The 71,548-nt window shown below is 41.0% G+C and overlaps 5 protein-coding genes across 7 annotated transcripts in view; 2 read left to right on the top strand and 3 right to left on the bottom strand.

Annotated features, from left to right (window-relative positions):
- Positions 1-3,878: 3,878 nt before the first annotated feature.
- Positions 3,879-10,652, bottom strand: LOC123975957 (G2/M phase-specific E3 ubiquitin-protein ligase-like). Of its 3 annotated transcripts, none has more exons than XM_046057718.1 (7): positions 10,374-10,652; positions 9,671-9,806; positions 7,199-7,601; positions 6,749-7,065; positions 6,080-6,261; positions 5,800-5,972; positions 3,879-4,248 (listed from the first exon to the last, which is right to left on the bottom strand). In XM_046057718.1, the coding sequence occupies exons 3-7, from the start codon at positions 7,501-7,503 to the stop codon at positions 4,029-4,031; spliced, it is 1,197 nt and encodes a 398-aa protein (XP_045913674.1). In that variant the 5' UTR covers positions 7,504-7,601; positions 9,671-9,806; positions 10,374-10,652; the 3' UTR covers positions 3,879-4,028. The 3 variants fall into 3 exon arrangements, with proteins under 3 accessions (XP_045913674.1, XP_045913675.1, XP_045913676.1); XM_046057720.1 differs by lacking the exon at positions 3,879-4,248 and adding an exon at positions 5,216-5,440; XM_046057719.1 differs by lacking the exon at positions 9,671-9,806.
- A 10,975-nt stretch (positions 10,653-21,627) lies between these two features.
- cdca7b (cell division cycle associated 7b) lies at positions 21,628-31,266 on the top strand. Its single transcript, XM_046059799.1, has 11 exons — positions 21,628-21,769; positions 21,876-21,940; positions 24,015-24,155; positions 24,258-24,358; positions 24,945-25,212; positions 25,307-25,369; positions 27,062-27,244; positions 27,573-27,722; positions 27,814-27,963; positions 30,081-30,217; positions 30,797-31,266. The coding sequence occupies exons 2-11, from the start codon at positions 21,923-21,925 to the stop codon at positions 30,816-30,818; spliced, it is 1,233 nt and encodes a 410-aa protein (XP_045915755.1). The 5' UTR covers positions 21,628-21,769; positions 21,876-21,922; the 3' UTR covers positions 30,819-31,266.
- Positions 31,267-32,752: 1,486 nt separating this feature from the next.
- sp4 (sp4 transcription factor) lies at positions 32,753-40,777 on the bottom strand. The gene is made up of 7 exons (XM_046059377.1): positions 40,057-40,777; positions 39,679-39,749; positions 38,445-38,795; positions 37,130-38,336; positions 36,592-36,790; positions 35,572-35,771; positions 32,753-35,124 (listed from the first exon to the last, which is right to left on the bottom strand). The coding sequence occupies exons 1-7, from the start codon at positions 40,061-40,063 to the stop codon at positions 34,853-34,855; spliced, it is 2,307 nt and encodes a 768-aa protein (XP_045915333.1). The 5' UTR covers positions 40,064-40,777; the 3' UTR covers positions 32,753-34,852.
- A 20,600-nt stretch (positions 40,778-61,377) lies between these two features.
- sp8a (sp8 transcription factor a) lies at positions 61,378-63,534 on the top strand. The gene is made up of 2 exons (XM_046059038.1): positions 61,378-61,429; positions 62,133-63,534. The coding sequence occupies exons 1-2, from the start codon at positions 61,409-61,411 to the stop codon at positions 63,351-63,353; spliced, it is 1,242 nt and encodes a 413-aa protein (XP_045914994.1). The 5' UTR covers positions 61,378-61,408; the 3' UTR covers positions 63,354-63,534.
- A 1,119-nt stretch (positions 63,535-64,653) lies between these two features.
- The window catches only part of itgb8 (integrin, beta 8), a 20,622-nt gene continuing 13,727 nt past the window's right edge, over positions 64,654-71,548 (bottom strand). The window contains exons 14-16 of the mRNA XM_046058117.1: positions 69,213-69,329; positions 67,625-67,788; positions 64,654-66,416 (exon numbers count right to left, since the gene is read on the bottom strand). Coding sequence (XP_045914073.1) covers positions 66,288-66,416; positions 67,625-67,788; positions 69,213-69,329 — 410 coding nt within the window. The 3' untranslated portion in view covers positions 64,654-66,287. The remainder of the gene's footprint in view (positions 66,417-67,624; positions 67,789-69,212; positions 69,330-71,548) is intronic.

The following is a 71,548-nucleotide window of genomic DNA, read 5'->3' on the forward strand; positions in this document are numbered from 1 at the left end:
CTATTTATCTTTACTGTATCCAACAGTTTGAAAAGCTAGTCAAAGTGGTGAAGTCAGCATTGCCACTGGATTACAACATCCTAAAAAATGTTGACTTCATTATTGATGTGATGGTGCCAGAGGTATGTTCAAATTTCTGTTGAGTAAAGAAGACATTTTTATGCCCTCCATTGATTTCTCGCTTCTACTGTAGGCTACTAGGATTTAGAATACGTAGCTCACTTAAACACTTATACATCTGTTAATTGAAATAAACAAATTAATCTGTTAATTTAAATATAATACAGCTGTTACTGTGTCCTTTGTCTTGTAACTGATGTATTTTTTTTGTACATAGTTGTCAACATGTATTTTCTTTTACTTAGGTCACAATTGACATCCTGGTGAGGTTGGAGGGCTTTCCAAGGGTCCAGGCAGAAAGGATCCTTGGAAGCATTATTGATGAGCTTCCCACAGATGTAACCCTGTAAAGCCTGAGCCATCAAATAACTACCTACAGTGTTGTACCTTCTGAGAAATTAAAAAAATTGAAATAGCACTTTAAATATATGAGTTTTGTTTAGTCATATTTGATGCATTCTGAATTGACTGCAATGTTTTTCCCACAGCATGTTAAAACATCCTCCTGTTAATGGAGAAGATGGCAATGATTAGGAAGTGAACCTTGGCAACATCCAACTAGTCAATCATCTTGATACAACAGGAAAATATATATTATAAGGCTAAAAATAATATAGGCTAAAAATATCAAATTTTGTACTAAATATATCTAATTATGTCAATCTTAAACCTTTAATTACTTATAAATCAAAAGTGTATGTTGCCTTTATTGAATGCATAATGAATGAAATGCAATATATACATAAATACCTATATAATTGTTGTATCTAATTTAAATCACATTTTCAGGATTTTACTATAAAATAGGTTTTGAAATAGGAAGACCAGTTGTCTGTGGTCCATCTATCCTTAGCGCCCCTAGTGGTAGCAACCACTGGTCTCTGTGGTAGCGACCAGTCTCTTTAACGCCCCTGGTGGTAGCGACCACTGGTCTGTGTTGCAGCGACCACTATCTTTAACGCCCCTTGTGGTAGCGACCATATTAAGAGAAATTAAATTATGACATAAAACCACTGAGACAAACTATATGCCTCACCATCCTATAGATTACTTCTTCATGTTAATAATGAAATGAACTGTTATACAATATCCTACAAGAAAACTGATGGATAACAGCCTGGACATCAAATAAAAATGGGAATTAGAGATGAATTAAATTTTTTCAGATAAAAAGTGGGAACTACCATGCAAAAATAGCCCCACTTGCGGGGTATCTGAATGAAATGTTTAGATGAGAATTTTCAGAACCCCTTTTCACTAATCAAAATCTGTTAACATAATGATTCAGCGATGCAAGGGGTACTGCCTGGTTGGATCACACACATATTTCTCTCCTGGCTGAGGTCAAAGCTCCCACAGTCTCACAATGGAATCTTAATAATTTGCACTTTACAACAGATTAAAATGCAATTTACAATATATAGCCTATTAAAAATTTTATTTTGTTGTGATGGATTGTATTACTCTTTCTATTGTTTGTAGTACCTTTCTAATAATGACCTCTGTATTGTAATGACCTACGGTGGACTACAGATAAGCTTTCAGAATCAGATTTATTTGCCAGGTATGTGTACACATACGAGGAATTTGACTTTGGATTGTACATTGCTCATGATGTGTTTACTCATACAATAATGCAATAACACAATAATAAAATCAGACCCAGGCTACCCAGTATAGAGAACACAAATACACACTATAAACAGAAACAAAAACAATTAGACATATTGACAAATAATGCAGTGAGCAGAGTGCAAAGGATGCAGGAGTAAATTTATTATCATTAATTATTATTACACACACTCCTACATGCATACACATATACACTACACAGTGCGATGGAGCGTAGTGCAAAGGATGCCGCAATAAGTAAGTAGTTTGTGTAAGCGCAAAGCTTTGTGGCTAAATCTGACATATTGGCACTACAATCATAATTAATATGCTGTTTCCCTTTTAAATAAATAACATTTATGTCCAGGGACTGCCCGGTAGGACATTTATGCCTGTATCGATGAATAACTACTTGTAGGCCTACTTGTTGGTAACAAACTGCAATATACAGTGCAACAATAAGAGTAGCCATAATCGATAATATAGTATATTTAACAAAATATGATCTAGAAATATTTTTCTCTGTAGATACATCCACACTGTAAACAGTGCAACAATAAATAACTCGATAATTTAGGTTATTTAATAGTCAAAGGTTTATGGTGTCTGACATGTAGGCTTTCATCTAACAGTGCCAACACAGCCAGGAGTCCACAACAAACCATCCACGGACGACAACCTGTCCCGAGCACTACTCAGCGCCCACTGTGGTAGCGACCAGTGGTTGGTGGAGATTGGTACGGTGTGGCAGCGACCAGTATCTTTAGCGCCCCTAGTGGTAGCGACCAGTGGTCTGTGTGGCAGCGACCAGACCACAGAATTGGCTGCAACCCCTGCTGGATGAGACTTTGATGTCGGTCGTTGGGCAAATTTTAGTCAATACACCTAATGCCGGAGAAACGTATGTCCGCGGAAGTCTTCGCTCCAGAGGAATATGGGTTCAGCGTTGGAGGGTCCGCCAAGTCTTGCAGGAAATGGACCCAATCGGGCGATGCTTTCGTCGTAGAATCTACCACGCTGGGGGACCTAATGAGTTGAGGTAAGTTACCATATTTTGATAAACAGAAAATCATGTTGCCTAGTGTGTGATTATTTAGTCTTCAATAAAGTGATTGTAATCTTAATTTGGTATTATATACAATAGGCTAAGGGACTGTAGACAAAAAATCCCATTCCCGTGTCAAAGTGAATTCCCAAGTGACGTCACGCTTACATCATAGCTTACCTTTCTTTTGACAGGCATATCGACGGAAACCATAAACTTGTCAGCTGGAGAATGGTGTTCCATGGCTGTGTCGACGGATACAGTCGCACGATTGTATACCTTGAATGCCTCAACAACAACAGGGCTTCCAGTGTACTACAACTATTCCAGGAAGGAGTTCTAAACTTTGGATTACCTTCACGAGTTAGATGTGATCATGGAATGGAAAACACTGAGGTAGCTCGATACATGCTCAGGCAAAGAGGACTAAACAGGCAGAGTATAATAACAGGTCGCAGTGTTCACAATCAAAGTATTGAAAGACTTTGGGCTGAGCTTAATCGTGTTGTTTCATTCCATTACTCTGACCTGTTTACCTTTATGCAGAATGAATGTATACTTGATTCACTGTCTGAGCTACACATTTTTAGTTTGCACTATATTTACTTGCCTCGGATCCAACGAGCTGCCAGGGAGTTTAGAGACCGAAGGAATAACCATGCACTATCTACCGAGAGACACATGACACCTTTACAGTTGTGGTATAGAGGTGTGATTACCCATGTTGGACAGAACAAGACAGCTGTGAACAGTATTTTTGATGGTAATGAACCTTCAGTCACTGATCACAGTGGACCCTTGCCTGAGCTTCAACTTAATAACAATATTGAGATTCCTGAGAACCGCTGACACCACTATATTAGTTACTAGCAGTGCACAGGCATAAAAATAGCACTGAAGAATGGTAATAATCCTAATGTATCGACAGTAGTAGCCTACAACTGAATTTATGGCTTTTATGGCTCACTTTACCTGACTGCATCACAAATAATAATATTTGATATGTAACATATCAAGTAACAATGAACATTTCCTTGACCCTCTGTACTAACAAAAAACAAATATAAACCATATATATCTGAGAGATTCAAGTTAAGGTCTGTGAAATTCAAGTTGTTATGTCAATATTCTAAATAAAGTTGCTGTAAGGTCTGTGAAACAAAACAAACATTTGCAGGTAACAGATGTCAGAATTGTGAGTACTAGGCTACCTGAACTGATGGTTTTCACCAAGAACTGTCAATAAGGATGTTTACTCCATTCCAAAAGCTTGAGTGTTTCGGATTGCAAAGTCCATGTTACTTTTGAAATCCTCATAGGATCGATGAAGAGGTATAAGACAGTTTACACATGTGTTTGCTATCGGGTATCTCCCTCTCTGGAATTCCACTGAGGGTTTAGGAGAAAACCCGATGGGTGGCATCACGTTGCATCCTGTTGCAAATGACAGGTTATCTCCCAGCTTTGCCGGTCTGATGGATAACAAATGAAAAATACAAGGACAAGATTAATGGCGGAAGCTACAATCAATGGCTACGAATAAAACTCAATGTAAATGTTTACTTTTAAGATTTCCCATTCTTAATACAGTGACCATTTAACATAGATGTGACGCAATGTTATGCAATGTCAATTAAAACAAATTGCCTACATGCATAATAAACTTGTGTTTACATGTTCAAAGGAATCTATTGCGTCAACTTCAGTGAACTAAGCAATTATTTAAAAAATGAGAAAATTCCTTTTTAGATAGGTGCACTTAACAGTTGAGTGATAAAAGAATTGAACAGGTTTCCCAAGGATAGTCCACTTTTTTGACTGCAGCCAGATGCATTTTTGTTTTTACAAAAACATTGCTTAATGTCACAGTATGGTATGATAGTAATCTGAGGAAATCTTTTTTGCTGCCAGTGTAATAGGGTCTGGGTTAATATGTTTTACAACCCTCAATTCTGACAGGCTGATAGGCATTAATTAAAACTATACATAGTTACAGTCAAGTTTAAAACACTATTCTATATCCATACACTGGCTGCAAAGTGATGTCAGGTGGCCAAGACTGAACGACCATCGTTGGTGTCTTCACCTGAGGCCAATAGGTTACGTTTGTTGAGTTTCCTGGGAAGTGATGAAAGGACAGCATTGTAAGTGGGGGATAAGTGGTGGCGTAGACCCCCTCCCCGGTTCAATGACGGCTTCTCGACCCTGGTGTAGATGGCTTCCTTGACACCTCTTTCAAACCATCCATCTTCTCTGTCTAAAATGTGCACCTGGTGGTCCTCAAACCAGTCTTGGCACCGGTAGTCCTAACGACTGTAACGACTGTCGTTACAGCTTCCAGGAACACTAACGAACCGGCAGTATCGATGACCCTGGCCAACGACCCCACTGAGGTTAAATAGCTGAATTTCCCTGCCAGTCAGTCAGAACTGAAGAAGTCCTTTGGATGAGGGACGAAACGTCTTCCAGTATCTTCAACCAAGTCCAGTTGCCCTTGGCTTTAACCTTTGTTGGATAACTATGACCTGGATGACTGAGAATCTTCATAGACAATCCCTCCAGTAGGCAACCACCCTGTTCTCGTCTGCCCTGTTGTTGCTGCCCATCTCTGACTATCTTATGTCAAACAGGTCATCCTTAAGTTCAGCAGTCAGGGTCCCAGGGCTGTAGCACAGGATAGGACGAAAGGTTTCAGGTTGCTGTCTTATTTTCTGGAGCACTCCAAGTGTTCTCAATCCATCACTTAACATACACACACACAATGTATATATGCACACAAGAGAGCATACACATGCTTCTGTCATATCAGGCTAAGGGTGACATCAATAATGAGCAGAGTTATATCGAGGTATCGAGGTCAGGAACAAATAAAGCACAATATCCAATGAACGTACAGTATGTGCATTAAGATTAGTACTGTTAATGGTAGTGTTTAACATTCTGTTCTGTTCATACTGTATTCACACTGTGTGTAAACCACAGCACAGGAAAGGTTAACAGATTTGCATTGTGACAAAATATACCTTTCCAAGGGACCACGGACACGCGGAACCACCTGAAACATCAGAACATCTTCCAACAGTTTGTCCTTGTCAACCAGGCTTGTAAGATGTCTCAAGCAGCCAGCAGTGGCCAGGTAGTCAGTAAGCGGTTCTGTCAGCTGTCGCAACTCCTCCAGTGTTTTGGCTTCAGAAACCTCAAAGAGCGAGAACGAGAGAGATGTTCCAATATAAAGATAACATGCCTTTAGCAAACTAGGCACAACGCACAGTAATAATAAAACAAAATGAAATCTCTACACACATCTTTCAGTTTTCTATGGAGTTCCAGGTCTGCGATGTCCTCTAGCACAGGCCTGCATGCATCAGGTTCCTCTGCTATGCAGGCAAACAGTGTTCCCGAGAAGAAACATGGTGGGGGGCCACCATGCACCAGGCTGACAGCAATTGCTCTGCCGGGAATGAAATACCTGTCCTCTCGCACAGCTGAAAAAGTTAATACACAAGATAAAAACTAGTGATGGCACATGGTTAAATATCTGGGAAGGCACAGCATTTTTCATTTTAAGAACGCACAGCTGGCAGCATAGCAATAGTCCTAACGCATTGATCAGAAATGCAGCCCTGAATTAACAGTAGTAACATTCAACTGAACTGATGGCTTTCATTCTTTGATTTTATATTACAATGAAAAAAACGTCCTTGACCTAATTTTATTTAACCTCAAAGAGTCAATATGATATATGGTGTGTAATACTCAAGGGCTTATAAAAAGGAAATACGAATATGCTACATTATATTGGCATCCGTGAATTACTTTGATTAAGATGGGACGTGATGCCATCTTACCTGAAAAACTACAACCCAGAAAAAAATAGCCAAAACTCTAAACTACGAGTGGCCCCTGCCCTGCTGTCTCAAACAAATAAATACACCCTTAATACATCTATTATAAAAATGCAGGTATACATACCAGAGGAACTGAGAGCCAAGTTGAGGTGTCCATCTGGTCCTTCAAACATTTCTGACTTTACCAGTGCTTCCATCAGCAGGCGCAGAAACTCTCTGCGAGGGCCTCCGAGGTCCACAGCTTCTTCCGTGGTTCCCCTGTCATCGGAAAACTTTACGGACATCTTCTTAGTTGGGTCATAGGAGAGCCGTCTGAACCCCCTTATTGCTCCATCGAGGACTGCAGAACGATTGATGTTGAACTGGCACACTTGCAGGTTATCAATTTTGTCACTGAGTTCACTCAGAATTTGAGTAATGGGGATGTGTTCTTTTGGCCGCCTAAAAATAAGAATGACAGCTCAGTAAATTAACTATGATAGGTCATTAACTGTAAGAAAGAGTGTTTCTGTCTGTTCATTTAATTTAAATTAAGTGAAATGTTTATTATATAAACATATGCACAAAAACGTACGTCTTATCCTCAACACTGGCAATGATAGCACTGTACAGGTCATCATCATCATCTACATCTGATGTCTCATTTATGAGGTTGATGTATGTTCCATAATCATTTTGCCATTGAATTGGGTTCTGTTCACTCATAGAGGGCTGTGATGAAGAAGCCTGGTCTTCCTGTTGGTTGCTGCATGAAGCCTGGGCAGTTGCAGTGACTGGTACATTGATTTGGGGTCTGGGGTCTTGAAAACGATTAAAGGTCTGGTCACTTGTGAGGTGGGTTGTGATGGTAAAGTTTGGACTTCTTGATGGGTGCTGCATGAAGCCTGGGCAATTGCAGTGCCTGGGACATCCATGTCCCCCTCTTCCACCCAGTCATCTTCCTCTGTGCTTGAATCAGAGCCTTCTCTCATTGCAGGCTAGAGGAAAAAGAATGTTAGCTTAACTTGTAATCAATGGTCATCATGATAACCTGATAACCTTAACCTCAGAAGCTTTTGCTGTGTGATTTTATGTGATCAAGTAAGGTGCCAGAAAAACATTACTGGAAGGAAACACCAGACTAGTGTCGCACCATATACAGATACTAGAAAGGTATCACAATATCCTGCCGCAAAAAAAATTATACAACACTGGATTTTTTGGTACCAATACTTTAAAATGACAGTGTTTTATTGCTGCTCCGCCTCCCTGCAGGCACTTGGTGGCAATGGTAATGAAGTTAAAACTCAGGATTATTAGCCTGCTCGCTACAGTAGTGCACTAAAGTACACTGAACACAATGAAAAATTAGATTTAAAAAGGACAATTAATGAGAACAGGCTCTCTTGAAAGTTGTTTACAATCTACATAAATCAGTTAAATTGTTGTAATTAATAAAATAAAACAGAATTTTAAATTCTATGTTCTTTAATTTCTTATTGCATTACTTTTCTTGATGTTTGAGATTTTTGCCGTGGTATTGTTTTAGTATCGGTATCAAGATATGTAGGCAAGTATCGTATTAAAGTCATAATTTTGGTAAAGTGACAACACTACACCAGACAACTATTTTACAAAGCGAGCTCAACTAAGGGTACATCCACACTACTACATTTCTGTTTTAAAACAGATACCTTTTGCTACGTTTGCAACTCCCAACCAGACTAAAAGGGTGAATCAGAACACCTCAAACGTAAAGGTTTGAAAACGCTGCTGACCGTGTTTTTGTTTGAAACTTCATGGTAGGGTTTTAGTGTGAACAGACTAAGTGTGTAGTGTGGACTTATAAAACGATGACGCTCACTGATTAGGTCTCATCATTCATGCAAAGCAAAAACTCATTTACTGACAGAGTTTTTGTTTTGGTATTTCTATTAAAATATTTTGTTCTACTTTACTGTACTGTAAATATATAAAACACTTGTGCTGTGCATGTCGCCATATTTGCTTTGTGACGACTCCCAGTCTGTATTCTGCCGCCAGTCGCTTTGTACTCCTGTGTTACTTTCATAAACAGGTCCACCTCGTTGTCGGTCCAAAGAAATCTCTGGTGTGGTTCTTCGTCTGCATTAGTACTTGCTTCTTTCGCCAAATCATCTGCAACTACGGAGTAGACAATCTGCTTCCAGTTACACCAGCATGCATGTGCATGCCCAGTGTATGTGATTGGTACTAGATATGTGTTTTCAGTCGTTTTAATAGAGAAAGAGATCAATTCTGAAACACAGTTAAAATGCTAGTGGACAGAGATTGTTTTTGATTTTAAACTTTGCATTTTAACAAAAACATAGAAGTGTGGATATAGCCTAAGCCAGTTTTGCTGGCATGAACTGACATAGGTTAATAGTGTTAGGCTAGCAGGCATCCACACTACAAACGGCGTTTCAGAGATGATCTCCTATATTAAACAGAAGTGAAAACACCCATTTAGTGGCCATTCATGTACACTGGGCATTACTACACCACAGTCCACAGAATAAAGTACTACTACAGATGAAGAACCACACCAGAGATGTTTTTGCATGGATTTTAAATCGAAACTACAAAGTTGCATTTTGGCAGTGGAAAACAGAATGGGAGTCGTCGCATAGCAAATACAGCAACATGCAAAGTACAAGTGTATAAGTTTTTTTTACCCAGTACAAAATATTTTAATAAATGTGTGTTTTTGCTTCCATGACTGATAAGACCCAATCAGGAAGCCAAATGTGACTATCTGGGTCCTCCGTTAAGGAGGCAGCATTTTTAAACTTCTCTGTTTTAGGCGATTGGATTCGCCGTTTTAGTCTGGATGGCAGTTGCAAACCTAGCAGAAGATCTGCATTTTAAAAAGAAAACCTAGTAGTGTGTATAAAGCTTTAGTTGCCATAGCAATACAACCAAATGAAAAGAGAGCCAAGAGGGTGAGACTTGAAATCCAGGTTTAAGATTAACGGTTATCTGACTACCATCTAATGGTAATCCCGCTTTGTGAGACTTCAGCTCTCATATGTCCTCTGCTGCTTACCCCAAGAGATACTGATGGCCTCATATACAGCGGAGCTCTTCTTAAGATCTTGTGTACCATTGAAGCATCTAACTGCTGACATTTGCCAAGCGTGGGTGTAACCAGTTTGTTCCCACATGGCATAAGCATCTCCAAACTGGAAAAGCAGATATTCACGCACAAACATTACATAAACCACAGACTTAAGTTACTAAACAACTGTAAAACAACAATTACTACACAATATGCAAAAGACAGGAAAAACTGTTGGTTGGTAGCTAACATGTATTAAGTTACTTGGTCTTTATTGTTGCTGTCGAAATTTGGTTGACAGGTTTGCATAAATTTAACGTTAACTGACAAGCTTCCTGATTTTACCTAACAAGATATTTACTAATGTTCAAGCCAGCTATGCTAGCATGGAACATGACATATCTAGCTCCAGAAGGGATCTTCCCGTCAAACGCCTCACAGAGTTTGAGTATTGATTTATCTAGTTCTAGTGCACTCAATATGTGGCCCTTTTCATGTAACACTGCCTTCATTTGTTGCTTTGGGACTTTTTTGTACCGAGGGCTGCAGAGCAGTATTACGTTCTTGAAAAACGTAATCTCACGGTGGTAGGCTGGTTTTGGTCTGGGAAGTCTACAAAATTAACACGTGTTGTTTATGTTAAAGTTATAGTTTATAATATATAATAAAAACAAAAAATTATGTTACTCACCTTCTCTTTGCTTTTGACTTGCCCCAGTTGCCGAATCGCGCGGCCTGGAACCAGGTGTCTGCAGTTGTTGAGCCACCGGGGGTGGGAGGGGCGGGGTAGGATCGTTCCTCATATTAACATTTAGGTATTGGTTTGGCCTAAACAACAAGCTTATCTCATTGATTTCATTATTGACCGGGTTCCTGATATTTCCAGAAGCCTCTTGGTTCACAAGACAGTTCATGAGGGCTGGTGAACCGAGCAGCCTCCTCAAAATATTGACGGCCTCCTCTGACTGGTTTCCTGCCATTGCTGCTGTCCACACTGCGTCGCTGCAGTCGCTGCCCACTGCCCGGGCTTTAGATGTGCATGCGCCGTTTCCAAACCGTTCTAAAAAAAAACACTTCCTGTCTTAACTTTCAAATTACAATCAGGGCGAACCTCTTTTTCGTTACAGATTGTGTATCAAAGCAACTACATTTGCTGGCAGATTGAGGAAAACATTTAGTTTAACATCCTTAAAGCTATGGGAAGAGAATTGCACTTCATTTAATTTTTGCTCGTCACCTTTATTTTATACACTTGCTTTTATTTTATTATTTTTATAATATTTTACACATGGTGCGTGACATCAGTGCCTGCCTGTTACAATGAAACAGCTTCCGGGCGCACTGAAGTTATTTTACACACACACAGACACATAGGCTGTTTCCGGGTAAGGGTTAGAGTGTGGAACCTTTTACTGTGTATGTGCCCGTTTTCAGTGCGTGTGTGTGCGCACATTTTTGATGCGTGTGTGTCCGTATTTCAATGGTTTCACCCTAAACGGCCTCTTATACATACACACCGTACATTTACTGCCAGAATATTTTCCTCCGCTCGCGTTCATCGTCACTTTCTGCCGCTCGGACAATGAAACACTCGCTACGCACCTCCTGATTCCTTACAGGAGTTACGTTGTTTTAACAGCATCTGTCACGTAGACGTTTCGTATAGAACGAGTAGAGGAAGCGGCGGTGCGCCACTGCTGAATGCATATAGGGGAAACACTGGTAGGTCAGTACTGCCTTGTCTGTTTGTTGTCATGTTTGTGACGGCTGATCCCAACTGATTATAGCTTTGTTAGCTTTGCCGCAGCAGTAGCAACAGTTTGCTAACTAACCCACAACCAAGCTAAGAATAATTGCATTATTTGAAAACATTTATAAGTCTACTGGCAGCAGAGTGTTATATTTTACAAACAAATATTAAACTATAATATTAGACAAATACGCAGACGTTAAACACACAATCCAGGCTAAAAGCAACACAGACGCAGCTGCCACATGCTGGAAGACGTGAAAATCTCCTACTGTTTGAATGTGGAAGTTAACAGGCTTATAATATCACTGCCCATCATTTGGGCACTGGGAGATCTGAGTATAATTAGCCTACATTTGTGTATTCCATTGAATTAATGTGTTCCGCAGACACTGAATAATGCTTGTTCTGCTCATTTTAAGAACTTCTCGTCACTTAACATTGTTTAAAATTAACTTCATAAAGCAATGACACAAAATTCATTCATGCAATAAAAAGTGCTCAGTAGTGGTCAAAAGACTGTATCTCAACCACGGCTTCGGTTCCAAAATTTACTGAAAACTCCCCCACATTACCTGTGCTCAAATAGCAAAAGATGAAGTGGTACATGGCCAGTTTGTATAATATAAGAAACAAATGCAATCTAAAATTATAATAAACTAATTCATATTAAACTTAAGTCAAATACCAAATAAATGCTCATAATATTTGGCTTCACATAAAATGAAAGGTTTCTTTTATCGGCTGCAACAGGCTATGTGAAAAGGGACTTGGGAGCAAGTAAACATAAAAACATACTTAAAAGCAGAAAGTACAAGGCTTTTGCGATTCACTCAGTCTCTGTTGTAGAATGATACTGGTATACAAAAGCATCTCCATATCACCTGCAGAAGCCTATAAAACAGTGATATCTTCTATGGATGGTGATAACTTTTTCCAAGAGAGCTAATTGGTTGGTAGGCAGTGCTTTTATAGCATTGATCACTTATCTTGAGCATAACCTGCTCCGGAGCAGGTTAGCCGTTCACCACAAATTACTATGGCCCAGGGATATCCCTGAAATTAACTCACTAAACTCAAATCCTGCTTTGAATTACAGGCACCTGGTCGCCTTAGCAATGCATGTCCATGAATTTGGGTGGGTGGAGCTTCTGAGGAAGCATTGAAAGGAGGGGTGTATTTGTTTGGCAGTTGAGTTCAAATATCAACAATCATTCTGCAGAATCGCTTCCTTTAACATTTATTTATTTAATACATGTACAGCATTGGGGTCTTCAGGACATTGAGAAAATAAAGCCAATGTCAACAAAGCGTCTTTCCTTGTCTGTCTGTTTACTTTGTCATTGGTGTTGTCCTGCCATCCCTGTCATGGCTGAGAAAATGCACTGGCCAAATCTATATTAAAGATGAAAAAACTGTCTTTAAGTTAGTTTATTTTACATTTGCAAAAGGGTTTAAGGCATACATAGATCAGAAGTCCCCACAGCCAAAAAGCAAAGACCTGCTCCCTTGTGTATTTTTTACACAAAGTGACAATGTTGAGGAAAGGCTGTCATGCAGAAAGTCATACATAGTTTACTTGTTCCTTCCTAGAATCAGCATTTTTCAGCTACCTCAACTTAACTGCAGGTTCCTGTTTCTCTGGAGGCCATGTCCCTTGGCCTTCCATTTCAAAGTAACACACATTTGCTATAAGACAACATGCCGATGAAGAAAATCATACACAGCATTTACCCTTTTAACAGAGAAGTAAAGAAAAGGTCAAGCAGTTAAAAAACATTTTCCATTTCAAAGTCCTTTGTTTTAGTTTATCTGCCAACATAAATCCAAGAAGGTACAGATTTTGACAGCCATCCTCAACTAAATCATTGTTCAGCTAAATCATTGTATCCTTCAGGTCTAGCAAATATGAATGGAATTAATTTCCTTTCTCATAATACATTTGCAAAGATGATTTTTTTAAGTAGGTTATTTTATGTGGGGCACTCTCGGGTAGTGATTCTTCAACTGATTGAGCTGATAAATGAGAGCCTAAATCTGTTGCAGACCGGCCTTGTGGTAGTCATTTTTACTGTTAACCTGTACATGACACATGCACAAACACTTCTGCACATTGTGTTCAAAGACAGAATAATTGTGCTCTACTATTTACTTACTATTTACTTACTTACTGTAATATCTTGTTTATATATTTAATTATTGTTGAGGTGACATACGTTCATGTGCCATGTTCAGAGGTTCAACAATGTGGAAGGGCATTCTTTAGAAGAGAAGATGCTTGAGTGTATAAGTACATGTTTTGTTTTGCAGCCACTTGAGGGCAGCAGAAGAGCAAGTCAGTGTGATGATCTTTGTTTCCTCTGGTGTCAGATAATGTAATGGACAGGGAACCAAGGTGTATTTAGTGTTTTATCGGCATTGTCATGAGTGTGTAAAGTTCCGTTTTTTTAAGACTGTTGCTTAAAACCTGTTTGCATGTTGCTGAAGCCACATGTCTTTTCTTAAGATGGCGTTTTACTGAAATGAAAAAATTATAGATTTTCTTGGCTTTTTTTTTTAGATACTGTGTAGTTGTGTACAGCTGAAAGTGTTTGCCAAGTGCATTTGACCAATGATATTACACCAACAGTGCACCAAAAGAGACACCCTCTCTGGAGCATATAAAAGAAAGCAGCTTTTCAACTGTCTCTGCGAGATCCTTGATAACATCGAACACTGCAGATCACATACTCAAAAGACTTAGAGAGACTCTAACACCAACATGCCGTTGCTCCTCTTCTATTTTGGTCTGGCTCTGGGTGCTGTGTCTCCTTCAGATGACCATCAAGTGACGCTACAGCGTGGCAACTGTCCCATGTACTGGTCCAGCTTCAACGGTCGCTGCTACAAGTACGTAAAAAGCATGCAGGAGAAGCTACAGTGGCCATTTGTACAAATTTCTCTTTCTTTTCTTACTTCTAATAAACCATTCAACTACTACTACTACCGTTACTTGTTCTTCTTCTTGTTCTTCTTCGTATATATTCTCTATGTGCTCCAGAGGCGTGCAACCTCTGACATGTATAGCAATTGTAAGTCGCTTTGGATAAAAGCGTCAGCTAAATGTAATGTAATGTGTAATTCAGAGCACAATTCGAACAAGATCAACACATTAGTTGTCTCTTTTGACTACTGTACATGTTTTTCCAAAGTAAGGTCCCATGGTGGTCCACCGGAAGGGGAGGGACTTTCTATAGAGCACTTGCTCCGTTTGGACTATATATAGAAACATGGGCGGTATATTTTATAGAGTTGATTTCTTATCTCAAACATAACCTACAGCGGGTTAGCCATTTAGCACAAGTTACCATAGCAATGTAACCGGGTAAGAAGAGAACCACCGTCGTAAGTCTGAAAATCCAGGGTTACCCCTGAAGTTAACTCGCTAAGCTCACATCCTGCTTCGTAATACAGGCCTCAGGGGACCTGACAACATCAACCCGAGGGTGCTTAAGGTGTGTCCACAGCAGCTGGCAGGAGTGTTCCGGCATCTTTTTGACCTCACCCTGAGGTTGAAGACGGTGCTGAAGATCTTAACTGCACCATGCCTGTCCTCAAAAAGGGACATTCCAGCACCCTCACAGACTCCAGGCCGGTGACATTAAGGTCAAATGTCATGAAGACATTTGAGAGACTAGTTCTGCAGCACCTCAGGCCCCTTATACGTGACTGCCTGGACCCTATGTAGTTTGCGTACCAGGCTAACATCAGGGTAGAGGAATGCTGCCATCTACCTGCTTCACAAAGCTAACCCTCACCTGAAGAAGACACACAGCATTATGTGGATCATGTTCTTTGACTTCTCCAGTGCCTTTGACACTGTCCAGCGTCTCCGGCTGGCAGAGAAGCTCTCCAAAACGCAGGTGGATCAAGACCATGTGGCCTGGATTACAGACTTACAGACTTACAGACTTTGTCATCGGTTTGCCCTGCCATCCCTGCCATGGCTGAGAAGCTGCACAGGCCAGTATTGATAAGAATGGCCTTGGGTTTAGTTAATCTGCAAACGTAAACTCAAGAAGATAAATTTTGACAGCCAGCCGCAAGCTGCTCAGTGGCACAGCTGAACTAAATTCATCGTTCCCACAACTGCAGGCTGCAGGCCAAAGTTACCCAAATCTGTTGCTCAGTTTTTGCTCATATGTCATATCAGATTTTTACAGTGTGAATAGGCCAAGTCACATGGAATCTGATCTTTTCAAGTCCGTATTGGAGCCACTTTCATATGTGGTCCAAATTAAGTACAGGTCTGATTTTTTGAAATGCAACCTTAGTCTAGACGGTCAGATTGGAATTCATGTGACTCTGACATCACTCTAGAGCGGCTGTTGTCTGTGCTAGACAGAGCCATAATTAAACGCAAGCCATAATTAAACATGTGGCTCTTTTTCTGCTCGTCCTCTCTATCATCTGCTCACACATTCTCTGAAAATTCCCCAGATAGTGAGTTATCTTCCCTGCCAAAAATGGCTGTTAAATTCAAAATGGCTGACTTCCTGTTTGGTTTAGGGCATCGCTCCCAGAGGCTTTTTTGTAGGTCTGGACATGATACATCTGCCACAAAAATTTCATACAATTTGGTGAAACGTGGCCCACAGGCTGCTTTTTAGGTGGCACTAGTGAGCCATTTTACCACTCACATGCGCAAAAAACCAAATGACACATACATTATATATTTTGCACAAAGTTTCTTGAGTTTTCGAGCGTGTTTAGGTAGGAAATGCGCTCAAATATGACAAACAATAATCAACTTTCTAATTCTAAAAACACACTGCCCCTGTACCTGTCACTGTTTTGTCTGGTTCCATTTACCTTCTCCACCTGCTGCTTCGCTTCCCCGTCCTTCTCCTTCTCCTCCTCCTGCTGCTCCTCCTGTTTCTTCTCTCCCTCCTCATCAACATGACTGGGGGTCATCATCACCCTGTCCCTATGCTTCACCTCCACTGACCTTAACAGCCTTGTCTTTGTGCAATAACACATTGCAAACTATTGTTTATAATATAGGCTATATCAAATGTATAGCCCAATGTATATGCCTGCATATAAATGCATATATAAATAATTTCAGTATATACTAAATGCATTAGCCTCTTAATCTTGCACCTGTCTCTGCCTGTGCAGGGTCCTGCCTCACCTGCTCCAGCAACCTTTCTGCCTAGAAGTCAGTTAATTTGGCGCATTTAGCTAGTCTCTTGGCTTATCGCACAATCCGAGTTCACCCCAACAAAATGTTGATTGAACTAGCCCCATATGGAAAGTAAACTCCTTTGATCGGTGCCGTTGAGTCAGTCAGATTTCAACTAAAACGAGGATCAGTCCAAGTTGGGAGGGGCCGCTCGTATTCCCCCTCCATATCGAAAGTATTGGTTTCGCCAAGTTTGATGGACTCACAGGCAGCCTTCGCTGCAGCTGACCGCTAGAAGTAAAACATTAGAAAATGAAAAATAAAAACTCGGTTCGGCCTGCAATGGGCCGGCCGTTTGAGAACATTCCCGAATGCCACAATGGCCAGTCCACCATTGATTTTAGCCACAGGATTTAGCCTATTCAAACTAAACAAGTCCAAACAAAGTTAACATACCATCAATGAAACATAGTCCAATCAAAGCAGATGACGAAACAGAAATTATCCAACAGTACACTCAAAGGGTAAATCCAAACAGGGCAGAAACAATCCAAATAACAGAAGCAGGGCACAGAGTACAGGGAACAAATCATAGGCAGAACACTCAACATAAGACGAGGACGCAAAGACAGAACAGAACTGATGACTTAAATACACAGGCAAACAAGCAGGGAGGGAGTGCATAGGTTAACGACATGAGGAACTAATTAGGCACAGCAGACGCACACTGAAACAGGGCAGAGTGAAACAAGAAGGCAAGACGGACCATGAAATCGAAACAAAACAGATCAAAGTAAAGAATTAACCATAATGACAAGCACAAACAGACAGATCCATAAACCAAAGTACAAAAACACAGGCAGAGATTACAAACTATAATCTATCAGCCAAGACTATAAAGCTTGCGACAACACTCAAGGATGGACAAGACATAAATAACTAAGGAACAGAGGCAAATAGAGAGACACATGAAAAAATGGCAAGACCAAGAAACACACAGAGAAAAAATACAACTCAAACATAACTCAAAACCATACTGGGCTACTATTACTACATAAAACTTTAAGTGTGATTTTAACTGGGATGCTAACTTTGGCTAGCTAAAAACAGGCTTAGCAAAAAACGTACTTAACGGGAAAGCTAACAGCTGACTCCAAGTAAGCTTTTTCAACAGAGCTGGTTAAATTTAGAGCAGTGGATACGAGTTGCCTCTAGCCTGATTGACAGGTCGCCAAGGTAACGACTTGCCAATCACAAGGTAGTCCCGCCCTAAAGCATACGCCACTTTATCGTCTATTTTCCTCAATAATTTACTAAAAGAAGACTTGAAACTGATGATTGAGACCATTTAAACTCATTATGAAAGTGTTTACTGAGGTAATAAATTTGCTGAAAAGTAGGGTCATTTTATCATTATTTCTAATGGAACCGAACTTCTGTTCAATATAATTCGGAAGTTACTTCTGGAGGGGACTGTACATGCATACATGTACACATGTACACAAAGGATGCTGGAATAAATAAGTATTATGTGCAGGTGTTATGATCTTGAGGTAGGTGGATTAGGTATACATTATAATATACAATATGACAATATTAACAGTGTGAACAGCTCTGAAATAGAGAATAATGAATAAATAATAAGTGGTCACCAGTAAAAAGGTGGCTGAGTAGAGACAGAGTTACTTGTTCCTGAAACTGTGAGGCAGAAATCAGCTGTTCATCAGAGCGATGGCTTGTGGGAAGAAACTGTTCCTGTGTATTTTTGGTTTTGGTGTACAGTGCTCTGTAGCACCTGCCAGAGGAAAGATGCTGGACCTGGTTGTGTCTAGGAAGAGATGGATCTGCAGTTTAAATGTTTTTAATATAGATGAAGATCAATTCTGAAACACAGATAGTGTGGATGTAGCCGTTGTCTTTCCTGTTTCGCGAGTGGTTTTGTCTCGTTTTCATGACAAAACGTGGTTTGGAGACCAGATACAGTTGCCAGGTGACAAAGTTGTTGTCACAAGTGACCTGTCGACCTTGAAAGTCATGTAGTCTGCACTAGGCATTAGTAGCTTAGATTGTGTCATCATCAGTCTAGTAATGGTGGTGTCTGTGTATTATCTCCTGCTGCTGTCATTTTTAACTTCAAAGTTAAAGTTCAGTCTGCTGTGAGTAAGAGCAACATAAAGGCTTCCAGTCTCTTTTCTACACAAGAGTCCATGCTTCAAAATATCCCTAAATTAATTAGTTACGAATAGGTTTACATAACAACACCAATAATTAACACCTACATAGAGCCAATCCACACTACTCCATTTTTGTTTAAAAACGGAGTTTTAAAACAAACACGATCTCTGTCCACACCTGCGTTTTAGCTGTGTATCAGAGTTGATCTCTACATTAAAACAACTGAAAACACATCTAGCTTTACGTACATTGGGCATGCGCGTGGCAGTGTAAACATGAAGCAGATGGTCTCTCTCTTCCTTAATTACAGAAGATTTGGTGAAAGAATAAAGTACTACAGACGAAGAAACCAAACCAGATTTTTTTTTTCATGGACAAGTAACGAGCTGGAACTGTTTCTGAACGTATAGGAGTTCAAAATGACTCTGGCAGCGGAAAACAGTAAACACGACGACATTCACAGTGCCAAACGTGAGTGTCTGCTACTGTAGTGTACAATATATGTGCATTTGACTCATAACAGTTTAAAATAGCACTGTAGCAGCAGGACAGAGGGTCAGTGACCTCCTAAGGGGAGAGCAGAATAGTACTGTACCCTTCTATGGGTTGGAGCTTTATTTTGCAGACTCAAACCCTTCTATGATCCCTAACAGATACCTACACATATCCTATATAAGCTATGTTTGATGTACAGAGAGACAGAGTGGTCATCGGGCTGGGTCACTCTCCAAGCTGATGCAGAGCTTGTAATTGATGCTGAACTCCTTGATTTAATAAACTTTTATGATCAAGAACACATCATCGCAGCATTATTGTTCGGACACCACACTACCCAGAGTTTTAAAACAAAAAACAGCAGTGTTTTCAAACTTCTCGGTTTTAGGTCTTCGTTTTTGTCGTTTTAGTCTGTACAGGAGGTGCAAACGTCCGTTTTAAAACGAAAATGCAGTAGTGTGGATGGGGCCATAATGTAACTTTTCTAAATATACACATTTTCGTAATTCATTCAAAATAAATGATTATCAGGGTAGCATTGAGCTGCTTTTTGTTGGAAGACGGGGGCAACAACAGGGAATGAGCAGCGGACGTGTTGCAACAAGAGAAGGAGGTAGAGATGGAGAGGAGATCAGTTAAATCTGAAAGACTAATTGTGGACTTAAGGAGAGAAAAGAGTTTGTGGTGGCAGTGGAGGGGAAAGCAGAACAATGTTGCATTGTGTGCACAGCTGCCTCTGTCTCAGCTGATTCCAGCTGGCATGAACTGTGAGGAGAAATGATAAACACTCCCTGCCATGTGCTGTGTGTGTGTGGAGGGGAGGTATGGTCAGTGGCTCATTTAGAGTGCAGCAATATGGTTTCCTGATGCTGCTAACCCCTATCATTGTGCAGTCAGCCTGACAAGTATTTTGCCCAGCAGGCTTCTGACACTTAAACAACAGGGGAGGATGAAGTAGAAATGAGTGAAGTGAACAAACAGGCTTGGTGTGATGCAGCAGCTGTGTAATTGTCAATCTGGCAGAGTGTTCTTGGAAACTGTACAGAAACTGATACAATAGACATTAAGTAGCAGGGTCTTAGCTGGTCTTTTAGAAATAGTGAGGTAATAGCCCATGTCCTCCCTTCCCTAGTAGCTATATTGTCAGTGTATTTTATTTTTCCAATATTAAGGTCTAAAAGCTCTCATTTCTGCTGAGGAAATAATACTACCCCCCATGTACTATAAGTAGTCATTTAACAGAGACTAAGTCCAAAGGCAACAAAATCTGCCTGCCAGCACCTCTAAAGCTCACTTAATATCACGTTTGTTCAATCCATAGGAAAACCGAGATGTAAAAATAAGCCGTTTTATGGTGGGTTATGTGCAGGACTCATTCTTGGCTCTGAGAAGCTGCCAGGCAGCCAGTGAAGACTCCTGAAAGTTACTGTGCATGGCCAAGAGAAAATATGGCACAATAAGTTCCAGGAAACTTCAGCAAAATTGATAATAAATGACCTGGAGACTTCTTAAGGTGTCCTGCAGAGCAAGGGAGTCACTACTTGGAATAAATTGCTTAAATTTCACCTGCAGCAATTCCTCTAAAATGTTATGCCTGAAAGTTGTATGAGAAGTCTTCAGATCCTTTATTAAAGTCTAGTTATGATACTACAATGTAAGCTACAAATACTCCATCACAAGTAAACATCCTGCATTGAAAATCTGACTACAGGAACATAAATAGGTTGCTGGCTGTAGTTCACATATAAATGTTTCCATATAATCTCTTGTTTCTTTTCTTTCTTACACCCTAAATGCTGGCTGCAACGAGATGGCTATCACCAGCAAATAGAAGCAGAATAACTACAGTCAGTGTTTATTGTTATACATTATGTTAATTAAGTCTATATATTATACTGCTGATTCTGTATTATTCACCACTTTTATGTTGTACCAGGTCACCATGAGCTCTGAGAAATTGTTATGGGCATTTTGTTTTTTGACATTTTCACATTTCATAGACTAAAAGAATCATTGAGAAAATCATTGATTGAATCAAGTAGGATAAGTTACAATTTTTTTTACCTTTAAGATGAAGTACAGTAGATTTTGTGAGCATAAAATGGAAAGTACCTCAAAATTGTACTTCAGTACTATAAATTAATGACTGTATTATGTTACATCCTGCCACTGCTGAAAGTCTGTTTAAACTGCTAATAAATCACAATGTGTCAACAACGCAAGGGCAGACACTCAACCAACAGACCCAGGGGCAAAATTCACTACAGTGTGGTAGGGGGTCTGGCCTGGGTCTGGCTCTGCAGGATAACCACGCCCAGTGCCGTTTTCGCGCGAAAGGATGGACTGCACCATTGTTAGTGCGGGGGGGACTACTCAGACGAGAGACTCCTAAACAAGAGATAAACACCTTTATCATATACTGCAATCGAGTGAATGTTTTTTTCAGTAGTATTTGATCGTTAGTTGAATGTAATGATAGCAATCATTGGGGTTAACTACAAATGTAGGTAAAAACTCACTGGCATCAAACTCCCCACTTTTGCCATCACAAGCCCTCTCTAGCGGTTAATGTTTAAACCCACCTCTACTCATTGATTTTGATGTTACAGGACAAAAGTTTCTCTTGGACGGAAATTTGCCGCAAAACGGAGATAAAATGACCCTCACGTCCAAGGTAAGCAGCAGAGCAGTATGTGTAAATGTAGCTCTGTTTTCCACGATGGTAGTTTGTGTTAAAGAAAAGTCAAAAGTCAAAATGAACACCATTGTTAATAACTGCTAACGGTGTTCGCTTAATGTTAGCTGGCCTGAATCTGCACCATCACGATACATTCATATCTTACTACTGCGACTAAGGTGATTGCTCTTTGTAGCTAGTTCACTTCTGTAACACAGCCGTCCTTTCATAATGTTATGCGGTAAACACTTTTTGCAAAACGTGTCTCACGTCTTTGTTTTGACCTGCTCATCCTGCTAGCTTGCACGTGATCAGTGCTCAGGTGATCCTCTACATTTTGGCTGTTAAATGGCTGTACTTGAAAGCTGCTTGTTCACTGTTTTGTCAAGGAGCTAAGTAACATAGGTGGGTCCAGTCTGTGTTGCCCCCTCCTCTTGTAAGGTCAGAGGTCAACACCCCTTTTGCTGGACGGGATGGTTCAGATGTCAACAAGTGGGACTTGGGACTTCAACTGCATGGATCAGACGCAACTTGACACATTAGGACTCTGGGCCTAAAACTTCAGTCTTGCCCCTTGATAAAACACTGTTGTCCTGGCCATTAAAGAATAACATGTAAACACTTAACTAAAGTTATTCTGTGTGTGGTCATGGACACCCTGGTCCCTTTTAACAGCTCGAAAATCATACTTAACATTTATCAGCTTGATATGTCATGACTTTCCATAATGTTATGAGAAGTGCGTATAAAAATGTACAATGGCTTTTTATATGGTCTATATATCCAGTCGTGTGGACAGTACTTTTTACATAGCAAACCCCCAACCAAATCCTCAAAAGCTACTTAAATATTCACACACAGGCAATATAACATAAATCATTTCCTCTTCTTGTGAAATAACTTTACTGTAATCTTATTTCCGTATTTGATCACCTTCATCAATGTGCACGCCCAAATTGAGGTTGGGTTGTTACTTCAAAACGTTTCTATATATTGGACTTGAATTGGGTCAGAAGTAAAGATAAAATGAGAGAAGATAAAAATGGTTAAATTGATATTTATTTACAGCATTGGGGTCTGCAGGACTCCAGACTATGAGGAAGTAAAGCCAATGTCCACAAAGCAAAGTGTCTGTTCCTTTTCCACTTTATTTGTCATTGGCCTTGCCTTGCCGTCCCACCATGGCTGAGAAGTTGCACAGGCTGGTAGTGATAAGGATGTCCTTGGGTTTAGTCTGTTTCCTGCCAACATAAACTCAAGAAGATATGTTTTGACAGCCAGCCTCATCTGGTGATCCTGGCAAGAAGCTTAATGACACAGGTTAACTAAATTCCTTGTTCCCGCAGCATTCACTTAGTGATCAAGGATGTCCACTGGTGGAATGGTGCTCCCTCTGGTGTGTGAAAACTGATCTAAGAAATTGTGCTGTCGCTTAAAGGTGTACTGTGTAAAGAAACAAAAGTTCTCGTTGCGGTCACCATTACTCACCAAAAGGCTTTGTGTATATCCTTTTAGGTCTAGCAAATATGTTGAGTTAATTTCCTTTCTCATAAGACTATTACAAGTCCAGTATTGTTTACATCTTTGTTTAGTACTCATTGCTACTTTCTCTTTTTGTTGCGGCATTGCGGCATATCTTCGCGTGTTAGCACCACCTGTTGATCAGTGGAACTGTTTGACACCACTGGTAGAACTTTGTATTGCGTCACCAGCATGCATGTGCATTCTTGTGCACAAGATAAATGAAATAGGGACCCACTGTAAGGAAATTATAGCTCTAGCTTTTTTTTGTAGTAGTAGCCCTGGTATGATCTGACCAATGAATGACTCAGGAAAAGAAAGTGCAGCTGTTGAGCTGTCACCATATCTGCACCACCTTCACTGGCGTAATTACATAATCCTAGGAAAACAATGTATTCGAACTCTCTTGCGTACAAGAAGTGCATGTTGTCTCACTTAATAATATTTATGACTGTAGTTGGATTCAGACTTCAAGTTCTGAGTTGTGATGATAACACAGGGCTACATTTGTCCACCTAGGCTAACATGATGTTTGATATATCTGCAACAGGCTCAATGTTTCAAATCCAAGTTTATCACTGCTGAGCTGGCTCGTCTGTTCAGCCAGTCGGACAGTGAGGAGGAGTTTGAAGGTTTCAGCGAGGATGAAGAAGAGGACAGAGGTGGTTTTAACCAACAGCTAAAGAGCAAGGTATGAAACGTTTATTGCTGGCTGTATAATTTGATAAAAATGTGTGCGATGCCATAGCCGAAGCACCAGGCTACATGCTTTTCCCCCTTTGGTTTTCTCCAGATAGTGGATTCAGACGAGGAAAGCGACGTGGACACAGGCTTCTACTCTGATGGCGAGGAGGCCCCCCCACCAAAGAGGAAGAGCCTTTTAGTAGCCCTGAGGTGGGTGTGTGTTTCAATTAGTAAATAAGACAAAGAATAGTTGCTGCACTTTAAAAAAAAAAAAAAAAGCTAATGTTATGCCCATATAGGCTATTGAGCCCGGTTATGTTGCTGCTTCCCTGGCTCTGGCCTGACACTTGTGCTGCTCTCTCCCTCCCGCTGCATAATGTTGCTTAAACTTGGGTGGCAAGGTGGCCAACAAAGCTCAACAGCAACCGACACAAGAGCATTAGGGATGCACCGATCAGATAACGGTATCTGGATTACAAAGCCTTTCTCAAGCAACATATACTCACATGATTTGTCTTGAACAGGCTAAGGCTATGAGTGAATCAAGCCTCTTATTGTCAGTACCTCTTATTCAACTACTAATGAGTTTAATTAATTGTGTTTGGGTTCCTGGATCCTGATCAGCCAGAAATCTAAAGGCACTAATATTTGGTCAAAAAGTGAAATGGGCATAGATTTAGCTTATTGCTATTTTCCACTATATTCATCTTTAGGAAACGCATGCTAGTTTCACAACAATTTTGCTGATTCCCAGTGATGACTGAACAATGATGTAATTTAATTATTTACTCCTCAGGTTTCCAGTCAAAAGACTGTCTACCCCCAAACAGGAACTGAAAGAGAAAAATGTCAAAAAGCCACTCAAAGAAAGTCCTCCGTCACAGAGAGGCGGAACGAGGCAGAGGATGAAGCAGCAGCAGCAGCAGCAGCAGCAGAGGATGAAGCAGCAGCAGGATGAGGAAGAGGAGGAGGAGGAGGAGGAGGAGGAGGAAGAGGATAAAGAGGAAGTCCTGACTCATAGCCTAAGGAAACGAGACAAGAACATCAAGGAAAACAAAGCCATGGTAAAGAACCCTTTCAACTTTATTTTTTAACTGTGTGATCTGTATACCATTATATCTGTCCCTCCCTTGACCCTGATCTTCTGTTGTCTTTCAGCTGGCTAAGCTGTTTGCTGATCTGAGCACGATGGCTGACCTTACTCTGCCCACCACCCCTCAAGTGAGTATATACACCAGCACCAGTTTTTCAACAGAAAAATTAGAAACATTAAAACATTAGACTGTTTTGTCCAAAGCTCAGTATAAGCTTATAGAAACAATCAATATCTTCCAAAATTGTATGTAATAATGTTCACAAAATAATACAAGTTTACTTTGGTTTCTTTTAGGGCTGCACAATTAATCTAATCACAGTCGCGATGTCGTCATGTGCGATTACATAACCGCAAAAAGGGTGTGATTTAATAAAACAATAAAACCCTCCCCACCCGCCCATAGTCGGAGGCGCCACCGGAGCACCGAGAGAAATGCCAGTGCTCCGGTCGTTCTGTGATACAGAGACCTTGGCAGCAACTTAAGCGGTCAGACAGAAGAAAACTGGGACAAGATAAGGAAGCTTTGGGTTTGGCTCGCTGGCCATCTAACGTTAGCTGTATCGGTGCCTTTTGTTCAATTTTTCACAGAGCCAAAGTGCTTGTCACTTTTCGTCAACCTACCAATCACGGATGGATGCAGCGGGACATTAAAAAAAGTTTGACATGCTACAGCAAATCCCTAAGTTAGTACTTAGCATTAACAAATTAGAAATCAATGTAGAGCATTTTCAAGGATTAAATAAATAAAAGCAGCCCACAGAAATGAAACGGTTGTAACTGGATTTATATTCGACTAGTGGTAAAATAGTATACTATTATATGATATTTATAATGAATGTAGTATTTTATATATTATTATGCTAACAGTATACTATTAACTAAACATTATAGTCTTTATTTAATAAACTCATGTACAGTTCCTCCTCCAGGTTGTGGTTAGAGTCTCTGCATTAGACAGTACATTGAGTCGGTGCCAGTGTGCCAATATGTGCTGCTTCTAGCTTCCTCCTCTGTAGAGCAACACGCTCCCTTGTTCTGTTTTACTAGTTATTGTTATAAATATTGTTTAACTTTGTTCAAGTTGAGAAATACACATTTCAAAATGTATGTTTCAGTATTTTGCGCGTTCCTTGATAATTAAGCAAGCAGACAGAACCATTTGTTCAATTATAATCCAATCGCAATATTGTCCACAGTAGTCGCAATATGACTTTTTCTCCAAATCGTACAGCCCTAGTTTCTGTGTTTATGTGAAGGAGCTGTTGTTTTTTCAATTTTTATTTGTATAGGAATATAGGGACCCGTGTAGAGCATGAAGCATGCATTTATAGCCTAAGCTAGTTTGCAATACCTATCCCTAGATAGGCTTTAAAATACACAAAAAACAATGAAATGCATACAAAACAGCACTAGACACAAACAATGATTTAATAAAATAACTATATTTCTATGTTGGTGATGGGAGATGGTGCAGTATATCCTCTTCCTGACTTTATAGGATTTCTGCTTTTTACTCTGGCATTAAGGAAAAAATGCAACAATTGAACAATTATGTTCAAGTATGTTTGTGATCAAGGGGAACTAGTTACATAGCTAGAAGTCACCAGTATTAATTTATTAGGTTGTAAGTATTCTAGCAACTCGTGTTTAACTTATTAAGTTGATGTGACAGATGCATGTTAACAGAAGGGTGAGATAACCTATTTGAGTAATAACAATACACAGTAAAAACTTCATTAAAATAGATTTTAGGTGAGATATTTGTTTAATAATAATATTCTGTTCTGATTTACGCTGTCTTTGTTTTATTTCTGCAGAAGAAGAAGCGGTTGCCAGAGAAAACAACGCCACGAAAACGCAAGTTTGAATCAGAAAAGGGGTCTGAAAGGAGGAACCCGTCCCGTAAGGCTCGTCCTCCTGAGAACTTTGCAGTGGAGGAAAAGAGCGAGCCACTCACCCCCAGAAGCACCAGGAGCGTAGACATCAGGAGACTGGTGGAGGTACGATCACAAACTTCACAAACTTCACAGGTCTGTATTCTCTCTCTCTCTCTCTTTCTCTTTTTTTCTTTCTCTCAGCCACATGATATTCTATTCTGAGAAGGTTGAACATCTTCAGTGAATATATAAGTGTAATTTCTGCTCTGCAACAGTACAGTCACTAGCTATCTAGTCAACTTTAATCTCAGCATTCTTTCTACAAATTCATTTAGAGGAAAGTGCAATTATGACTGTATGTTTAAACATTTACATTAAAATCTAAGTGGCTACAAAGCAGTGTCCTGTTTGTGCCCTCTCAGTTTTACCTGAAATCTGTGTGATTGGGCAGGTGGACAGTGAACATGTCGGTGAGGTACGGAAAAAGAGGAAGAGTTCCAGAAGGAGCCAGTATGAGGTGAAGTCAGTCGACGAGATAACCAAAGAAGACCTGGACAACATAGCATACCGCAGCAAAGACAAGATCTGGGACAAGGACAATGTGAGTCACACCAGGGCCTTTAACCATTTAGTGCTGTCAGGAGTCTTGGGTTAGCGTGGTTCTTCACTGTGTGTGTGTATTTTTCTTCCAGGGCAGCTCATGTCACCAGTGCAGACAGAAGACTCTGGACACCAAGACAGTGTGTCGCAGTGGTTTCTGTGTGGGGGCCAAAGGTCAGTTCTGTGGGCCCTGCCTCAAGAACCGCTACGGAGAGGACGTACGTGTCGTGCTGCTCGACCCGGTCAGTGCTACTATATTATTATTTATACGTCTTTTATTCATTTGTTGTTTGTCTGATTTCCGCAATGCAGAAAATGCGACGGAATCGCAGAAATTCATGATAAAAATCGAATCAACTGTAAAATGAAGAATATTGTGGAATCTGACGAAATGTGAAAAAGCTGAAAACAAGGAGGTGCGTTGCCCTCATGGGCGTAGCCTCCATCAGACCCACTTATTACGGTGGTTTGTTCAAGCAGCATTTGGAGGCTGGCCTGCAGAAGAACTGTGGGAAGAAATTGTCAGTAGTCAAGAAATAACCCATTTAATAGAGACAATTCACAATAAATGTATTGCAACAATATATTCATTGTCAATTATAGTATTTTAATATCCTACTGTTGTAATACATTTATTTTGAATTGCCCATATAAATAATTGCGCTTATTTGAATTTTCCTATATGCATATTTGCATGATGCAATAAATTTGTTGAAATTTTTTACATTTTTAATATTTTCTTATTGAATTGTTTTCATCCACCACATACAGTGATGACAAAATGTGCTTAAATGATAAGACACAGAATAAAAAAAAAAATTAAATGAATTTCATAGGTCCCTACAAATGTAGTTAGCTGGTGGGGGGTTTTTTTTATCCCCAGGGTAATGTTTCGCAGTAGATTTTATTGAGGGTGAGTGAACCTAAACACGAGTAGAGAGTAGGTAGGCAGTAGCTTTGGTTGTTTTTACAGTTGGAGCTGTGCTAACAGAAGCTGACGCTGACGACTGTGCAAACATTTGCAAAAGTCATACACCATGACAAGACTGATGTCTAATGGTGAGAACCATAGACCCAGTGGTCGGCCAAAGAAACTTACTGCAGCAGATGAAAGACACATCATGCTTACGTGCCTTTGCAATCGGAAGATATCCAGCAGTGCAATCAGCTCAGAACTGGCAGAAAACTGGGGGACCCTGGTACACCCATCTAATGTCTGGAGAAGTCTGGTCAGAAGTGGCCTTCACAGAAGTCTGCCAAAAAGCCTTACCTCCGACATGGAAACAAGGCCAAGTGACTCAACTATGCACGGAAACAGAGGAGCTCGGGTGCAGAAAAATGGCAGCTAGTGCTCTGAACTGATGAGTCAAAATGTGAAATATTTTGCTGCAGCATAAGATAGTTTGTTTGTCGAAAGGCTCGAGAACTGTAGAATGAGTGTCTCTAGGCAACAGTGAAGCATGGTGGAGGTTATTTGCAAGTTTGGGGCTGCATTTCTGCGAACAGGGTTTGGGATTTTGTCAAAATATATAGTTTCCTCAGTGCTGAGAAGTACAGGCAGATACTTATTCATCAAGCAGTACAATCAGGGAGGCATCTGATTGGCAACATCGAGTCTGTCTGGGAATAAATGAAGAGAGAAGAGATACATGAAACAACTGAGGCTCCCTAACGCCACAGAGGAACTCTTGGTAGTTATCCAAGATGTTGGGGCCAACCTACCTGCTGAGTTCCTTCAAAAACTGTCCAAGGGAACCTAGAAGAGTTGATGCTGTTTTGAAGGCTAATACTGATTTGACTTTGAGTGAACAAGAAGAAAAATCTGATTGCATTTGGTCATTGATTAACATGATCTATTAACATGTCTATTTTTTAAAGCGGCATTACTTTACAGAATGTTTTCCACTCCTGCCTGAAACTCTTGCACAGTGCTGCACAATACAAAACACACTGGATATATTTATTCATTGTGCTTATCTGATTTCTGGGTATATAAAGCTTCTTAAAGGCTACCAGGTCACCATCTTTCTGTTAGAGTCCCTCTCTGTCTCAGAGCTAGATCAAATGAATAATTCATAATTAATAAATTATCTCATAGCTTTCTCTTTATACTGTTAATATTCATACTGGTTGAAATTAACATTTTGATTGTAGCCTTTTTCCCATCTCTGCTGAGTGAGAGTTTAGTGGAAAAGGAATTAAAGGTCTGTCCCATATAGCTGTCTGTACAGGCAGGGTGAGTTTTGTGATGGGAGCAAATAAAAGTATGGGCTATTCTAGTTTAGCAGTAGATGCACTAGTGTAGTAGAGTAGCAAAACATTTGTTCACTCACATTAAATATGGTCCTTTTCTTCGTAGACATGGTCGTGTCCCATCTGCAGACAGATGTGTAACTGCAGTCTGTGTCGTAAGAAGGAGGGCCGCTGTGCTACCGGTATCCTGGTGGGATTGGCCCGCTACAACGGCCATGACAATGTCCACGAGTACTTGGAGAGGTACATTGCCTCATTCTCACTGTACAGGTTAATGTTCCAGACCTGGATGGGGACTCCCTAAAATTGCCATGATGTGAAATCTTGATTAGTTTTAATTAAGAACATGTGCACAGTCAGTATAAAATCACTGTGTTTAAGTGTCTGTGCTACTGCACGGAGCATTGAATAAGAATCTACTAGAATTTAAGGCAACTCTAGAGATGATTATTAATATCTGTGTCAAGTGATTGATTGATTTTTGCACCGTTTCTTAAAAAGGCCTCACTGGATGCTTATTGACTGAGAACTAGTGGTGAAATTATTTGTCATTTTAGTGATAAGTCGAGTGATAGTCTTTTTACATCATTAATGTATTTAGACAGTAAGTTGGACAAAACAAGCTATTTAGATGTCACCTTGAGCTGTGGGAAATTGCAGACGTGTGTTTGTCGTGCTTTCTGACATTTTAGAGTAAAGCATTTATTAAGTAGTTGGAAAGAATTTTAAAGAAAATATAAAGAATATATTCTTGATATATTGTGTATGTATTCATATTCTGACAGGAGATGGCGCTCATGTATTGTTTTGTCTCCATCGCAGCATTCAGAAGGAGTTGCAGTGAAGTCCAGAGAGGAGAACCTGCTGGTACCTGGAGCAGTCACTTGTGCTGCACAGTACTGTAGAACTCATTTTAATGCACATTTTTAGGTTTAGATCGACCTTTTATCTAACTAGAGAAACAAAAGCAAAAATATGTCTCTTGTTTTGTCAACTTAACATAAGGCACATAACACTGTTGATATGTTTTATATATCCTCATTTAAGGCTGCATAAGATGCAGGGATGTTTTTATTTTAAAGTCAGTACTCAGTTTTGAGTTGTATAATTTCATTTGAATATTCTTACTCTTGATGCTCAATAGAGCAAATGTAAGGTGTGGTTATTTTCTGTGTTGCTGATGCAAAACGAGCCTTTTATACAAACTACTTTAAAAGTGAGTAACTTTACAGCTTTCATGTCGGTGCACTGTAAGTGTTAATAAAGAATGAAGACTCTTTTTAAAAAATATATATTTACAGTCTTTTATTTGATGGGTGCTTGTTTCAGCTCTCACAAATGTCATCACTACACCACAGTGTCTTTTTAAGGGGGAAAATCAAGCCTAACATTATTGTACATTAGGGTAGGTGCATACACCTTTTCTTCTGCACCAAAGTTGTCTGTAAGGTTGCAGCAAGCGAGTCTGAGGAGTGTGTGCGTGCGTGCGTGCGCTCTAAGTCTGGTGTGATTTCAGCAGGTGAGTGGGGTCAGTTCCAGATGAACTGTTCGCTCCAAAGGTGAGCAGGAAGTCAGCTGATCTCATGTAATGTGCACGTACCATTGCTGCAGGGCGCAGGGGTCAACCTGAGGTCACTGGATCTTCATGAGACATCATTGTCATGCAATGTGAGTGAGGGATAGAAAGATATATTACAACTTTTATCTAATCACTGATGTCTTAATTATCTATCTTGAGTGTCAATCTTACAGTGCAAACTCAGTGGTGATAATAGACGCAGGTCCTTGAAAAGGTTTCAGGCTGGAGTTTAATGCCTGTATTCTTCCAGGTCTGTAGTTGTTCACATTTTGTTGCCTATTTTAATTGCCCTAATTTTCCTGGACATAATCAAACTTACATATTACATCTAAAGAGATGGTCAAAACCTGAAAACTGTCCTGGTCCTGAGAGTTTTTCACATTAAACTCCTTTTCACCTTCCAACACCTGAGGGTGCAGAGAGAGTTTGTAGATTTAGGGTGGTTTTTGAAGTGCTTCAAAGGACTGACATGTCAAAGGTATGTGTGAGCTGGCTACTACGTGATGATTTTGTAAACTGACAGTAAAGAGTGACCTGCCAGTGAACTCACACGAGTCAAGCTCTGATCTGATCCACAAGCACGCTTTTAACTGAGTTAAGAAAACATAGGCTATACAGATATTTCATTATTATATATCGCAAAACACCTCAAATATAACTATATATGAGGTGTTTTGAAGGTCATGTTTTTTTGTTGTAGACAGTGTATTGGCTATTTACTAGTCCACACTATCAAAAATAACTGTCAGTCAAAGTAGTAGTGTGTTTTTGAGTGGTAATAGATTGCCTTTTAACTGGGTAATCACAAGTTCGATCTTTGCAGCATCAGGTTGGACGCCATCAAGAGCAGAAGCAGTAACTCGGAACAAAGTCTGTGCTTCCCAAACTCCATCATTACACAGACTGTGTGAGTCTAAGACACTTTTTAGGGCTTTTTGTTTTTTTTAGCCTGTAATTATGACAGAACAGCTGGAGAGTGACAGAAGGGGGGGTGACATGCAGTAAAGGGCCGTGGGTCGGACTCGAGATTGGGCCTGCTGCGACAAGGTCTAAGCCTTTGTACATGGGACAGGCACACTAGTGATGAGCTAGCCGGCGCCCCAACTGTGTGTTTTGAGGTCAAAGTGAACCATGTGTAGATGTGTATTTTCTACTGATTGATACACACAAATAACAGAGCATCAGAGGGGGAGTTAGGATAGTTTTAATCACTTTATTCTCAAGTGTTATGCAGGCAAAGCATCTTTTCTGCTCGAAGTTCATCTTTTTTTTTCTCTTTTATTGACATAACACGTTTGTACAAACCAGTTTTAAAAATATCAATAAACTGGGGCCTTTGAGGCTAACCTGGCAAAAAACCCATTATCAAATGTCATGGAGACGAACAAACATCTTTTTAGAAAAAGATTTACAAATGAGATGTCACTACAAAATATCAAAGAAAGAAAAGTTGGTTGTCACACAAAATATTACCAAAAACATCTAAATTTGTTTGGTATCAACCTTTTCAACTTTAAACAATAGTAACTTTTTTTTGCTTTCTTCTTCTTTTGTTATTTATTTTCCTCCAAAAAACACGTTATGGCGCAAAGAGAAGAAGAAATTAAACAACAATGGTCAGGACGTAGAAAAAGAAAACACAAATAGTAAAGAAGAGAGAAGCAGCACTACGGCAAAAAATTCAAACATGCTGTACACAACCTCAGAATAAACGCACACAAATACAAGTCCAGCAAAAAGGCAAATAGTACAAATCAAGGATAAATAAATTAGCCGCACACACTGGGGTCCTGTGTGTTAACATCCTGGGAGGGGGGACTTTTTAAAACAATTGGTAAATTCTATAAAATAAAAGTATCTGTTAATTTAAAAAGAATGTACGCACTGAACTAACACAGAGCAACACCACCAGAAAACATCTCATAATATCCACACAGTTAAATAGCCCGACCCACTCCCACCCACTCTGTCTCACTTTGCTTCTGTGCTGTGGTCTGCTCCTCATGTTAGTCACCCCCTAATAATGCAGTAGAGCCCCCACCCTCTTTCTCCACCCGCCTAACTCTAACTGACGCTCCCTCTGTACAACAGCTTGTGTTAAGGCAATTGTGGCACATCGGTCGCCTAGCGGGGTTAGTGGTGGAGAGGGGTCTTCACCAGAGCACAGAAAGCAAAACACAACTTCAGTGACGGTGATGGTGCCGCTGCCGTTGCATTTACCAGGTACCGTCTGATGGTCATCATATAAAAATTACAAAGTCACTGTGCAGCTGTGATGTTAAAGCCACCCTGTGGTATCTGCAAAGTAACTGGCTTTGTTCCAACGACAGCACTGCTTTCAGATGTTTTCCCTAATCTTAGAGCGAACTGGCTTTGTTTTATTAACAGAGAAAACTTCCCCTGACAATGTAAACATGGTTTCACTAGGATTGTCATTATAGTATTGCTTTCACTACACAAACAAAGTTGTAGAAAGCTAGATTGTTTTTCTCTATAGAAACCTTTTTTTTCTAATGGTCATCAATAGGAATGCATTATTTATAAATCTTTTTTATATGTGCTTTTTTTCTACTCTTTTTTTTGTTTGTTTGTTTCTTTTGTTAGAATCATCTCCTCTCTTCTTCAATAACAGTTTATCCGTTGACTGGTCTCAAAAGAATCACACCTGAATCTGACTAAACCTGAACCATGAATAAAACTCAAATTAGGTAGATCTTCTCCATGACAGCATGGGAATATAAATGCACACTCACTCATAACAGGTCACATAAACACACACACCATCCCAAGACTGCTCCTGCTCGATCACTGCTCTGCAACAGCCCTGTACCGTGATTAACCCTCAACTCCGTCTGACAGGTATGAAACAGGAACACAACTTTGTGCATAGAGTTCGATTATGTTGCGATTAGGAAAATGTCTCGATTTTTGGATGGTTTTAGATTCAGCAGGTCCCCCTGTCTTGTGCTAATCTAGACACTACTTACATTCCTTTCCCCACCAGGCATGGAATTGTTATAGCTTCATATTATAAATGCCAAACTAATCTTTTATACGTTTAGGCTAAATTTGTGTTATTATATGTTAGTTTATTTTAGATTGTGATGTTTATATTTTTTCGGTTTCTGTTCATTGCATGATCCCGTCTCTTTTGAGTCTCTTTTCATGAGAGAACAACATTTTTAAAATGATGTAAAATTAAAATGGAAAAAGTAGCCACAGTCCCTGCAAAGACTCCCAAAAAAACAGGAAGTCAGCCTTCTGCAAAAAAAAAAAAAAAAAAAAAAGGAGTCAGCTGCCTATTCAAACTCCTCCTCTTCCTCCTCCTCTTCCTCCAGGTGATTAGAGGTGGTGGGGGTAGCAGGCTCAGAGTCACGTGAGAGGGTTGCCACAGCGACAATCTGAGGGGAGTCACCCAGGCCTTCAGGGGCGTCTTCCTCCATGTCATCAGTGGTGATGATTGCCACCGCGGCGCCGCCCTTCTTGTTCTGGTGGGTCTTGATGTGCTTGGAAAGGTGGTCGCTGCGCATGAAGCGCTTTGAGCATTCGGGGCACTCAAAACGCTTTTCTCCTAGAGGGGAGAAGATCAAAGACTTATAAATCAAAGAAAGGACAACCAGCTTTCTGTCAAAAAATCTGCTTTGGTTCCTGCCTTCTTGGAGCTCCCTTAGAGAATGGCCTCCCTAATTTTTACAACTATATACTGTACATGTTGGGCAAGAAATGAAATGAACAATTAGTCTGTTAAAAGAAAAATAATTAACAACTATTTTTGACATTTTATAAAGCAAAAGTGTGCTGTTGGTCAAACAAAACACTTGAAGATGACATTGGGCTCTGGGAAGTTACAATGGGCATTTGTTTATTTATTTTTTTGACATTTCATAGTCTAAGATTGATTGATGATGAAAATAATCTAGTCTGGATTCAGTGCTGGATTAAAACGCTGTCAAAACCCCAAGCCTTCCAACGTGACCCACATCACAAGTCTACAGCCCTGTATGTGTTTCCTTCCTACCTGTGTGTGTTCTCCGGTGTCTCTGCAGCTCGTCGCTCCTGGTGAACCTCTTGCCGCAAAAAATCCAGTTACAGACGAACGGCCTCTCGCCGGTGTGCCAGCGCAGGTGGGCCCTCAGGTGGGACGTCTTGCCGTATACCTTCCCACAGCCCTCCATGTGGCAGATGTGCTGCTTCTTCTTTGTAGGGTCCCCGCTGTTCCTACAACACAGACACACTCGAGTTAGGAGTGAGCTGGAGGTGGGGCTGTTTAGTAAAAGCTTTTAGGATTTAAAACAAATCACAGCTGATCTGTGATTGGTCTGTCCATAAATTTTTTTTTTGGTTACCAGAATTTCCACACCCATTGCTAAAATACATGTACAGTAACAAGCTCTGATATATAAAGTTGGTTCCATGAATTCACTGATTATTCTAGCGATGCTCAATACATTTGACTGGTCTCAATGATGCACTGAATATTCTCAGTGTATGTTTTGGGTGCAAGCTCCTCATTACAATGTGAAGTGTTGGGTGGTGAGAGGTCGAATCTCTCACTTTAGGATACAAGCTGCACTGTGTTCTGACCATCTGTCCACCCAGTTGTCCCACCATGACATGTCATCGATTGTCATCAATAACGTTGGAATAAAAATGTAAATTTGGTTGCTGTAGATTTGGGACTGACATACTACTGTCAAATTTAGAGAACAGGTAAAGACTCCACTCCACACAGTAAGGATTTGATGTCCAAAAGCCAGTTTCTTTGTGAATTACTGTATAATGTTCTATAAATGTATAGTTGCGTTAGACTTGTTGCCTAGTGCACATTTTAAATGTACTATGTTCAAATGATCTGATAAATAATTTGTCTTTAAATACTGTATATTTAAAGCTAATATTTAGTTTGATTTGCTCTGGACAAATCCAGTAATTGCCCACACGATTACACGATTGCCCACACGATTACACGATTGCCCACACGATTACACGTGTATACCGGTTTTTCCTCCTGCACCTGTTCACGGTGCTCTGTGTTTACCTTCCCTCTCCGTCCCTGCAGTTCGGACAAGAGCAGGCGACACGACGCAGCCTCTTGCTGGGCGGTCCCTCCTGGTCCGAAGAACTTTGTACGGAGCCCAGCTGGTCTGGACTCATCGATGAGCCTGATGCCACGCTGCCAACAGTGACCGTCACAGGAGACGACTGAACTTTGACCCCATCCTGACCCTGTGGTTGACCTGAGAGGTGATTGAAAAAGACAATGTGTTAATGTATTAAGCGAAAGCAAATGTTTGTATGTATGTCTGTGGGGTAGTCTGAAGTAAATATGACAATAGAGAAAGCTGAAACTTAACTTGAGTACAATCAGACACACAATTTGACTAAGCCAGCAGGACATCCTGGTATAGTTCAACTTTGAATGGTAAATGGTAAAGTGGTGGTTGAAACAGGAAAGTCATTAGAGCTTCATATTTTCTCAGGAACTTATAATACTTCCTCTGACCACCACGTTGCTTTAACCTCATTTAGTTAATGGTAATGAACGGATCAGAAAGTTACTCTTGGTGCGCCCTTACCCTGTAGACCAGTAATGGTGAGGGGAACACCCTGCACCTGAACCCCAGCAGTGCCCAGTCCTGCGATGCTGACAGTCTGTACGCCAGACCCTGGGTTGATCTGGGCTGCACTCAGCGTCAGGGGAGCTCCACTCAGGGAGACCAGCCCTCCACTCCCCACTGTTGTCCCACCGGCCACCGGGGCCAGTGTCAGCTGCTGCGGCATGGCCGTCCCGAGGCCGCCCTGCAGAGAGACCCCACCGGGCAGCTGCAGTGTTTGCCAGGTGATCTGCCCAGAGGGGGACAGGGTCGGGGTACGAATAAGGACCTGGGCTGGGTTCTGGAAGGCCTGGATGGGCTGCAGGGTTTGTCCTGGGGCCAGCTGGAGGGTCTGAATGTGCTGGGGTTGCTGCTGACCCTGGGCCTGACCTTGACTCTGAGCCTGGGGCTGCAGCTGGATCTGCTGCACCAACTGGTGCCCCACCTGGCCCACGATCACTTGCTGGATGGTTCCTGCTGTATCTGTCTGGTTCTGCAGCCCATTGGCCTGGTTCTGGATTTGAGAGTCTGCCTCACTGCTCTGCACTTGGGTGTCAGCTTGTCCACCCTCTGATCCAACAGAAACCATTTGTGTCCCATCAGACACGCTGTCACCTTCGGCTACAGCTACTGTCGAGCCAGTTGATGATGTAGCAGGAGCTGCCCCAGACATTGCTGTTGTCACCAGCTGGTTGCCATTGGCAACAGAGAATGTACCATCTGCTGATTGGATAAGCTGCACAGCCCCGCCCCCACCAACATTATTTATCACAGGCAGAGCCAGGGTCATGCCACTGAGGTTTATGGGTACAGTGGTCATAACAGGAGTCTGGGAGCCCTGCAGAGTCTGCAGCTGCAGTGGGAAAGACTGTGCAGGGCGGATCTGCAGCGGGACCGTCTGATTGGCTGTACTTGTGAGAATGGCCTGCTGGTTGGCTGGCTGGAGGATAGCCTGGGTCTGGCTTGGACTCTGGGTCTGGATGAGCTGGACCTGCTCCGGAAGAGCCCCGATAGAGGCTGTCTGAGCTGGGCTGATATGGATCTGCTGTCCATCTGCAGTCTGCAGGTGAGGGATGACCTGATACTGGACCCCGCCCCCGGCACTGGGCAGGTTCTGAACCTGGATGATCTGGAACTGTTGCTGTTGCTGATTGGCTGCAACGCTGTTGGTCCCACCTACTGACTTCACCTGCCCAACAAAAAGAAGCAGTGATATAGTTATAGATATAAGAGGATAAACACAGAGACAACAAAAAAAAAGTTTGCTCAAACCCACTGCGTCCCCAACCTCCTTCACCTTGCGTCCACCAGGTGAGCTGTCATGAGCCAAGGTGGTTGCCACTGTCACGGCAACAGGCTGATTGGTGTTCTCTTTGGCCATAGTAGGCGCTGTTGTAATGATCTGCCAGCCGTTCCCTGTGAACTGAGCAGGGACCAGTTCCAGCTGCTGGGGCACCAGGGTTTGACCTCCAGCTGTGTCCACCACTATCTGACCCTGGAGCTGACCTGCCTGCAGCTGGATCTGACCAGCCTGGACCTGGATCTGCTGGGCCCCCACGTGGGCCTGGACCCCCTCCGCTCCCCCCTGCCCGCCGATCTTACTGCAGGTGGCCGCTAGCAGAGCTAACGGAGAGGGCTGAGAGGAATCCTGGAGGAGACAGAATGGATGGGAGGGCCAGAGAGAGAAACGGTTAGACAGGAGTGATGAGGGAAGGAGGAGCAGCCAGTCAGGGTTAGAGACAGGCGGAAATCCATGTAGAGTGCTGACACTCACACAATATCAAACAAAGAAGAGAAAGAGTAAACAAGCGAGGGCTGGGAGAGTTAACATGGTGCAGAAAAAAAGAATCACAAAAAAGCTGAGAGGAAGAGAGAGAGAGCTGTCAGTGGAAGTGGGCGGTATTACAGGAAGCGAGTGGGTGGGCGTGTGAGAACCACATTTCTCTTTTCTCAGAACACTGGAAGAAAATGCCGCCTTCTCTCTCTCTCCTCCCTTTCAAAGGAACTAGGTCGCAGGCACATTTTTAATGCCATACACCTCTCAACACTGCACAGAAACAGCCAAGATTCTGCAACAAATAGCATGGAATAACACAGCAACAACGCTTGTCATACACATTTAACAACAAAATATGCGCTCAAGAATAAACTGCCTAGCTGAAATCAAATCTCCAAGATATACACAACCTAATGAAAAGCGGCTAAAGACAGAAGTTCCACAGTTGTAGAGCCACATACCAACACTGCAGGTCTTTAAAATAAATCCATATGCAGAATTAGATAATTTTGACCCTAAACCAAAAAGACAATTCAAAAGTAGAGTGGCTGAATGTGTGACAGCCATATAAGCATATTCAAGAAGGACCGGGCTGGCTCTCAGCAGGGCTGCACAGAATCAGGAAGTGGAATTCACCAGAGAAACGCCCCCAGAGGTGTCTGACTGGCTGGGAGGTAGGGAGGGAGTACATTTTTGGCCTACAAGCAAAGCAAAAGTAATGAACTATAATAAACTCTTATTTCTCTCCTTTTACCTGTGATCCAGAACTTTTCCCCTTTTTAGACGCTTTCCCTCCTTCAGTTCCAGATGATTCCTTCTTGGAGTCTGTAAAAAAAAAAAATAATAAATAAAAAAAAGAGTCAAGCGTGAGAATAATCCCCAGCTAGAATATCATCATCACATGAGGATTTCTGAATAGTGCAAGGTCCCAGGATAAGGCACAGCCATGTAGACACCAAGTGACCTGCCTAAGACCAGATCATAATGCAGATATAGCAAAACAAAGGTGATCAATAAAGGTAGAAGAGGAACCAGTAACCTCATCATCAATATCAAAGGGGGCTTGGAGCCTCCTATCTATCAGACAGAGGGAGAGAGAGGGGTGGAGACGGAGAGGGGGGAGGGTACCTACCACTCATAACGCATTAATATACCGAGAGGGAGAGGGTGTAGTTCACGTTAGAAGGCCGGCCGGGTACAGAGGCGGAGGACGGCCTATATGTTCGGCGCTGGGCCGTGGCGGATATGCCCGTTTGACGAAACCACCCACCGGCCAGGAAGGGCGGTGCCAAGCGCAGGCACAAAAAAGCAGCCACAAATAACGGAAATAAAGGACAACACGATGACCGTCCCAGGCCCGTCGCCCCCCTCGCAGCCCCGTCGTATGTCTCTTTTACCGGGATGCCAGTCCATAAACGAGCAAATTAGCGCTTGTCAGAAAGATATCCACAGAGAAGTTGGCAGTGTGTGACAGTAGAGGCCCACCCACTTCCATTTAAGCATCAGGACAACACCCTCTTCGCTGCTCCTGCCTGTTCGCCGCCGTTTCCCTCGCCGCACGACGCGGGGACGCCTCGTCGCCGTCCGTCGTGCACCGAAAGCAAACCGTCACCAGTGTTTGTATTTAACGCGTATTCCCTTTTTTTCGTGCACAATTGATTTTTTAAGGGGGAGATACGGGGAGATAGCTGTGGCTTTTGTGGGCGGATGCGCTCCTCCCACATATTCAGATTGGACGACGGGGCTCGGCGTGCGAGGGTCGAGATGGGAGTTGTATTTTGGTGAGGCCTCGCCTTCTCGGACTGGATTGGGTATCCGGAACTACAACTCCCGTGATGATCCGTCAGGCGGGTTGGAGCGGCAGTAGTCAGTAGTCATGTTGGTGTGAGAGCAAGAGGGAAGGGCGGTGACTTCTGTTTTGTGGGGGGTTGGGCGAACGGGAAAGGGAGGTGTGTGCGTGTTTGTTAGTATGTGGATGTGTGCGTTTGGTTTCCACCCCCAGTGCACTCTGGTGTCACAGGGTGACAGTCCGGTGGGGGGGGGGGGACTGAAGAGAAAGCAGGGGAACTGAAGTGGCATTTACTTTGAATTACTATGGAAAGCAGTTTACATAAAGAATGTAACAATGGGGCCTCTATGCTAAAATACCTTTATTTATATGCCTCTAATATCTTTTCTCTCAGTCTCTGTTCCACTTTGAAGCTTAGAAGAAAACAGTTCTTTACTCAAATTGTCCATAAGTAGACTGAAAATGTTCTGCCAACTATTTTGATAATATATGCATAATTGAAGTTATGTATCAAGCAAAATTCCAAATGTTTGCTGTTTCATTCAGTATTATTTAATTGTAAATTATATTGACAATACTTCACAGATGAGTATTCTGCTCAGATTAGGTTTATATAACTAATCCAGCCTTTTTATCTACAATACATTCAAGTTGATGTGTATAAAATATAAAAAGAAGTCTTCCCACAATAATATTTGGCTATTTACTGTAAGCTTTGCTGTTCAATAAGTGCGATGGAGAGGATTAAGGCCAAGTGTTGCATAATGGGTATTTAGCAGGAGAAGAGCAGCAGAGATCATATCTGATAAGTCATTTGTTGCAGGAGCAGCAATCACACAGAGAAGTTTCTTGTTTCTGTACCAGTCTAGAACAGAAGTCAGCCCGCCACCCACGCGCCGAAACCTCCTTCAATCTCCCAAAGGGAAATTATGTGTTCGATTCATCCCAGCAAACGGAGCTTCATGTTGACGTAGTAGCCTAGGCCGGTACCAGGCCTTTCTCCTGCCCGGTTTGTCCTCTCCTTCAGCAAACCCCTCCCTGTGCGAGGAGTGACTTTAGACAAGTCACAGCACTGGTTCACCGAGCAGAAAACATCATTAGCAGCCAGCCAACTGAGGATATGCCCCTGGCACACAAGGGAAATATTTAGGCTGTAGGTCAAAGCAATACTCTGTCTCACTAAGAAGCACCCAGCCACATAAACACTAAGTCAGGATGATACTGAAAGTTCAGTACTTATATTTAAGCTCCAAAGTCATGGTTTCAGAATCAGAAGGGCCTTTTATATTCAAGTAGTATTTTACACGTAGAAATAGGGTAGAGTGGGGTAAGACGCCCCCCCAACCCCAAGCTCAATGTCTATTGACACATAAAATAATATTTTATAGGTTTTTTTGTATCTTGGAAATGGCCATATCTTGGAAATGGCTTAGGGTAACATAATATAAAGTAAAATAAATACATACAGTTGACAAATTAATTTGAATTTAATGAAATGTAAATTTTAGGAGAAAGGCATTTTTCCCAGCTAGTGGGGTAAGATTGCTGGAACTTCATTAAGAGAAAGTCTGAGGTAAAATATGTGCATGCCAGCTAGCTAATTAGAATAAATAATTTAGAAAATTGTGATGAAACGAAGGAAATTTTTAGTTCAGTGAAACTAGGGGCAGCCAGAAGAAATGTTGAGGAAATAAAATTGTGACATTTTGTGTTTTTTGGGGGGGGGGGGGGGGGGGGGGGCGTCTTACCCCCACGTTACCCTAATACCTACATAGTACAGGGTGAGAGGATTTGCATGTATATAAATTGACAAAATATAACAAAAAATACATTTCAGCAATTTGAGGCTTTTTAATATCCACCATGGAAGTTAATACAAAAATGATAGGATATCAACACCTATGGATCCTTTTATGTGTAATCATGCTGAGACATTTCTTATTAAGATTTAAAAGTCATTAAGTGAGTTTAAAATCTGACGTTTCCTCACCAGAGGCCTAAAGACAAATAACTGTATGGAACATGGCTGCCACTCTGCTCTTGTGGTGTCTTTTTGGTTATGAAACTGCTAGTCCTCTAAGCATGTTTTCACAGTTAAACAACCCACCTGGGGTGGCCCAGAAACATACAAACATACATACATACACGCACACGCGCGTACACACACACACACACACACACACACACACACATTGTTGTTACGGCGGAAGCCAAGTGCCTTGTTCCCGCCCCATGGGCCACTCTGCAGGGCGTTGCTAGGCAACGGGGTCTGGTCTGAAGCAGGGTTGTTGTCTGTGTAAGAGAGCATGTATGGTGGTGGTGATGGGAGGGTATCATCAGTTATAGAGGACTATACTGCACATGAGAAAGCAGATTTTCAATATTCAGTGCTGTAAGAGTGTATGTTTGTAATGACAACAGCATTAATCCTCTAGAAAGTTACATTGAACCATTAGAGTATACTGATAACAAAAGTCCTTGAGGTGCTCTATAAATTTAAGATCAATTTAGCATCAGTTAAAGCTGAAATATCAACAGCCGATAAATGTATGGCTTCACAATGTGAAGAAAGTGAAAGTGGTTGTAATACTTCCAGCTGCTGCCACTAGAGAGCGCCATATACCAGATGGGGCTTGTACACTCATACCTGCACCTTTCACAGTGGAATTGTTCAAATATGCACGAGACACGAAATGTAAAGTTTCAAAGGGAAATTACTCGTTATGCAAATTGGACCTTTTATTATTTATTATTGGATTATTAACTAATGCATTTAGCCTATGTAAGTAGAATTTTAATGTAGCTCATCAAGGTAGAGCTGATTTTAACTACTTGCATACAGTTTGTTAATTACATCTATAACAATGCATCATATTTACAAGATGGTTTTAGGTTTCATATGTATGGCTTTGTTTAAAGTTGTAAAGTAAATATGAAGTAGCTTTAAATGAAAGTTCTTAAGTAATGTACAAGTACCTAAAACTTGTACATAAGTACTTGAGTTAATATAGAATATATCTTTATTTATCTTCTTGTCCACCAGGTGTGGAAATTGCCTTTTATATTATAGCTTTATTCAATTTCCCTACTGGCCTTTCTGCGTCTTTCAAAATAAAACAATATTTAAATAACTCTATTTAAGCAGCTTCTCTATGGATAACTGATCAAGGGCACAGCTACCCTCTTCCTTCTTTCATTCAAAATCTATATGCTACCTCTATGGTATGTGTGGATTTTAATTATCCTGACGTTAGAATATCTCCTACATGTTTATAAAGAAATAAACTTACAGTATAAATTTATTTGGATTTCAATTCACCCATTTAGTTTTGGAAATACATTGATGACAAAACTATTACAAAAGCACAAAACAACAACTTCAACTTAGTGTAACAAGTGCAAACACATCTGCAGGCCAAGCTTGTGCGAGAACAAATGAAGCCAGAAATTGTGAGCATTTTAGTAGTTTTAAGCTCACAAGAAAAATTGCGTGACTAGATTTTAGCAAGGAGGTAGGGTTTATTTGCTATCTTTAAAGCTTTGCACGCTCATTATTGGCATCTCTTACGTGCAAACCCCAGCTGTGAGCAGAGTAAAATTCTTTGGATTTGACTATGAAAGTAAAGTGTCATCCTGATGCGCAGAATCAGCTGAAATACTTGGAGGAAAATATGAGAGCACGTTTTTAACTTAAGCTGATGTAAGTTTTTTTGCAGGTACTACAATCTTGACATAAAGATTGAATTAGTTTTTTTACCTAGCCAATGGTTATTTTTTATTAATAAACGTCCTTAATAAACAGATGTGTCCAGACATTAACATTGTACTTCAGACACAACGCCGTGACAGAGCATCACTTCAACCAGCTATGATGGGTTTGAAATGTAGCTTGGAGGCAATTGCATTGTTCACCTCACTTCCAGATGTGTCATGAAAACGAAAGACTGTGTGTGTGTGTGTGTGTGTGTGTGTGTGTGTGTGTGTGTGTGTGTGTGTGCGTGCGCACGCGTGCACGCACAGGAATGTCAGGTTGAAATATGGCATCTACGCATGAGTTTGCTGGCATGTGTGAGTCAGTGCGTGATTGCGTGCTGTTATGTTTTTTTGTATGTTATCCCCAAGCTTTTGCGCGCACACACACACACACACACACACACACACACACACACACACACACACAAACACACACACACACACGCACGTAGGTGGGCATTTGTCACACGCGGACTAGGCGTCAGGATGTCTCTCTTTCCTGAAGGTTGTAAAGACAGAGAGATTTATGACTTCTACCATGAGTTAATGTTTTGGCAGATGCCTCTGTTGTTCATACCATCTGTGTGTGTGTGTGTGTGTAACAGACATGTTTCACGTAACAATCTTCAAGCTGTGATGATAGATATATAGACAGACAGACAGATAGATAGATAATCACTCTGTACTACTTTCGTGCCAGTAAATGTGAATGAGAACATGTGATGTCACTGTGCTTCTATGGCTCATCATCGTAACTTCCTACTGATATTACACTACAGCAGATGCACACAAATACACGCACACACACAATTTATGGATGATTGGGAAACAGTAACTGTAGATTTGAATTATTTCTCCACTTTCTGTCTATGCAGTATGAACACGGTAACCTAAGGAGATGTATCCTGGTGTGATAAGAGAGTTATTTTATTCCTGTAAACGTGACACATCACATTACACTGACCTGAACTTACATGAGGCTCCGTGAAAGTTGGCAGAGTCTCACTTTAATGATCGTTGAGTGATTGATGCTTTCTAGTGAATGGAATAAGTGCAAAACAACCGGTGTGTCTCAGTGGGCATGGTGCCAGTTTTAGGGTGTGGGCGGGTACGTGTCTAACCCACAATGAGAGACACCTTTTGTCAAGGTGATGAGTTTTATTCTCTTAAATTAGGGAGTGCTTTGGCTCATCCAAACTGTACAACATAATACATCGAAAAGTGTTTTGTGACATCAGATGCCGCTTGTCACACCCTCCATAATGTGATGTCTCTGTTGGAAATGTCACAAGAATCTCATAAGGCATCTGGTCCAGAGTGTGTGTGTGTGTGTGTGTGTGTGTGTGTGTGCGTGTGTGTGCGTGTTTGCTGTGTGTTTGCATGTGTGTTTGCGTGTTTGTGAGGTGCGTGGCAGTCTAAACACAGAGGAGTTTGTTGTGTACATATAGGAACTTCTAGCAAGATTTTAACATTATTCAAACACAAAAAATCCACAAGATTTCAGAGCGAGAATTGTTGAGTGAGACTTCAGTTTCTGGTTACAAACAACGCAGCCACTGTAGCCAGTTCGCGGCAGCCGGCTGAAGCCATCTTATGCAAAGATTCCAAAGCCGCCGCCACCTACCCAAAGTAAGTCTATAAAGCAACAGTAAATGACATCTACTTGTATCGACCCACAAAAAAACAAACGCACAGCAACTATATCAACTGTTTTTTTTCTGTGGCTACCTTGTTGTGCCATTTGTCAAACCTTATACCTACCTATAAATCATTGAGCTACATTTTAATTATTAAATATCATAGTCCATATCAATACATTTATTATGATTTTGCTTGATGATGCTATTGATAAGTTAACATTGATAATATTAATTATGGGGGGGTCTAGGGTTCCTCCCCTGAAAAATTTGGGCTTTAAACACTTCATTTCCTGCATTCTGGTGAGTTTTTCTGCACCAATTTATTGAGGAAATGTCTTTATTTAGGCTATATAAAAGGAAACACAAAATTCAGGTGACAATTAAAATATAAAACTATTGTGTATGCTATTTATATTGCAGTAAGGCATTCTGTAATGCTGTCAGATATGTTTCTCATGTAGATCAACATTTCTCATCTAATTTTGTCCCTGCTGAGTCTACATACATGCAGGCATGACTGAAGTAAAGTCTTTAAATGTGCATGTGGCATCTTTTTACCTCAATGATAAATCAATTCACTTAGAAACTCCTGGACTTTAATATTTCCTGTGTTTCAGACGGTTTTCTGCTAATGTTCAAAACTTTCTGCACATTAATAATCTCTCCCACAAAAGCTATTTGTGTTCTCTGTCATTTGCAGAATAATATTTTGAGACCAAAGTCATAATATTATGAGAATAAAATCGCAATCTAATGAGAATGAAGTCATAATTTTTTTAAAACAAAATCTACCTGCCCCTCTGCTGTGCATCAGCCAGGTTATTTCTCTGCTGATACAGTAGCAGACTACCCCCTTTAGATCGTCTGACAGACACAGAGCCCGTCTGGGACTGGACTCGATGAGACGAGCGCACTGCTCTTCATCAGCGATGGAAAACCGAAACTGAAAACATTGTGATCAGGCTGAAATCTCACTACACATCCACACAAAGGTTAACTTCAGCACCTCTGATAAAGTGCAGTTCACAGCCGCTTCAGTTAAAAGCACGGAGCAGAGAGACAGTCCAAACTGTGCAAAGGTGTCTCTGAGTAAGGGGGACAGAGACAGCAACGAGAGCGACAGGTGTCTGTGTTGCGGTCAGGTGTGTCATGTTATTCTCTCTCTACTTTGCGGGGGACTGTTAACCATTTGTGTAGCAAATAAACTGATTAGACACTGATCAAAAACATCTATATTTATTATAGACAATCCAAACACATTCTCATCTCAATGCGTCACTGACGCTTTCATACAGTATGACAAAGCCTAAGGATTTTAAGGTTAGTTGTAGGGTTAGCCGGTCGACATGCATAAAGTCAGTGACTTAGGTTTAGGTACTAACATTTCTGATGGTTGTAGTAAGGTTAGGGGCTTCGGGGGGGCTGTCAACACCTTTTTCACGAATGTAGCTAGTTAGCTAACTAGCACTTCCGGTCTGTACGGGACGCCCCAGAGCATCTAATTAGCTGTGTCTCAATCATAAGCTGTGTCTCAATCATAAGCTGTATCTCAATTCAGGGTCCTCATCCTTCGAAGGCTGCATTTGCAGACCGAATACGTCACAGTCGATGCGACTAGGCTGTCCCATTTCGAAGGCACCTTTAAATGCCGCCGACAAATGCAGCCTTCTTTTCCTCCGTTTGGAGGATCCAACAGCTGGATCCTTCACAGCCCCAGGTATCTCTCATTGCGCACCGGTTGAATGTCCCAGCGTAAATACTGACGTTTATAATAAAATAAAATAAAATGTTTTAAAAACAAATTTTAAAACAAATAAAATAATGGCGCTTCCGGAAGCGTCACACACAGACGCTAAAGGTAAAAAACTACGCTTTGTCACTGTTTCTCAAATTGTCGGCATATGACGCCCTGAGATGAGAACGGTCGCTGATAACCTCTGAAGCTGTAACCAATGTGCGCTCTCTCTCTCTCTCTCTTGTGCTCACACTAAATGCAGGCATGCTGAATAAAGGTGGGGGGTCATGTTAGGTGAACTTCAAACAAAATGTAACAGTATTATAGCCAGTAGCCTCTGTTCTTTGAAGACCTGCGAGACGGGCTGCGTCATAAAGATTTTTGCATATTAATAGGGAAAACATTTCGGGGCTACAGTCAAAACATCCGGGGCTATAGCCCGGGAAAAATGACCTGGCGACACCGATGGCGAGTAACAGCCAATCGGTGGCTGGATAGCAATGCTCTGCTCTGAGCATCAACTTTGACTTAAAATGAAACTTGAATTTGAAGCTCTCCAAGTAGAAAATCACCTTTCTTTCACCCATCTTCATCATCCCATTCAGCCGATCAAAATCCATGCAGTATCCCTCTGGACAAAGATAATCTGAAGGCATGTGTGACTTTCCTGTGTCTTTGTGAATGTGCAATATGTATATTCATTGGGGAGTGAGATAAGTAATGAGTGAATCAGAGCTTTATGCAGAGGAGGATTTTAATTAGAAATGATCACTTATACAAATGGTGACTTCATAACTAAATCTATTTCAGTTTGTCAGTGCTTACTGAATTTTAATAACGTTATATATATGAATATAAGAAAACAAATCAAAAGAGTTCTAAGGAGTGTAGAGTTTGAGGCGGATTTAAAAAAAAAATGAATACAACAAAATGCTGCACTTGGACAACAAGAAATCAAAATAGGAAAACACGGGCTTGTGCTCAGTTGCTTATCATTTCTGCATTTTGCTCCGACAAAGGAACAAAATTGCCAAGGATTGCATATAGTCAACTGGCTTTAATCTTGAGAAGCAGTTGCTATTCATCAGTCACTGTAACTTACACTGTACATTTCCAGCTAAACTGAGGCTTATTATTGACCCTTTTCTTTCTGCTCTGCTCATCTGCTATTCACCAGTCTCGTGCAGAGCTGTGCATGTCTGCGGACTTGCCAACAACTGCATGCACATCGCGGTTCCTCAAAAGGGCTATTCAGAGTACTGTTTAAAACAATATAAAATACTTTGTGTGGGTCATCAATGGTGATACATTTCAACATTTGCAAAGTTCATGCACAACTCTGCAGCACTGTTTCTATCCCTCTTCTACCACACATGCGCACTGACACAAAGCTTCTTTCTTTTCACATTTTTATTTACAGCATTATATGTTGATATTTATATCATAATGGGCTCTATATTAACTTATTGGGAGAAAATCTGTAGTTCAATGTGAAATGAGACGTTGAGCACCTCTATATCGCCAAAATGGTATGATCCTCGTTTTATAACCTTTGCGAAGTTTGGGAGTCCAATCAGGCTCCTCCTATCGAATCATCAAATCTTCGACTATTCAGGGTCACCCCTAGATCACATTTTTACAGTACACTGATGGACAAGACAACCAACTTGGAGCTACCAAGTTAACATCCTTACAGGGGATAATAATATCTGGCTTTTCAATATCACATGATTTGAAATTTATCAATAAGTACTTCATCAGTGTTTGTGCCATTTGAACTGAACCCTCACTAGTAAACATGTACTTCATGCATTTACTCCATGTATCCCTTAAAGCTGCAGACCATTAAAGCTGAAATAAATAGTTGATTAATCTGTACTCAAAATATTTGAGTTTTTAAATACTGGTTGTACTAAACAAGCAACTTAAGGTAACACGTTAGCTTACGGTCCACAACCAACAGTGTAATTCTTCTCATTGTAATTGTTTTTTGTACTAACGATGTACCAGTACAATACTACCGTTACATACATGTAGATGCAAGGGAGCAAGATGTGAAGTTACTGTAGGTATTTTTTAACTACTGGTTAGCTTTTCTGTTATTACAGGGTATAGTGTGACCTACTGAGTGACAATCTGGCGTTTGCGAGGAATTTAAACTTACAATGTAAGTATTTTTAACTACCAGGTACCTATTCTAATATGAGCATGGCCATCCTTGAAAACCGTACACACAGGTCACAAGTATGTGGCAGCTGGGACCGCCTTCCATGGAGCTGTCGTTAAAGGACACCTTAAAGATGTTTTGGCATTTGGTCTGCTTGGTATGCCATAACAACAATAAACAGCACTCTATGTAACAACAGTGTCAAGCCACATAAAGTTGTACCACCTCATTCGTATAAATATATATATACATAAACAAATGTACGCCATAGTTATTTAGGAACTAGTTAGACGGTCCTCATTTTGTTGTTTGTATGTACCCTACAGTGTGGGTATGTAGTATATAAAGATTTTTACATTAATTAAAAGCAGTGTGAAGCAGAAGTGCTACATAATTTATTACCCCATCTTTCGTCAAACTTCAGTAACGGTGTAGTAGGCCACCCCATAATAACAGAATAGGTATTAGGTACCTGTGAGTTTAAATAAATCTTTTTGAGTTCCCACATTGTTACCCCTTTATTCCCTAACTTAAAATCTTGTTCACTTGTACCAACATGTACAATATCTATCGGAACATACTTTACTGGTAAACTGTACAAAAGATTACACTATAAATTGGAAAGAAATATGCTATGCCTTGCAGGCTGTGATCTGAAGACTGGGTTTGAGAAAATTGTGATGTACATTTTTTTTAGCATTTTCTGACATTTTATGGACCAAACCATGAATCAATCAAGACATTTTGGGATATTCATTAATAATAAGAAATACAACTTAGTTGTAGCCCTGCCATCCATGCTTAAAACACCCCAAATTTGCAATCAAGGTACAAATATGACACTAAGACTCTGCACTGCAACAACTCTTTGGTTGCTGACATATACATTTAGTTATGAGTTATCCAACAGATAATGTCTTTGAATTACATTCAGGTCAATCACATGTTGAGCTGCTGCTGCTACTAGTGTGCGTGCAAACACTTCTCAAAGGACTTAAAATACTAACAAACAGTTTTTGGCTCTGTCTACAACTCATTGTTCCAACGGTGAGGTTGAGAGCTTACTGTAACTAATTACGTCCTGTGACTCAGAAGACACCTTCAAAGAGTCTGAATGACCAGAATGTTTATGTTGGCGACAACTGCAAGTATTTACTGTATCCTCTCAGACTGCTGTGGGTGTGACTCCATTCGTCTGTGCCGCTGTGTGCATGTGCATTTTGCACATCTGTGTTCATACAGCAAGTCAGATACCTTCCCTCTTCTCCACACAAACATGAACATATATGACATTGGAGACACTGCACATCCACCAAGATAGCAGAAAAGTCAACCTGCGGTCAGCCTCCAGAGGTATGACCCCAGAGGTTCAAAGTTCACAGAGCTCCTAATGACAGGAGTTGAGATGCTCTGAGATTTAACATCAATATGGGAGAGATGGAAGCAAAACTTCGAACTGAGACTGAACTCTGAGTTGAACTGTGACCCTATAAATCAAACGTTAAGCTCGAGTTTTAAATGTAGTTGAATGATGGGTTCTATATATAATACTTATTTACACTTTGAAATGATTCAGATTGGAGGTTGTAAAAACAAATTCCCATCATTTAGCTGTATTCTGCCTGAATAAAAATATTCCTATATGATTTTTTTAATGTCAGGACACTGAAACCTTCCCTCTTTGTTTACGAGTGGCAAGTGTGCAAACAAGTTATTACGACATGCATTGAAAAGGAAATGTGCTCTTTATTATCTCAGTTGTTCAGTCCAAATGCTGCTGAACTCAAAGATGCAGACTAAAGCTGAACTGAAAGACTATTAAAGAGGACGGGACCCATACTGCGCTTTCAGACAGTGAGCAAGCATGTGTTTAAACAGTCTCTTTGAAGCTAAATGTGAAATGATTAAGTCCGCTTAGAAGTCTATGCTACTCTTCAGTGTGTGTTTGTGCGAGCATGGCCCTCTTTGAAGATGGCACTCTTGTATGAGTTCAGGAAGACCTTTATAGCAGTGCTAAGTGGAGGGTGCAGCACACCATAAAGATCCAAGATAAGTGTGTAAATGTGTATGTGTCTAGTTCAGTGCAGGACCTGACATGACTTGCGGGCCTGGTAGAGCTGACGCCAACCCCTTGTTTCTGGCTGTCTGTGTATGTCCTGAATGACAGCCCGGAGGCAGTGCATGTCTGTGTGGTTAGGTGGGAAAAGAAGCGTTTCATGTTTGACGGGAACCATCAATAAAACAGCAACCATGAAATCACCCAAAACCACCTGAATCAGGTCTGAGAAAGTGTGTAGGAATGTGTGTGAGTGTGTGTGTGTGTGTGTGTGTGTGTGTGTGAAAGAGAGAGAGCGCGAGAGCAAGGGAGAGAACGAAGGAGAGGATGTGTATTGACCTGCGTTCTTTTCTCTAATCTCTTTCGCGCCTCAATCCACCCTACCCTGATTGATGACCACGTCAAGCAGGATTTGTGTGTGTGTGCAGAGATGGGGAGAGTGTAGATGTGTGGTTGTCACATGCAAAGTTGATATGTTCGATTCAAGCGTGCCTTATAAAGTGCACACATTTTCAGCCAAATCTGGGGGTGTTTAGCATCTCTTTGTGGAATAAATTAACAATTTGTTGCACGGCAATTAGCATGAAAAAGCAAGCAGCTTTTTTCCAGTCAATTTAACATCAAGCCATCTCTTAGTGCTTTTCTTAACCCCCTCTCTTCTTCTGCTCCCTCAGCCCCCGAATTTTATGGCATGCATTGTGGCGAGGTGAAGCGCAATGAGTGGGAGGAGGACTAGTTAAGCAGGAACATAGCATGAATAGTGTTTATGTGTGTGTGTGTGCTTGCGTGCGTGCATGTGTGTGTGTGTGTGTGTGTGTGCATCTATCTGCATCTATCTGCATGCATATGCATGTGCATGGCTGGATGTTATTGCATAGGTTTGTGCTAAAAAGTACTTTGGTTCACATAGAATAAGTCATGGTAACCCTATTCACATAGAGCACATAAAAAAGTAAGTACGCATAGTTAAGTAGAAAAGGCTACATTTCCTGTGGGAAATGTGAAAAAGCACTCTTAAATCCTCTAGATGTCTGAAAATTTTGATTCTTTCAAGCTTATTTCAAGCTTGAAATAATGTCAGTGGGTTAAAATCTTTTAAACTGGCATTTTTTTCTTATACATGTTGTATAATATTAGATATAATACAACAAACTTTACTGATCCCACACAGGAAATTGAAGTGTCACAGCAGCACAAGTAGAAGAACAGATGTAACGTTACAAAATAACTACATGTATACATATTATATACTGTATATATGTATATTGGAGTCACAATTTAAGTTGAAGTACTTCAATACACTTGAGTTGAAGTGGTGTCAACGAAGTGTAAACACTGAAAGGATGTGAAGTGTCGCTGAAACTTCAGCTTAAGTGAAAGTCCTAAGATGACTTGGACGGTTTGAAACGCCAGTTGACGTGTAAACCATGAAAGTACTTCAGATTTTAGTTCAAGTGGAAGCTCTGGAAGTTATTGTGTGTCCACTTAAAACAGCTTAAGGATCGGTTTACATATAAGCACAGAGAGCAGTTGATATGTTCTTAGAAATAGTTGAACTGTCAGCTGAAGAGTTAAAACCGCAGCTACAGGGATTTCCAGGGGTCTACGTTCTCTGTTTACCTTCAGGTGGACTGAAAGACAAATGTTTTGGGATCATATCTGTTGCAACAACGGGGGGGAAACTTTACAAGGCTTACATGTCATCTTCACCTCTCTTGCCAGAAGCCAAATTTCAGATGGTGTGAGTAAAATGTTACCATGACTAATTATAAACAAAAATATGAGAATAAAACCCTGACTGACAAATAGTTGAATTCCCCCTTAAAAATCCCACTCAAACACATAAACACACACTTTAATCCACGCACAGTTGGCCGTCATGGCTGGTTGTCCTCAGGGTAGGGAAGAGAGAAGAGACCTCACCAACAGGCCCTCTGGTGGGGATGGGGGAGTCTACTCAATCACTACTTGCCTCAGACAGACAGATGGACTGATGGCCAAGAGACACACACACACACACACACACACACACACACACACACACACGCACACCTCAAAGATGACCTAGACCTCCCACACTGAGGTAGCAGTGATCAGATGCTTTAAGTCCATCCATCAAGACTGAAAGTGAAAAATGACGTCTGGAAGTGTATGATTATGCTCCTGGGCTTCTACACATCAATCAACAGACATGCACACACACATTCAACCACACATTAAACACAGAGAAGACGCAGAACTTGAAAAATGAACACGAGTAAATTAATCTCCTTGTCTGGGAAATGTGTGTGTGTTTGTGTGTGTGTGTGTGTGTGTGTTAGTGAAGAGCAGAAAGAGGGATGAACAGTGTTATTGGTGAAGAGAACAGGGATCACGGTCAGAGCAAGATTTAATCAAGGAAAGAATGAGAGCAAGCTTGTGTATGTGAAAGTGAGTGGGGCGAGGTTCGTCTGAGCGCTCTTCACCGGTTGATGCTGACGAACGTCACAAGCTTCAGTCAAGGAAAAAGAAATCTTACAGAAGCTTAAAGAGATTAGAGAAATCAAAACATGTGTGACGTATGGAATCACCAGCCTTTCTCTTCTTATGTCTTCATCCCCCGCTCCTCATCTTCTTCTTCTCTCCCCCACATCACCCATCCTCCTTGGATTGTGTGTAATTCAGAGATGGTGATGTGTGTGTGTTGGATGTGTCTGAATTTGTGAGTCAGAGCCAGCTGTGGCAAATAGACCCTAATAACAGACTTTAAATGCCACATCCGCTCCTATTTATCATGTTAACTCCTAAGACAGGCGCAACGTGCTACACCAAAAAGTGCTTCTGGTTCCTCTGTTCATCTGTTTAGATTAGGAGAATGCTTATAGATTCAAATAAGTTATTTTTCCAAATAAACAAAGTAATGAATAGTTAACTTCTTATGTTAAATCATTTTAAACCATTCAGTATCATCATCATTTAATGTAATTTTTCTCACAGATGTACCACAACGTGTTTAAAACAATCAGTTGACAGTTTGGAAAATTCCCTTTCTTGCCAAGAGTTAGATGAAAATATTGATAACACTCTCATATTTGTCTGTCAAATGCAAGGCTACAGCCAGCAACTGGTTAGCTTAGCTTAGCATAAAAACGCAGGGGGAATAGCTAGCCTGGCTCTTTGTTTAATCTGTAAAAATGCCATCAACAAGGCATTGTTGATACCAGGGACCTCACTAGATATTTCTCTTTTTTGGACCATTATTTGGACCACTTACTGATGGTTGTCCGTGAAAATCTAAAGTATATTAGCACCAACCACTACGCCATGTTCACAGTCTGTTAAATCACCTTTCTTCCCCATTGTTATGCTTGGTTTGAACTTCAGCAGATCATCTTGACCATGTCTACATGCATAAATGCATTGAGTGGCTGCCACATGATTGGCTGATTAGATGTTAGCATGCAGTTGAAGTGGTGTGTGGCCGGTGAGTGTACGTGATTTGTAGTAAACGACCTGAAAAAAAGAATTAAAACCCTGACATGGCCTTTAAATGTGTGTTTGTTTTCATGTGGATCTGTTGCAATGAAAATGTTGGCTGTGTCAACCAGAGCAGATATTCATGAAGGCAAAATGCCAAGAAAGCAGGTAAGATAGGAAAGGTGAGTAGAAGAAGGAGGACAGAGATGTATTAAATTATAATGATGGCAGGTGAGAAATACAGCAATGAGACAGACATTAGCAGTGGGTTTCCTGTATTTTAATGTAAAAGAAACAAAACAGATACATTTAATGTTACATTTACCACCGTACATATATTTTTGTTGTTAGATGTGGTCAAATACAGAACTTTGGAAGAGTAAGATTTAAAGCCAGAGTCATGATCCATGTTCTCCCTTTCTGCTAGCATGTATTTCTCTGAATATAAAATATTCCTCATTTTGATGGAAACCTGATGGCAACTGCATGTTGAGTAAAAGAGGAGACAACACGCTGTCTAAGAGGCAACAATGGAAAGTTGGCGGGGTGCAGCATGAGTGGATAAAAGCTATTGATCTGCAATCAACACACACACGCCCCGTTTGAAACGTCTGAGATAAAGCCACCTCACAAATGTCAACAGCATTTGAAGAAATCAATGAAGGCTCCTCCCTCGGACGCATCTCATTAATATGTTGGCGCTCAGAACGGCTGCTCAGCATAAATCAGCAACTTTACTGTCAGTAGTTAACAGACAAGACGAAAGTTGATGGAGGAGTGGGGAAACTCGTAACGCAAGCAGCTTCGGTGAAAGAGGCCTGTTAAAAAGATGCCACTTTGCAGCAGTGTGAGGGAGGAAGAGAACGAATCAGAGCATTTCATCCACTCCAGTTACTAATCACAGTCTCATTCTCTCTCACCCTGCATAATTCATCCCCTCGCCTTTATAAATCTTTCTTCTCTCTCCACCTCTTCCTCTCTTTCTGAGAGCACAGACAGCAGATGTGTTGGCAGGTTAAATGACCTCTGTGATGTATGACTTAACAAACCCCAGGCATCCATCAACCCTGTGTGTGTGTGTGTGTGTGTGTGTAACAAAGAGGGAGATGCTACTCATAAAGTGCAATTTCAATTCACCTTCAGCCCAAACTTGGGCCTAACAAACACACGGCAGAGACCTCCCCTTTCCTCACCCATGAATCCATCCTCCACCTCTTTTCCCCCTCATTTCATGAACGAGTGTGTCTGCTGGTATATGTAGATGTGTTGTATACATGAATGTGAATGAAGCACTTCAGTAGTGTAATTACACTGGCCAGGATTCCCTCACTCTGCTGCATAGATATACTGACGAGAGATGCCCTTGTGAGAGAGAAACACATAAAAATGAGGTAAACTTCTATAGAGTGGTGAAACAGCTCTCTTGGCCTAAAAATAAGTATTTGCATGCCACAACCAAAGAGACCAAAGAGTGTGTGTTTGCATGAGTAAAAAAGGGGTTCCAGTACTTATTGATCCTTTTTTGTAAGTGCAGATGAAAGGGGATCTTGTAAATCTCTTATTTGAAAGTTTTCATCACAGCAACCCAAACAAGTTTTCCCTGCTCTACTGCCACAGTCGTCCATCAGCCCTGTGCTGACAGACGGCGGACGTGCCCTCTCCACGCAGTAATTACAGGAAGCCAAGGAGGAGCTGCTCCAGGCACATCCTGGCACACGGCTCACCTGGATAACTTTTTTTTAGTTTAAAGGGCATTAATATACAAATTCAGGTGAGCCTGTCAGAGATACTAGATATCTGCGGCAAGAGATGGAGTGGTAAATAAAAAGATGGGTATTTACCATGAGATATCACAACCATCAAATAATTCTAACAATCCTTTTGAAGAAAAAAACAACGCACACATACCAAAGGTACAAAAAACAACAACCAAACACTTTTTATCCTTTCTATATTGTGCAATTTCTGAAGTTTTCTATCAGTCTATATAAGTAAGTTAAAACTGTTACACGTGACAATTAAAAAATAACTATATTTAATTTGATAACTTGATCCTATGACACTACTTTCATTTAATTTCGGTTCAGTTTATGATTCACAATATTGTCTTTGTTCTGTCGTGGACTTCTCACTGCCATTCCTAAAAAAGAAATCACATTCAATATAACAGAAACATACAGCGTTAAAAACAGCTTAATAACATAACTTTTAGACAACAAGGCAACAAAAACATATTTTGACATTTGGATTAAATATACAGAAGGAAAGTGTTTGAGTTTCTGTGATTTTTTCATGGTGGAAAATTGTGACTGAATTCAAACGGACTGCGGCTGCTGTCCTCCATCATAAGATAATACTTCAGGTGGAGACTCATACTGAATAAAGTGAACATGATAACATTGTAGGTCACTCTTCACAGAAGATTCACCTAAAGGCCAAATTGTGGCTGTAAAATATAAATACGAGATATTTTCTGAAGAAATCAATTTAATTTCTGCCAGTGTCAGACCAAACAGTTAGTTAAGGGATGTTTCAGTCAGATTCAGAGCACATGAAAACAGTTTTTTCAAATCTTTAGAAGTTTGAGCACTGTCGAACTAAAACTAAAGAGGAATATGGGGCCACATCATTTTTCACAAATGCCCCACAGAACTGCCCAGAATCTAGAATCTGGAACCCATTTGCTTTTTTTCTCTCTTTCTTTTATACAAATCAATTGACTAACTCCCTGGTTGTAATGAATATTTTCTGTGTCATGTTTAGCAGCTTGTCTTTTGACTCTCTGATTCTGCTACTAATTGTCTCAGCAGGGCAGCTGACCAAGATGGCTGCCCTGCCCTCTGTATCACCGTGACTATACTCCACCAACAAAAGAGAAGTTGAGGAAAACACCAAGGAGAAATAAAATACTCACCCATCCCTCTCCCCGAGAAGTGCCAGATCTTTATTTCACTCTTTTCTCTCTGCTCTTTCTGTCTCAGTGCCCACAAAGCGATTGGAAAGCACACGACAATCTTTTTTTGTTAACGTTCGATGGTGCGTGATAATGTGGTCATTATCATCGCTAAAGGAACAGGTTGGGGCTCAGACAGGGTTTCACTGGGGGCCTTTAAAGCACATACAAACACGCACACACTTTCAGTGTGGGAAAGAATGCATCTAAAAGAGGGACAGCTGTTTGGGTGGCTCATGAGGATGGCAAGTTGGCCTACTGTAAACTCCACCTGTGCACAGGGCCATGCCTCAGGCTGTGGGGGAAGGCAGGAGCCAGCAGCGCGGGACCCTGTGGTTTTGTCCGGTCAACTGCGGGAAAACATTCGTAATAGACAACATTTTAATGTGATTTTGTTGTAAGGAATTCTCATAACCAACACTTAAAAACCTATTCAAAATATCCAAACTCAAACAATACAGATAGGGAAATAACCCAAGTGGACAGTGCTGCCCTACAAAAGCAGAGAGCGGTAACTACAGGAGCAGTAAAGTTGAGTTTCATGTTTTCTGGCTGACTGGCAAATTATGTGACAGTCATAAAAGTTGTGATGCCTTCATTTTATACCTTAGGGTGAATATTTTACCCAAAGAAATCACCATAACATATTACACTAAATGCAGGTACTGCACTCTGTCTTTGGTTAATATTGACAGAATGCAAGTGGCAAATGCAGCATATACAAAATAAACAAAATGTTCTTTCAGCTTGTTTCAGAAAAGAAACCTTGTTTTGATTATTTATTGTCCATAGCTTAAAATTAATCTCCTTTGAGCTGTCTCTTTCCCTTTCCTGTTTTATACTATAAATCAGTTTAATACACTAATTTACAACTTAATATATATTTAATTATGCAATTTAAATGTATGAATTCTTCTTAAAGAAAGTGAAAAGCGGACAGCATTTTCTGAACTAGTTAGCTTTAGCAGGAGTTTAACTGTTTTTTTTTTCTCCATCATGACTTGATTTAGTTACTGCCTCATTGGCTATGTGGAATAACAAACTGAATTACAGAGAAAGAAATGTCTATTTACATTTAGCTTTAGCCCATGGCTATCTCACCAACTTTCATTTGATATAGCTCTCTTGCTTTAGCTTTCTAGTTGGCCAGCTGTCTGTGGCACAAAGTGCAGTAAGTATGATGGCAACATTTACAGCCACAGATTAAGATGAACAAAATCATATCCCAACCCTTTTACCAAAATACAGACTACCTGCATATAGGTCCGGTTGGTCCCTAAGTGTCAAATTTACATTTACCTCATATGCTTTCTGGTGGCCACTAAAAATAATGTAGGCCTACCAACACAACCTACATTCCTACCCTTCTTTATACAATTATATCTCTTATATCTCTTTAAACATTTTACAAAATATGTGTGATAAATCTCTCTGATGGAGTGAACTGTTTGTCTTTGAATAGCATCACCAAAATTCATCTTGTGCACTATCAATCCCCTGGTGTAAACGAGGGGTTGGTGTGTGGTGTATGTGTGGCAGTGGGGTGTGGGGGTGTGGGGGGGTGTTGATTAACTTTTCTGTGTGTCCAGCTGACTTTATCCAGGCTGGTCATAGAACAAGAGAGATGAAGAAACAACCGAAGAAAGGGCAGGGAAGCAGTTAATACCAAACACGTGAAGAAAACTGATTAAATCCTTCCGTTTAATTAAATTTGAAAATCAAATGAAATGCTCCCTCTGTGGTTTTGCTCATATATGAGGAGTCTGAGGATAATTATGGTTTATTTCCAGAGTGTGCGTCATCATTTTGGTTAACCATCCATGGTTTAAGATTACTGATTCACCTGTTTACACGCAAGTGATAAACGTTTTCCCTCTGAGTCTGGGCTTGGATGTGTATTTAAATGATCTCTAACACTGAGAAAAACAGAGGACGAAGTGGGGTTTTTTGAAAGCCAACATTTATTGTGTGTTAAAGGAGATGAAATTGCAGAGGTAGTGGTGGTGTCCTCCCCTCCCTCCCCGAGGGCTGACTGGATACGCCCCAGGGACAGGATGGGATGGACAGGTCCAGCCTCTCATTCATCAGCCTCTCACTCTGCATGGCTTCACAATATCAGGCTGTATAGCTGAAACAAAGCTTTTCTTCAGGCCAGATTGCCTTAAACATCCCAGCCTAACCCTGACAATGTTTACCTTTACCTAAGAAATAGGCTACACTAAAACTAACTCGTGTAAACTGTCCACAATGTGGCTTTCTATCTGCAGAATGCTGCTGCGATTTAAGTTTTTCAGATGTTTTCTTTTTTTTTATTGGTTAAATTCTGCATAATTTCACACAAATTCTAATTTAATTGATTACCTCAGTGACCTGGATCTTTGGGGTCCTTGCAGTTTACCGACTTTGGTTCATTATGGAGCTTTGTGGTGTTTGAGCTGAATTAATGGTGATAAAACTGCTAGCATAAACTTGGCCTCAAAACAACTAACTGATCAAATTATCGGCCATTGATAAAACTGCTAACTTATTTATAAACCAAATGATGACACTGGCATGCTCAGCCAGAAGCCAATTGCCAATATTGGTGTGATAATGTCACCAGCTAGTGGTTAGTAGCCTTTGGCCAGTTGGACCAGCACTGTACAGGTCAAAAAGCTCCACTGAACGTAATGTCTATGTTGTCTCCTACTAGTTGCTATTTGGAGCGCGCCCCTCGCGAGAACTTGGTTTAAAAATTTACGGCGACCTCGAGGGAAAGCTGTTTGGAGACGGCCGTTTGAGCTGGTATCTGATTGGTCCTCGGGCTCTCAGCGGCACTTCAAAGACACGATGAAGCTACAACTACTAAAGCAGTCAGAGAGGAAACAGTTTCATCACGTTCAGTCACGGCGAGTAGAGAGACACACTGTCAGCCGGAGATATCACTGCACAGACCATGGCTGCTACACTGCTAGGGGTAAGTTTACATTTCTATACATTTGCTGAAGCTTATTACCAAGAAGCTGCTGTAATATTGGTTTAATAGGCTATGGTTTTTATAAGAGTATGTGGCCTATTCACGGAACACAGTTAAGTCCATACTTTAATTTGTCTTGTTTCATGTAGTGTCGCTGCAATAACCAATAATATTTTATGATAAAGGTTATAGGCTAATAATAAAGTGACAACATCCATGTCTGCCGCTTACTGTTTTGCCGATAGCAATTTTTACTCGTCAGTTTTCTGACCTCCGTTGTTTTCACTGATCATGACAAAGTTAGACACATAGCCTATGCTTGTTGGTAAAATGAAAGGAAGACGCACGGTTAAGCATTTTGTTTCAGAAACCTTCTCACGGTATAACGTAATTAATGTAATGATGGTAAAGTGTGGTGGTGTTCATTTTACTTGTAATTCATAACATGAGAAAGTTTACCTTCTGTAGTGTCGGAGCTGTTAGCTGACAAAACACTACACTTCTCCATCGATCCAAGTCAGTGAGAGGCGCACTGTCTGTAAAACTTTGTCACATTATTCATTTACATTGCTTGAATTTTATCTGGGAGACCCAACGTTTTGCGCAGAACGCGTGAGCAACACACTAAATTCACAGGCTGGACTCTCAACATGTTTAGCCATGACTCTGGAGTGACAGGGTTAAAAGTCTGTTTACCCCACAGGAGGAGCCCCGGCGAGGCAGCACACCGCTGGCCATGCTGGCCGCCACTTGCAGCAGAATCGGTGACCCCAGCCCCTCATGCTCCCCTGGTCTTTCCGATGGAGCCCCGGGACTTGGCAAGGGCTTTCACCCGTGGAGGAGAGGCGCCCCGGGCACCAACAACCTGGGTGCCTGTCTCACCTCGTTAGGGGGTCCCTCTGGAGCCTCCAGGTGTAACGGGTCCGGACTGACGGAGACCTCCAGCGCTTTCTCGGTGACCACTGCCAACTCCTCTTTTGGAAATGACTTTTCGATGTACCAGACCGCTGTTCCTTCAGACAACAGTGTTCCCGATCCCGCGCACGCACAGCGGTCTGTGTTTCTGACCAAATTCCCCTCCTCGGTGGAGGGCATAGCGGGAATATATCCGAGGATGCACCCGCATCCTTATGAGTCATGGTTCAAGCCCGTTGGAGACGTCAGTAATGGATCTACTGCGTGGTGGGACATGGGAACCAGCTGGGTGGACACACAGAGCCCAGCCGGGTTATCCTCTCCTCTGAGCGGCTACAGCACTGACTACAGCTCCGCTTTCAGCCCCGGTACCTCTCAGCACCTGCTCCCCGGCACACAGCACCTGTTTGACGGCTTCAGGCAACCTGTCCCGGCTCCCTACACGGAAGCTACGACGACGGGGGCACCTGCGCTCACAGGGACCCCCATCGTTTCTCTGCCCCCATCTTCCCGCTCCTCCCGGCGCTACACTGGCAGAGCCACGTGCGACTGTCCTAACTGCCGAGAGGCGGAGAGCCTTGGCCAGGGGGGCACGAGCCCTCGGCGTAGGGGCTTGCACAGCTGCCACATCCCAGGATGTGGCAAAGTTTACGGTAAGACCTCTCACCTGAAGGCTCACCTGCGCTGGCACACCGGGGAGAGGCCGTTTGTCTGCAATTGGCTCTTCTGCGGGAAACGCTTCACGCGCTCAGACGAGCTGCAGCGGCATTTGCGCACGCACACCGGGGAGAAGCGATTCGAGTGCCCCATTTGCCACAAACGGTTCATGCGCTCCGACCACCTTAGCAAGCACGCGAGGACGCACAACGCGGATGGCTCAGAGGATGGCGGGGAACCGGGGATCGGTAAAGGGTGCAGCGACACGGACAATAGCCTCTCAGGTAGCCCGAGCCAGTCTCCCGGGCGCGAGACTGTCCAAACCACTGACGGACAGAGTGTGGTGGAATAATTTACAACACGAACAAAGCAGCACGTGGGCATTTAATTACACTGTAGGCCTACCAGCCTGAATGGAGTGTGTTTTTTCTTGGACACTTAAAAACTGAAATGGCACTTTATGATGAACTTCAGCTGTGAGTGAACACTGTGTCCTTACCTCATCTAGACCTATGCTAAAAAATAAAATAAATTCTTGCTTCCACAGTTTATCAGACTTGTTATTTGAAGACATGTTATATGCCCCTAATTTATTCAACCAACACTCAATTTTGTTTAGAATTAAACAATTAGGCTAGCCATTTTTATGCCATATCGTTATAGGTTATATTAAAATATGTTTGGTTGAGCATTTTATGATTTATCTCTGCTTGTAAGTCATGCCTCCTATCAATAAAACAAGATTTTGGACATAGGCCTGTTTCGTTCCTCTTTAGACCTGCTAGGCATATGATTTTGCCAAAGCATTATGATTTGTGACTAAGAGCATTACAAATAGCCTATAGCCTATATGCTAAAATTTAATATCAATCTTTACTATTCTAAACCAGGAAAAAGTAGAATTACTGGAAATAATCACTATATGATCTGATTTCTTTATCAGACACCTTATGTTTATTCATTTAGTATTTTTTTAAATTGACTTATGATTGCATTCATTCATTGTTTTTGGGTGTAAGAATAGATCTAGGCCTACATTAGAGCATACATTGTTAGTACATGTACCATTAAATAAAATAAATTAGCCCACAACTTGAAGGTATATTTCAGCTGAGTTGGGGTATAACCTGCCTTTAGCAGGCTTGTGAAATGTATTTTTTTCAATCAATACACTGAAATGATTGAACTTTTGACAAAGACAGATGTCTGATAATAACAATAATAATAATAATAATAATAATAATACTAATGCCACTGTTTTTTGGACACATTATGTAAGTGCCTATTGCTTGAAATATAAAGTGATCAGTAGCACTCATCTGAGCTACCTTAGTGTGCATCTCCACCTAGTGTTCAGTTTGTACAGTCACCCATTTCTTTTGTGCATTTTGTTGCATCACAAAATACAAAAAGTCGTTGCCAGGTCTATGCAAAACCTTACATTCAACTGTATTAAAAATAGTGACTAGTTTGCAAATGAGACACTGGTGTTGCTTCATTTGAGACAGCCTTAATATTAAATTGAATTTTTAACATTGTTTCACCACACTAACGTGAAGGCCTAACAAATTTTACCACATTTTCATTAAACATGTTTAATTCAAATACAACTGTAGAAGTGCTGGTACAGAAAAGCTGGAGAACTCAAGAAATGACTTTAAAAAATCTTGCACATTTTAATGCAAACATTCATGCAACTCAACTAGTCACATTAATTGACACCTAAACTACTCAGAAAAGTGCTGTTGTTAATCCGAACTCAGTGTCCGGTTAGATGAGATGATTATTACCTTATTGCTGAATTCTTCTCATGGTTAGAGATAGACACCCGCTCTTCATAAACACAAACACCTGTAACTCCTAAAATAGCACAATTAACATAAATAAAAAGAAATAATCACAATAAATAATTAGTGTTCCAGACTTACAGTAAAATCGAGCAGGTTTTTCTGTAAACAGTATTATGTTAAATACAATTTAAAAAGAGGAACAGGATTGAGCAAGAGTTTCACAAAATGTTATGGAACTGGCACTCTGGATCCAGAGGATCTAGTTAGTGCATGAGTGGTATATTTCCACCTCTGATGTCATTACCTTTAGAGCTATTTGAAACTTCACCCACAAGTTGGCCTGGGAGTTTAAACGTGTCAGTCTCAATAGGAATGGCTCTGGAAATGATCAGCAGGTGCATGCAGACACAGTTCTGGTTCTGTCTCTGTTACAGAGGCCACATGTACAGATGTTTGATGTTACAGTTGCCATTAATTGTCACTTTTTTAAAATATGAATTTTCAGTCCATTGTTATTCCAGTGTTGTGGATTTGTTACATTAGCTTCTAATGCACTTACTGTGTAGATGCCCTCTAATGCCCAACATGTAGCAAACAATAATTTCTAATCAACTATTACAGCTCTTCTGCCTCCAGAGATCCCACATTTGTCAGTAGTATAATGCAAAACAATTGTTCTAGTGCAATTCTATGCAGATTATTAACAACTGGCAATCATATGAAACTATATTCTCACTTATCATGATAGAAAAGTGGCATAAAATACAACAAATTTGCAATGCAGATGATCAGTTAACAACAACAAAATACAACAAAGAAACAACAAAATACAAGGTACACTCAAATCTAATCAAATAAAAAAAAAGGTAAAAAGACAGAGTCATTGGCTTGCTTCATGTATTAAATTCCAAGTAATCAAAGCTGAGGTCAGTCATATGTTGACAGTATTATTGGAGAAAAATGTCATACCTCAAGCTGGCCACAGGGGGGAAGACTAAGACAGGGAGATCGTACATTTTGAGTCTTGGAGTGTCACACAATCACATAAACCTAAAACATGTAGTGTTTTTACTTTCATAAATAGAAAGCCTAGATATAGCATAAATGCATTTACCTGCACGCACACACGCACGCACACACCCACACACACTCATAAGTTGGAGCAGTAATTGCCGCATGGCTAAAAAACGAGGAATGACCACAGTTTACCCTGTGGAAGAAGCAGCCTCCCTGCTGCTACAGAGGAAGAAGAAGTGGGGGACTTGTGCTCTCATCTTCATCTCCAGGATACTGGCCACATTAGTCACACAGTCTATAAGAGTTTGGTCAGTTTTACAAATATGATCCCATGGAGGTTTCATAGTTTAGTTTCCCATTATCAGTCTTCACATACAGCTGGTTGAAGTTTAACAAAGAAGGCAGAGTAAAGCCTTTAGTTGATTCTCCTTCTATATGTCTCTACTGACTTCCTTCTGACCTTGACCTTTGAACTCTCCCTAGCACTGCCAGGGGTCACCGAGAGGCATCTTGGAAATCTGGATGTGCATCTCCACAGGGCGGTCCAGTGGGCGGTCGCGCCTGTAGGTAACTGTCTTCTCGTTGGTTGTAGGGATGTATGACAGGTCCTGAATAGTGACAGAAATAAGCAGTCAGTAGCCTTATAGCTACACACACACACACACACACACAGACAGACACATGTATGCATGCAATTCTATAGATGTGAGGACTCATGAGAGATAAAACTGCAACATCCTGACCTTTTAGTCCCATATGTGGGTCAAGCTCCAAAAAGACCCTACACTTCCCCTAACGGAACTCAACAGGGTGTTTTGGAAATACATGTTATATAGGGTGGATGGAAAAGGTTTCGATGTATACTAACAAGTGGTCAAGTCTGGATGGTTGTATAATTGCGGAGTTGGTAGTGTGAGGGCTAAAAATACTGACTATGTCAACAGTAAGTGACATCATTTAGGTCATTTTCTCAGTCTTTGCAAGCTTTACAGTCATAAGTCTTTGCAGCCATAGCTGTTTTGTAAAGTTCGAAGCTATTCTGATGCCTCTGATTGGTTCTCATGTTTGAGTTTGAAGCACAAACCATCTGCCAGGTAAATTGCCTCTCAAGTTGTCTATTGAAAATGGTTAACAGTTAAAAACATTCACCAAAATTTAGAAAAGTAATCAAAAAGAAATTAAATGTAATAAGTTACTTTACTTTTACTAAGTTATTGAAATAGTTACATTACTATTACATTTTAAATAGGGTAACTTGTAGTTGGTAACCTAATAAATTTCCAAAGTAACGTTCCCAACACTGAATGTTACACATCAACAGGGAGTTGTGCCCCATGTAAGAATCCAAATGTTACCCAAACATATGTGTACACTTTTACACTTTTCTTATAATCTGCTGTGTCATTAAGATGATCTGTGGCGAATGATGAACAATAAATTAGGGGTTTCTAAGCACTTATAAGCAATCTGTACCAGTTTAGGCACTCAATTCTCCATATTGAAATTTCCATCATTTCCAAGTTTCTCAAAGGTGCTATACATCATCGTAAGGTCACAAATCTGGACACTGTAAATAGTGAGCTGGGAGTTGACAGGAAATGTAAAATACAGCTGTTACCTCTAACAGATGACTTAAATTTTTTACTCCTGGTTTCAGCGGACAGAACACATTTACAAAAATATCCTAAAGAATTAAGGGGTTCCTAATGCTTCGGAAGGCTCCTAGGACATGATACACACACACAACCCCCTCCCCCAATTAAAACCCTGCTCTGCTGATGAAAGCCTCCAGTGTACCTGAGTTTTGAGTGCTAACCTTTCCAGTGCAGTGATAGTCTACGTTCTCAGCAGCGCCCCCTGGTGGTCTGCTTCTCTTCTGTAACAGCAGCCGGGACACAGCCACCACCACCAGCCCGCACAGCACTGTCAGAGCACACACACTCAGGAATGTCCCTACCAGCCGACCGCTACTGGCACACTCTGTGGACACACACACACAAACACACAACCAAGGTTTCAATTTCAAGTACTGTGACAGGCTGCTGTTCACTGCGACAGGCAAAAAGCTTAGAAAAGAGAGTACTGTAGTGTTGAGTAAATAGGCCTATTATACACTAAAATATGCATCAAAAAGACATTTAGTTGCAGAATCAGAGACAAAACACATGTTTGTACTTCTATAATTGTGAGGACCCTGGTCCTTAACTCTAACCCTAATCATCATGTCTAACCCCAGTCTTTATCCCATATCCACTTAAATCTTAATCCTTAAACAAGCCTTTAAAGAAGTAAGGACAGACTGAAACTGTCCTCAATTTCCAAAAATGTTCTCACTCACTAGGTCTAAAACTCAAATGTGCCTCTCAAACATAGACGTACCAGAGAAACACGCGTGATATAAGTGTCCAGATCCTTTAATTACCGGTACAACAATGTCGAAATACTCACAAGTAAAACTCCTTTGTGCAAAGTCTCATTTAAGTATTCCAAATACATTGTTAAACATAAAAGTACACCTTGCAGAAACAAGCCTTCTGTGAGTGATATAATATTATAGGCTATATTACATAATCAATGTTGTTAAAAATGTTATATCAATTGTAAGGAGCATTATGGTGTAGCTGGTCAAGGTGGGCCCAGTTTTAACAACTTTAGTTTCTACAAAATACAAATACCTCAAAATTGTGCTTAAGTACAGTACTTGAGTAAATGCACTTAATAACTTTCCACACAGACAAACATACACACCTACACAGCTCGGTCAGTGGCAGCTGTGCCAGTGGTGCTGTACTGAACAGTCAGCTGGCTGTGTATCTGCTGGGGAGCATGTGTGGATGACGGGCTCATCGCTCAGCACAAAGAGCCCAAAGACTGCTCTGACATTTTGTAACAGGGTTACCATGGAAACCTGGGTCCTGCTGCACCCGGGAGGAGTGGGCGTGAGCAGGAAGAGAGTGTCCCGTTGGGTGGAGGGGGATGTGGGGGTGAGGAGGGGGAGACGGGGGAGCCGGGTGGGGGTGTTGGGGTGCACAATGAGCAGTGCTGTTCCAAAAATTGGGGAGGCGGGGATGAACTGTAACACTTGGATGTGCAATTATGTGTGTGTGTGTAACCCAGGGCATGTGTTAACTAGTGGATTTTAAATGATGTATGTGTTTGTGTGAATGTGTGTGTGTGTGTGTGTGTGTGTATGTGTGTGTGTGTGTGTGTGTGTGTCTGTGCGTGGCTGTATAAATCGAGAAAGTGAACTGGGAACTGAGGGGAAATGTAAAATACAGCTGTAATACTGACAGCAGGCCTGCTGACTCAAATACACCGGGGTGTAGTAGTGCAGCAATGGTAGCAACGGAAGTGACCTCGAATGAAGGCGTGTGTGTGTGTGTGTTTGTGTATTGACATTATACCTGGTCTTGTGCTTATATGAAGCTGGGTCTGACCAGACTGTGAGCCTGTTTGAAACCGATAGCGACAGCTGTCACTACCGATGTACATACACTGAATCCACATATCCCCTTCTTGACCTGGAAATGGAGAGAGAGAGAGAGAGAGAGAGAGAGAGAGAGAGAGAGAGAGAGAGAGAGAGAGAGAGAGAGAGAGAGAGAGAGAGAGAGAGAGAAGTGAGTTGTTATTCAGTCCAGACATGTTGAGCTCCAAACCCTAGTGAAAATCCTCCGGGACTTCTAAAAACAACAGAATCAATGAGAGTAGCATTACAAGGGAGCTGCTGTGTTTTACAGCTCTTCACTTCCCACTTCAGAGTTGCACTAATCAACATTTTTATACTACTGTAATAATGGATGAATGAATCCATAAAATTATCCCCCAACTTTGCCCTCAGTTCTTCTTCGTCTCTTTAAGTTCATTGTTTTGGTTTTCTTATAAACCTGCCCAGCACCAAACAGCAGACAGACAAAGTTAGTGACTATCTGATGAACTTTGTGGAGTACTAAGTTGCTAAAGTGCCAGATATGTTTTTCAGACGTTGTTGGAGACTGAAATGGAGCTAACAGGAGAATGAATATTGGAGTTTTAGTGGCATCTAGTGGTGAGGGTTACAAATTACAACCAGTGGCTCACGGTGCATTCATGTGCTCCTCGGATGGTCCCATTTCCCAAGTTGTGAAATCATTCATCCGACTTCAGTGTGTGTTCATGTACTCTTAAATCGGAATTGGAATCAACATGGACGCTGCTACAAAGATGTTTTGGATTAGCCTTATCAGAGCATATAAACAACACGCAGACATCTAGTTCCCTTTACATGAACAGAAAATTAACCGTTATAACCATATTACAAATTACATGTTTGCAAAATATGTATATGCAATACATGATTTTGCATGAATCAAAGTTATGCATACTTCTTTATGTCCCATGTACACTTTATTTCTCTTTTTGCAATAAAGGCTTAAGGAGGAAAAAAATATTCTGATTATTGTAACACCACAAGAATGCACCATTAGTCACCGCTCAACCCTCCCGTTCCAAGTGCACAGGAGAAGCTACGGTGGCCGACGCGCTCTGTCAGCTCTTGTGCTAAATAATATGTGTGGGCCTCCATTTGTCCAAATTTGACTTCTCTTCTTACTTCTAATAAACCAGTCGACTCCTACTACTACTACTAACGTTACTTCTTCTTCTTCGTACATATTCAACATAGTGACAAAACATGCTCTGTAGAGACTTTTGTCCGTTTGGGCTACTGTAGAAATATGGTGATGTCCATGTAAGAGGACCCGCGGTGTATGTAGATAGAAATGGCTCATACTAAGGTGATAAAAACATAACATTCATTATGTAAGGTCTTTATACACCACTGAAAATATAATTATGTATATTATATTGCATTTCTGTCAATAGATCCTCCTTTATGTCAAAACACAACTCCAAACCAATGCTAATGTTATTCTGTGTCTGCTGGATGTGCAAACCGGCAACTCTGCTTTTTGTAGTTTTTTTTTTATTAGATAATGCAACACTTATCAGGTGACATACATAACAGACATAACAATACTTGGTGAAAATACACAAAAACAAAAATGAGAGTTTAAGGCAATGTGTGTTTGTGTGTGTGTATGTTCAAGAGGTAGAAAAATGGAGGTGTGTGAAACTGAGTTGGGAAGTAGAGAGATTAAATGCTTTGAACTTAAGTAAAAAAACAATAACAAAATAATAAATAAATAATAACAATAATAATAATAATAATAATAAAAAATTTAAAAAGGAGGGGGGGTTAACTAGAAAAAGAAATTCAAAAACAACAGCGAGAAGAAAAAAAACTAAATGAAGGATATAAATATATAAATAATACTAAAATTTATTTGAGCACCTGGGAAAAAAAACAGACCCAGATGAAAACTTAAAACAACCCACTATTTAGCGTAACTCCATTAGCTGTTTGCTGTAACCACACCACTGCAAGCTGGCTGCTATTTCCAAGCAATACATTTAATGCCGAGTACGATCTCAGGCGGACATCGGCGAGACTTGTATGTGCTGTCTGACCGTTGATTGTGATTTATTGGTTTGCAAAAAACAGTGGACAAGAGAGGAGTAGAAAAACAGCCAACATGCTCGATTTAAAGCCAGTAGCCTTTACTCGCCTATTCTTGGGCGCAGGCAGTTCCTCGATAGTTCCTTTGGTTGAAATGCAGCTTAGGAGAGTACTCTAGGGTGTGTAAGCACACCGTGACATCACGAGTGGGTGTGGTCAGAGGTGCAACAAACTTTCGAGCAGAGA

This window comes from Micropterus dolomieu, linkage group LG09 (genome assembly GCF_021292245.1).
Source record: "Micropterus dolomieu isolate WLL.071019.BEF.003 ecotype Adirondacks linkage group LG09, ASM2129224v1, whole genome shotgun sequence".
NCBI lineage: Eukaryota > Metazoa > Chordata > Actinopteri > Centrarchiformes > Centrarchidae > Micropterus > Micropterus dolomieu.

Bases quoted from the DNA above. Each gene is read 5' to 3' on its own strand.
- LOC123975957 (XM_046057719.1), bottom strand. From the start codon at position 7,503: ATGCAGCACCCATCAAGAAGTCCAAACTTTACCATCACAACCCACCTC. The intron at 7,066-7,198 runs GTACGTTTTTGT...TCTTATTTTTAG, and splicing joins GCCAGTGTTGAGGATAAGAC to GCGGCCAAAAGAACACATCC. The intron at 5,973-6,079 runs GTGTGTAGAGAT...TCGCTCTTTGAG, and splicing joins TCCATAGAAAACTGAAAGAT to GTTTCTGAAGCCAAAACACT.
- cdca7b (XM_046059799.1), top strand. The intron at 24,359-24,944 runs GTGGGTGTGTGT...TTTACTCCTCAG, and splicing joins AGCCTTTTAGTAGCCCTGAG to GTTTCCAGTCAAAAGACTGT. The intron at 27,723-27,813 runs GTGAGTCACACC...TTTTTCTTCCAG, and splicing joins AGATCTGGGACAAGGACAAT to GGCAGCTCATGTCACCAGTG.
- sp4 (XM_046059377.1), bottom strand. The intron at 36,791-37,129 runs GTAAGGGCGCAC...ATCACCTCTCAG, and splicing joins CACCATTACTGGTCTACAGG to GTCAACCACAGGGTCAGGAT. The intron at 35,772-36,591 runs GTAAACACAGAG...TCTGTGTTGTAG, and splicing joins TGCAGGGACGGAGAGGGAAG to GAACAGCGGGGACCCTACAA.
- sp8a (XM_046059038.1), top strand. From the start codon at position 61,409: ATGGCTGCTACACTGCTAGGG. The intron at 61,430-62,132 runs GTAAGTTTACAT...TTTACCCCACAG, and splicing joins TGGCTGCTACACTGCTAGGG to GAGGAGCCCCGGCGAGGCAG.